Here is a 68,268-nt window from a genome sequence, read left to right as displayed (position 1 = left end):
TGGCTCCTCAGAGTTATGGTCAAAGGGTCAATGAAGCCAACTTGCTTCTAGACAATGGATTAGGTCATTTAGCCTTTTGGGCCTGGTGGTTCCAGGGTTATTTTGAAACAAAAACGACATAAAGGCAAGAGATTGGGAAGGCCAATGAGATTGACTGTTTGTTCGCCTCAAGAAAGTTCTGGCAGCCCCCAGATGACTCAGGAAAGGGACACAGGGTTTCAGAGTGTTCAGCTCAGGAGGAGAGCTGCTGATATCCTGATACTGCCAGGCACTTTGAATGGCTCCCAAACACATCCAAAAGGTTGTCGATGGATAATCATAATTAATAATAATAATAATAATAATCATAATTGCCATCATAATGGGGAACGTGAGGTCTTTGGGGAATAAAATGGACGAGCTCCGCGTGCTGACGAAGACGCAGTGGGAATACCGTGAGTGTAGCATCATGTGTTTTACCGAGACTTGGTTGCACTCGCTCATCCCGGATAATAACACGGCTCTCCCCGGCTTCACGAGTGTTCGGGCGGACAGGGACGTTATTCTGAGCGGTAAAAAGAAAGGAGGAGGGATTGCACTGTATGTGAACGAACGATGGTGTAATCCTGGACATGTTACTGTGAAGGAGCGTTTCTGTAGCCCGGACATTGAACTGCTAGCTGTGGGATTACGTCCATTTTATCTACCTAGAGAACTTTATTCTGTCATCGTAGTTGCTGTCTATATTCCACCGAACGCGGACGCGGAGGTGTCTGGTGACGTCATTCACTCCTCTGTGGCCAAACTCCAAACTCTTCACCCAAATGCATTCATAACAATAACTGGGGATTTTAACCGTGCAAAACTGGACACATCTCTGCCTACATTCACTCAGTATGTGAAATGCCCCACCAGGGGAAATAATACTCTGGATCTTCTATATGCTAATACCAAGAATGCATATTGTGCCACTGCCCTCCCCCCCTGGGCAGATCTGACCACAACCTCGTCTTTTTGGCTCCTAAATATGTCCCTCTGGTGCAGAGGCAGCCTGTATCCACCAGGACTGTGAGGAAATGGCCTCCAGGGGCTAATGAGGCTCTACAGGACTGCTTCGAGACCACTGACTGGGACGTGCTTTGTGTGCCACATGGAGAGGACATCAATAATATGACTGACTGCATCACAGAATACATCAACTTCTGTGAACAAACAATATTACCGGCTAAAACTGTCAACTGTTTCCCCAACAATAAACCCTGGATTACTAGTGACCTGAAAACTCTTTTAAATAAGAAAAAGGAAGCTTTTAAGTCTGGGGACAAATCAATGCTGAAGAGTATCCAGCATCAGCTGAGAGACAATTTGAGGAGGGGCAGAGATTCTTACAGGAAGAAGCTGGAGACTAAGGCCCCGCTCACACGGGACCGTTTGCGTTTATGCACAGTATGCGTATTCAAAAAAGTCTTCCGTTCACATGCATTAGTTTCATTTAACGTGTCTGTTCAAACGAGGCCGCGGGAAACGCTGTAGTACATATGCCGGGACTGTAAGTGGCGCTGTAACTTCCGCCAAAATACACCAAAAGCCGCAAAGAAGAGCAGCCCAGCAGCCCCGCCACAATGTTGCCATGGCTACCCTTCTGTTTAAGCCCCGCGGCCCGCGGTGTATTTACAACGGGGAAGTTAACTGAAAGAAACCAAGAAGCACGTCTCTGTGGAGAGGACGGCTCAGAAAGAGAGATATTCTCTACAAACACCGGGTGAGATGCACCTTTGTCAATATAATGGATCAATGCATGAAATCTGACTCTGTTTATTTTGTTTAAGGAGTATATTGGGCGTTAACAATTCTGGTTTGCCTTTTATAATATTATTTCATTCAAGAACCCCTTGTGCGTTTAATTAACACAGCTATTTTTGATAGTTGCTCCAGCAGTGAGCAGGAGAGGTGGGGAGAGGTGGGGCTATCGCTATTTTTTCAGGAAATATTCGTATAGAGGTGATTACACGGACTCGGTTGACCCCCCAGAGCGTTTCGTTTCCAAATCTATCCACCTTGGGACCCGTTATTGTTTGTGGGGTCAGTTTCTATCGGCCTCGTGTAAATAATAGGGCTATACGCACGCGAAACTATGCAGATACAAGCAGTTTTCTCCTCGTGTAAACGGCGCCTAAGCTCCAGCAGAACAATAGCAGGGATGTATGGGCTGGGATGAAGGCTATCACTGGCTTCAAAGGGAGAGACAGACTGACTGTGGGCACCCTGGAGAGGGCCAACGAGCTGAACACCTTCATCAATAGGTTTAGCTCTCCGCCCGCTGCTGTCTCCTCCACCTCCACTTCTCACCTCACCTCCTCCTCTCTGCCTGGCGTCAACATCCCCCCTCTGCTCACCACCTACACTTCTCACCTCTCCTCCACCACCCAGCCTGGCTTCTGCACCCCCCCTCTGCTCACATTGCCTCAGACCCCCCCCCCCCCCTCTGCTCATCTTGCCTCAGACCCCCCCCCCCCCCCCCCTATCCCCCCTGCCATCAAGCCCCCCCCCCCCCCCGCTTCACTGTGAGCACAGGACAGGTCCAGAGTCAGATGGAAAAACTCCACCAAGGCAAGGCTGCTGGCCCTGATGGTATCAGCCCCAGGGTCCTGAGGACCTGTGCACGCCAGCTGGCTCCTGTTCTCCAGTATATATTCAACCTGAGCCTGCACTTGGAGACCATCCCGGTGCTGTGGAAGACATCATGCGTTGTTCCGGTCCCTAAAAAGACAACTCCTTCTGGGCTCAATGACTATCGCCCTGTAGCACTCACATCTCATGTGATGAAGGTGCTTGAGAGACTGGTCTTGGCCCATCTCAGACCGCAGGTGAGATCATTCCTTGACCCTCTGCAATTTGCCTACCAGCCTCACCTGGGGGTGGACGATGCCATTATTTACCTGCTGCAGCGTGCTCACTCATACCTGAATGGATCGGGTTGCACTGTGAGAATCACCTTTTTTGATTTCTCCAGTGCATTCAACACGATCCAGCCTCGGCTACTGAGTGACAAGCTGCAGGCTATGAGGGTAAACTCGTCCACCATCTCCTGGATTACCAACTACCTCACGGACAGACCACAGTACGTCCGGCTGGGCAGTGTGCTGTCTGATGTGGTGGTTGGTAGTATTGGAGCCCCACAGGGGACTGTGCTGTCTCCTTTCCTGTTCACCTTATACACCTCTGACTTTCTATAGAACTCAGAGTCATGCCACCTGCAGAAGTTTTTGGATGACTCTGCAGTGGTAGGGTGTATAAGGGATGGACGGGGGGAGGAGTACAGAGCGCTGGTGGGTGATTTTGTTGAGTGGACTGGAAGAAATCATCTGCTTTTGAGAGATGGTCATTGATTTCAGGAGGAAGAGGACATCTCCTCCTCTGCCCCTGTGCATTCTGGGAGAGGATGTGGCAGTTGTGGAGGTCTACAAGTACCTGGTGTTGGAGCAGAACACCTCTGCTACGCGCCGTTCGTTGGATGAGGCTGGATCTCTATTAAATTAAGAAAGGAATTGAAAACACCGGAATCAAAGTTATAACAAATTATCTGAGTTTACTTCTGGTAGGAAACCAAACACATATACAAGTTATACAGAGTACTCGAGTACTCCGGGCTTCAGGTTTGTGATGCGGTTTACAGGTAGACAGACCAGCCTTCAGGAAACGAGAAGTACAGACTTCAGGTTTGGGATGCGGTTTACACGTCTCTAGACCTGCCTTCAGCAAACCAGAAGCATTTTTACACTCAAAAACATCAGTATTCATATCTATTTTTGGGGCGGAGATGTGTCGACTCTTCCTTCCCATTTTCCTCCCAAGCGAATCAGAGTTCCGTGAGGAGGAGCTGTGTAAGCTGATCACCTCCCCCAAGTGTCCTGATTGGCTGGATTCACTTCTGGTCGAGTTCAATAGTTCTTCACCAGAATTTGAAATTCCAAAGTCCCCTAAGGTCAAAAGTCAACCTTTATCTTCGATTCGAATCTTAACTCTATTCCTTTCCCATGAGTTCTTCACATAAACCATCCCTTTTCAGACATTTAAACTTTCCTTCACCTATTTAACGATGTGTCTTTAACGACTTAAAAACAACATCTGTTCTTAGGGGTGATAAGGAGCGATGTAATGTTGTCTTTAACGACCTTAATGACGACATCTGGTTTTTAGGGGTGAAACAGGCAAGGTTGGTGTGTGAAACAGAGAATCTCTGGGTCAGTGAGTTTAAAAGTGAGAATACCATTCCTATTCTAAGTGATTATCAAAACCCGTTTGTGATTACCTAAAACAGTTCAAACAATACATGTTCACTAAAATACAATTCAAAATAATACATGTTTACTTCAATACAGTGTAGAATCATATCTTTTTACTTCACTGGGAGTGCACTTAGACAATGGGCTGAACTGGAGGATCAACACTGACGCTGTGTACAAGAAGGGGATGAGCCGACTCTATTTTCTGAGGAAGCTGAGATCCTTCAACGTATGCAGTAAGATGCTGGAGATCTTCTATCAGTCTGTGGTGGCTAGTGCACTCTTCTTTGCTGCGGTCTGCTGGGGGGGCAGCATCAGAGCTGGTGACACCAGCAGGATCAATAAACTGATCAGGAAAGCTGGGTCAGTCATCGGCATCAAGCTGGACCCCTTTGAAGCTGTGGTGGAGAGGAGGACACTGAACAGGCTGTTGTCCATCATGGATAACCCCACCCATCCTCTCCACCTACAGCTGGACAGTCAACGGAGCTCCTTCTCCAACAGAATGCTGCAGCTCCCCTGCCACAAGGACAGATACTGGAAAACATTCCTGCCCACTGCAATAACACTGTACAATAAATCACCTCTGGCTGGAAGAGAACTCTCTGCTCCATAGTTTCTCTAGAAATAAAACCACGTTGTACATTTTACTCACACATAATCTGTTTCATATTTAATACTCCATAATTCCATATATTTTGAATATATATATTTGTATATATATATATAATATCTGTATGTATATTTTCTATTTTGTATTTTGACATGTATATTTTATATTTTATTTTATTTTATTTCTATTCTTGTATATTTTGTTTTATTGTAAAATGCCTTTTATGCTGCTGTAACAAAAACAATTTCCCAATTTGGGATCAATAAAGTACGATCTATCTATCTATCTATAATGAAAAGTTGGAAGATTATAGGGAAGCTTTACCCATATCCCAATATCACAGCGCCAGGTATGGATGAGATTTGCCGAGTAATATTAAAGGCTCTAGACATTGTTCAGGTTTCTGGCAGACATGTCTCTTCAATCTTGAGTGATGGTCAAGGGCTAACTCCTCTTCATATCAAGGTATCATGTTATTCAACCACCCAGGAAAAGCTTATGCCAAGGTACTCAAAGGAAGATCTGACCAATTGTATTGAACATCTTGCTGTCGTGCTTAGCTGTCCCCCTTTGTTAGAAGCATCCTTATACTTCCTGTACATAGTAAAACCATTTCCTGAAAGGATTAATAAAAGGGTGTCAGAGGCCTCAGTGTGGTGAGACAAGGAATTCCTAACTTTTCACAAGGAATTCAAAACTTATGGTAAATATGTGGATCTTAAAATGTGTTTTTTCTCCATTCCTTTAGCTTTTAAGTTAACACACACACACACACACACACACACACACACACACACACACACACACACACACACACACACACACACACACACACACACACACACACACACACACCACACACACACACACACACACACACACACACACACACACACACACACACACACACACACACATACACACACAGACACATGCGAGCGGGCACACATACACACTGGTCTCCCCCCTCCTTCTCCATTCATAGACTTACTCTCTGTTATTTATCTCTTACAGAATGTAATATGATTAATGCTATAAAGGTAACATCATGGAATGTAAATGGAATTCAGAACATTGTCAAGAGATACAAAATCCTGTCACATCTAAAGGGCGTGTAGAAAAAAGCATTTTAATGGCCAAACTATTCCACAATTTAGGATTTTCCAGAGAGGGTTATTTGTGAATAAACGTCCCTCCGGAGCGTTTGCAATGAACGGGCCGGGAGCATGTTGTTTCTTACACGACCACTAGAGCACCTCTAGTGGTCGTGTAAGAAACAACATACACTTTAAAACGTGTCTCTGGGTCGTAATAAGGGCATGAACAATCGGCCTATATGGTCGTTTTTTGTAGGAGGACAGGCTGGGATAATCAGTCATGCATCAGCTAAGCACAGAAACGCTATTAAAAAGAAAAATAATTTACAATCAGAACTTAAAACCATTGAGAAACAGCATATGCATGATCCTAAAAACCCACTACTTCAGAAAACATTACTCACAGTTAGAGCTGACCTGCAGAGACAGCTTTCTCCCTCTACAGACTCGGTGATGATAAAGCAGGAAAGATGCTTGCTCTTCAGCTTAAACAGTTAGAGGGTAAACTATCAATTCCAGCTATAAGATACTCTGGAGGTAATATTATAAATGATCCCAAGCTAATAAACCGCAAATTCCAAACATTTTACTCAAATTTATATCAAACTGAGTGCACAGCACAAAACCATAGGATCAATTTTTTAAGAATGTTACACTTCCTGTACTAAATCCTACTCAGAAACACGAGTTGGAATCTTCTGTCACACCAAACGAAATAGTGTCTGCCATAAAATCTCTTACATCGGGTAAGACCCCTGGGTGCGATGGCTTCAGTATTGAATTTTATAAATGCTTTCTCGAAGTGTTGTCGCCATTGTTGGTTATGTTGTATAACGACATGATAGAAAATCAATCAATTCCCCTAACAATGCGTACCGCCGCTACATTATGTCTACTTCCAAAACCTGGGAAATATCATCAATACATGAGCAACTACCGACCCCTAAAGCTGGCTACACACAAACCCGATTTTGGGAGTCAGAGGCCATCAGAGGCAGTCGGGCATTCGCGGCGCCCTACTCAGGTTGGTGTGTCCCGCACCGTCGTTTCTTTACGGCACCTTTTCACACCTCCCTCCCAAGCAATCACTCTGATTGGCTGTTCACACTACCGCTGCCTGCTGGTAAGGACAGTTATTGCCACTCGTCGACTGAAGTATTTGCGGTGTGTTCGTAGGCGGGCGGCGTAGCAGAAGCAGGCGACGTAGCTGACGTAAAAGTCGGGACGCCTTCGGTACGCGTTCTTTGGTCTCAGGTGGGTGTGTAGCGGCCTTAAGTCTTCTTAACAATGATTACAAGGTGTTTGCAAAAATCCTGAGAGGGATCTGCCTGCAGGCCTCCACTCTCAGGACAGTTCCGGTGTAGGCTCCACTGTCAGGACACCTCCACTCTCAGGACAGGAAGTGACGATTCTGACGAACACGTTTTTTTCCCCGCCCCCCGAAGGACTCGTCTGATGGAAGTTTTCAAATCACAATGGAGACTCATCACGGAGGTGATGAGTCCGCTCACCATGCACTTTGGGTCAGCCTTGGTCAAGCCCTTTTGACCCCCCCAGCCTGGTTCTCGTAAAAGTTGACTTAGCCATTTTTCGCTCAAATTACATCATGGAGGAATGTAACAGGAGTTGACAGGGGACTCTGCCGCCTCACGAGTGCCTATTTTCGGACACTTTTTTTCACTTTTCCCCGGTTTTATAAATTTGTCTTTTTTTGGCTATTTCACCCGGTTCCTTCTACCGGGGACACGTTCCCCCCCTTCATGGAGCGATGGAAACGCTCACAGAGGCCGTTAGCCTGAGGGTGATAAGCGGTTGTCCTGTGAAGCTTAACCCCCAAACCCCTTGCCATGGCGTTCCAGAGCGCGGACGTGAACTGTGAACCCCGGTCCGAGGAAATGTCCGAAGGGGTGCCAAACCGACACACCCACGTCGCAATGAAGGCCCGGGCTATGTCAGCCGCCGATGTCGACACGAGAGGGACCGCCTCCGGCCAACTGGTCGTCCTGTCCACCATGGTAAGGAGGTAGGAAAAGCCCTGAGAGGAGGGCAATGGACCAACCAGATCGATGTTGACGTGGTCAAACCTCCTCTCAGGCACCAGGAAACGCTCCAAGGGGGCCTTCGTGTGGCGGTGCACCTTAGCGCGCTGACAAGCCACGCACTCGCCGGCCCAAGCCCTCACATCCTTTTTGAGTCCCCGCCAGACGAACTTCGCGGCCACCATGCGCACCGAAGGCTTCCCGCCGGGTGCGACAGATCGTGCACCGCCTCGAACACGGAGCGCCTCCAGCTGGCGGGAACGACTGGAGGCCCGTGGATACGTCACACAGGAGAGTAACGCCCGCGTCACCGAAAACCACATCCTCCAGGCGCAGCCCCACGTCAGCCCCCTTCAGGGCCTGGACGCTGGGGTCCGTGACCTGGTCCACCGCCATGCGGGTATAGTCGAGGCCCAACTGGACGGCCCCGATGACGACCCTGAAGAGGCAATCTGCGACCAGGTTCGACTTTCCAGCCACGTGCTGAATGTTTGTGGTGAACTCTGAGATGTAGGAAAGCTGTCGCTGCTGACGAGCAGACCAAGGCTCCGCCACTTTGGACATGGCGAACGTGAGCGGCTTGTGGTCAACGAACGCCGTAAATTCACGGTCTTCCAGCAAAAAACAGAAGTGCCGCACGGCCAGCCAGAGTCCAAGGAGCTCCCGGTCAAAAGCGCTGTACCTGCGTTCCCTGGGCGTCAGCTGGCGGCTGAAAAAGGCAAGTGGCTGCCAAGTGCCCTCCACCCACTGCTCATGCACCGCACCGACGGCGTAGTCCGATGCATCTGTGGTAATGGAGATGGGAGCCGTGGATGACGGATGCGCCAACAGGGCCACCTGAGCCAGCGCGGTCTTGACCTCCTTAAAAGCAACCTCAGCTTCCACCGTCCAGTCGATCTCCTGGATGGGGGCCTTACCCTTCAACGCCTCATACAGCGGCCGCATAATGTGGGCGGCCTGGGCGATCAAACGGTGGTAGAAAGTCACCATCCCCAGGAACTCACGGAGCGACCGGGCCGTGTGCGGGCGAGGAAACGCCGCAACAGCCTCAACCTTCGCCGGCAGGGGTGCTGCCCCGCCCTTGGTGACGCGGTGCCCAAGGAAGTCAATGTCAAACACCCCGAACAGGCACTTTGCAGGGTTGATTATCAGCCCGTGTTGGCTGAGCCTCATGAAAAGGGCTTGAAGGTGGGACAGGTATTCCTCCACCGAAGTGCTGGCGACGAGTATGTCGTCCAGGTAGACGAACACAAATGGTAAGTCCCGCAGCACCGAATCCATCAGGCGCTGGAATGTTTGAGCGGCATTCTTGAGCCCAAAAGGCATCCGCAGGAACTCAAACAACCCAAACGGCGTTATCACTGCCGTTTTGGGAACGTCCAGGGGATGCATGGGCACCTGGTGGTGGTACCACAAAAAACACTCTCCTGTGTCCCCACGCCGGCTTGGAACCGCCGCGGCCTGCTCCCCCCAAGCCCTCCTAACTGGCGAGGGGGCACTGAGTGTCGCAGCCAGCACCTCTGCACCGGGCTGCTGGGTCGCCAGGAAAAAACGGTCGGCCTCCTCAGCCAAGGCGCGGGGTTCAGTAATGGACGTGTTGGCTAGTGCCGTCTGAACCCGGGGCGGCAGGCAGGCTCTGTTTTGCCAAGGTCCTCTGGCGCTTGCGGGCCGCCGAGGGGTGGCGGTGTTTTGGGCAACGAAGACGGCTGCGGCTGCTCCGCCTCCGTGGGCGAGGCGGGGCAATGCCGGCGAGTCGGGCGGGAGGACGTTAGTGTCCACGACAGTGGCCGCGGGTAACGTAATGTCCCCATGATCTGAACTGTTATTACCTGCAGTAGATGCAGTGTTACTGCTGGCGATAAGGGCTGGTTGTCTTAACCATTTTCTGATGTCCATCATTGACTGCTGTGTAAGCACCTTGCAGATGACGAACGCGCAGTGGCACAGGTCACGCGCACCTGACATAATAACGTTACTTACCGTTTAAATTGACCAAATAAATGCAGCAGACAATGTTATTTAACCACAATTACAATTTATTTTATTTCAACTATATTCTTCCTCTTATTATTATTATTACTACTATTATTATTATTGTTATTATATATGTAATATTTTTCACTTTTCATTTTTCAAATGAGGGTGCATAACGACTCAACTGAGGGTGCACCCTTATGCACCCCCGTAGAACCGGGCCTGCCTCAAATAAGCAATTTCTAACAACTACAGAAGGACTTTTTACTGATATTTTGCATTCGAAAAAGGTGGGTTTTCAGTCTGCGATGGAGGATGTGAACATCTTCTGCTGTGCTGATACTTGGAGAGCTTGTTCTACTATTGGCACAGTATGCCAGTAACAGTGTGTTGAGTCTCCACTGGTGAATCAAGCTATTTCCTTTTCTGCTTCAATTAAACAGGCAGATTAAGGCATCAGGCATATGCAAGATAGGCGTTATTCCATCCAAGTTACTACCTTGTTGTACCTGTTGGACATTTAAAAACAGTTTTACCAGTGAGATCATCCAAGATAACAGCCAAGTTATTGCGGTAGAATTCAACTAGAAATTGTTTAATTTCACAAACTAGTATGAGTGAACCTGCAGATCAGTTTTGTGGCTATGCAAAACAAATGACAAGCGTTCACTCATAACATTTTCATTATTTATTGACTGGAATTCAAATATATATATTAAAAAACAAATAATAGTTATTAAATTACACATGTATGTATACAAATCAGACAACAGTTATATGATTAATGTAAATCTGATGTAAGTGCTTATAATTTGCTGGGCCGTGTGACTGGCTTCACTCTCAGGACCCCCTCCTGGGAGCTGGGCCGTGTGACTGGCTTCACTCTCAGGACCCCCTCCTGGGAGCACGAGGCAGCGAGGACCCCGTCCCTCCTCCACAGCCGGCCCTGCACCAATCCCCTGCTGCCGCCTGCAGGAAACAACACACATGCTCAAGATTCAAGGCTTTTATTGTCATTTGTACATAGCTACAGTGTAGATCTGTCAATTAAAATCTTAGGTCACAGGCTGGGACACTCGATCTGGAGTTATGCTATACTGCACATATAACGGTACACTCTTATCGTACTTACTTTTTGTGTATATTTTGTTATAGTGGCTTGAAATAGTTATACATTTCCTCCTATTTTTTAAAGAAATGAATTCCCTTCACTGTATTTATGAATTCGAAATTTTACATCAAAGCAAATTCTTTGTAAGGGTTTAAAATACATTAGCATTTGTTTCCATTACTTGAAGCTGTAATGTTTATGTTTGTTGAGCAAATCATGAAACTGTAAGTGAATAAAATCTGGATCCAATCAAATTAAACTCAGTAGAACTATCTCCAGGTCATAGGTCATAAAGTTCCTATAGCGATAAAGATCAGAATGTGTGTTGTTCTGACCGAAAGCCCAATAGGGGTTCCTGACACACTCACCTGCCCACGGGCTCTCACACTCGTACAGCATCCACTCGTCACTGCGGAAGGTGCTGTGGAACCACATGGCGTGATCCAGCGAGGCGGCAAACTGAGCTCTGTAGCCGGGGTACGGAAGCAGAGCGGTGCCCAGGAACGCAAAGTCTGACACGTAGGCAGCAACGCAGCAGTGCAGCTTCATGTTGCCCTCACCTGCAACAATACACAGGAGTATTAGTGAGCCCGTTTAAAAAAATAGCCCTTTGCTTGTGATCAACAGGTCATATATTTACTAAGAAGGCCTTTTGTCATAAACCTAAAACTCAACTTGTGGAATTTGATCCTGGCATGCTTGACCACTGTTTTTGTATAACAGGAGTAAACAGAGCTAAGTGACATCTTTTTTTTAAATAAAATAATTGTGGTACATCTCATTTCTGCCTATGTGAAGAGTGCATGTGACTTAAGAAATGTGTCATCCAAATATTCATAACCGACAATGTTAGGTATTAAAAGTATTACAACTGAATTTGATGTGGTGTAAATGTTTAAGCACATCCGCGACCTTTGGGATAAACTGCTAGTGGTGTACTGTATATATGCTATTCAATATGTGTGATGCAAATGTGCACTTACTTTGTATCTTGGCCATCAAACCAAACCCAGAACCACAAAAAAAACTTTGCACATCACTTGGTTTTGGCTTATTTAAGACGTAAAGTATGTCTGCATGTTTCTGGTTCTGAGTTTGTGTCTTGATGGTTTATAGCCCTTATTGTAAGTCGCTTTGGATAAAAGTGTCAACTGAATGAATTGTAATATAAAATGTAAGCCCTTTTACCAATATATCCTCGTGCTCGCACCCAGAACAGGTTCTTCGGCTCGCTCGCAGTGAGTTTGTAAAAGACCGGGGGGTTGACCGGCTTTATCTCGATGGGGACCTCGTTGGCCAGCAGTTTGTTCAGGCCTAGTTTATATTTCTCGGCCAGGTCTGGTTTACTGTGAGACAACAGAAAGAAAAGCAGATAATTAAATAACAAATAAATAGTTTTCTGTTACCGTTGTTGGAGCTATTGATTGATTTGTATGTCTTAATATATTCAGAGTCTTGGTTTATATTCAATGTATAATTATTTATTGCAATTACTTTAGTTAATTTAAAGTAATTGTTTATGCCTTTGTTTTGAAGGCAGTACCTGGTGATCCAATCCAATCCAATTGTATTTAAATAGCACATTTAAAAACACCAGAGTTGACCAAAGTGCTGTACATCAATAAATATATAAAAAGCAGCATCAATATATTTAGATAAACCTGATAGAACAAAAACAAACAGATTTAAAAGCACGAGAGAATAAAACCATACTTATAGCCACAGACTGAAAAACTATAAGGAAAGGCTGCAAGACAAGAATATATAGGAAATGTACCTTTGATGATATTGGATCACGGAAATAAATGTATGGAAATTATACTCTTGCCTGGACTTTGACTAATTTCCCCTGCGTAGGATTAGCTAACTGGTGCTTCAGCTGCAGTTTTATTGATTCAATTGGATTTCTTTAGGATTTTCGCCGCTACCACCGTGCTTATCTTAGCATTTGTCAGAAAAATATCACTCGTCACCAGCTTGAGCTTAGTCATCACATACAGAGCATTTGGTACAACTAGTTCCTGAACAGTGTCCTTCACATGCTGATATCCAAGAGAGGGAGTTACACAGTCACAAGATGGAGGAATAGAAAGCAGTATTCAATGTTTACTTCAGATTAGCTCCACGTCAGAAATGATCATGCTTGTCATATGTCTATCTCCATAGAGGCTGAATCATCATGTTAATCACATAGCTATCATATGCCTAAAACAGTCCTGATGCTCTTCTAGGTAATCATACATCCTGTCATGTACACAGCTACAGTTGGGATACCTTTGTTATCATGTGGACTCTGATATTGGAAGAGTACATTGAGTAATTGAGACAGCATCTTTACCTGAGATAGAGGCGGATGAGCTCCTCCACGGTGAGGAGGTCTTCAGGTGGAGGGACCACAGGCATGGTGAACTGGTGCTGCAGGGGGCTGGGCTGCAGCATCTGGAAGGAGGCCTGGCAGATGAGGATGGGCTGCCCGTGCTGGATGGCCCTGACGGAGCGCACCGTGAAGCTGCGTCCGTCTCTGATGCGGTCCACCTGGTACAGCACGGGCACCTTAGGGTCTCCTGAAACACACCCAGATACAACTGTAAGGAGACTGCTGATTTAATTGTATTATGTGCAATATGTGAAATATATATATATATATATGCCGTTAATAGCAGTGAAATATATATCTGGCTGCTAAATCCTCAGAACTGTTACAGGATGTGTATTTTGTAAATTGTGTAATTTGTATTTTTTATCAATATACATTTTACATAATTTGCAGGATTTATGAGCCCCCTTTCATATATTCGGTCAGGTTATTGCTGGTCATTAAAACAATGCTTCATTTTACCTGCCCGTACAAAGTAGCAGTGGAGGGAATGGGCGTAGAGATTATCGCTGACTGATTTGGCAGCAGCTACGAGGGCCTGACCGATGATCTGACCCCCAAACAGACGCTGACTGCGGGGAACCCAGTGGTGCGTCCCTCTGGGGAGAAATAGAGAAGAATTTGAAATGTATGTAACATAGTCTCTAACTAGATGGTGCTGATGTAGATTTCACGTTGAGGGTGATCAATATATTAAGACTGTATTTTCACTTAGCGTTATGAAGTATACAATGACTGAATAATGTAATGCCATAACTATCCTTCAAAAATGTGTAAAAAAGGAACTTTACACATCTCTAGTGTAGGTGGAACTTATGGGATTCACTTTCTTTAATCAAAAGTACAGAACTTTACCACAAAAGACACTTTAAGTACAAAGTGAGTTATAGGATGGTTGATATGGATAAAATAAAATATCATTATATTTCTTATTACAATATCATTGCATTGTGCCAAATGCAAATCATGTGCCACATCATTTGTTTAAGGAAATATATACATCAACTGAACTGTAAGTATGCCACATTTATGGATATTGGATAGAGGGCAGTTTCCTATATTGTGCAAACGTCACAACAATCATCATATGGAAAATAAAAGTGTGTTTAATTACAATAAACACCTGTCTTCGGCTATTTGTGACACATCCACATTGGGCTGGTTTAAGTGGTATAATGTAGTGAAGTACATTTACTCAAGTACTTATGCTACTTTATACTTCTACTTTTACGTGTTACTCTACTACCAAAACGAGTTACTAGTTAGATTGCATATACATAAGCTATGATGTAGGTAAAGATATTGAGCAGCAGCATACAAAGTGATACATTAGCACTACCTTTACTGGTCAGCTGTGATGAATACATGAATGCATGAGTATTAATAATCCAGTCATTGAATATATGATCCTGAAATATGGGACATTACGCACAAAAGATATTGAAGTGACTGTTATTTTGTATATTGATTGTTGTGCTTTTATTTACGTCTTAATGTGTGCATATGTATAAATGTGTCTGTTGATTGTGATATATAGGTAGGCTATATATACATATTTTATATATATATTTTTTATATTCGGGATTGTGGGAAACGGTATTTCGATCTCTCTGTCTGTACACACAAACTGAAAGATTGACAATAAAGTTGACTTTGACTTTGACAATAAGTGCTTTCACTTTTGACGCACTTAGATATCCAGGGTTTCCCTAAGTAGAAATTAGACCTTGAACGTTGACGTTAGCGCTGTATGAATGTAGGAAAGTGGTAATAACGAAAATCTCAGTAGGATATGAATCATATGAATGCATCACTTTCGTGTAATGTCAAACTTCACATCTACCTGTACAGGTCCACGTCCAGCTCTTCCAGGTTCAACACGCTGGTGACCAGGACGCTTTTGAGGTCCTGGTCCTTCTGGGCCTCAGGTCTCTCCGGGTCTCCATCCTCTGATTTCAGGTGCAGAGTTTCCCCTGGATGATCATCACTTGTTGTTGAAGCGCTGGAGTCACCCACTTCTCTCTCTGCCATGTTTCTCTTCTTCTTATATGTTTCTCATGGTGCGTATCAAACTGCTTTTGGGTGCATTTACTGCCACCTTCTGGAATGGAGTGTTGATTTGCACGGCATTTCCCTAAAATGCATTTATAACTTCAGCAAGATGTGTTCAATGTAGTCCAGTAAAATGCAGTCTTTAGCGAGAAATATCAATAAATACAGTTGTATTAATGAGATGTTTTACCACAATATGAAGTACATATTAGACAGTATGCAAACGAGATAAAGGAGTGTATATTGAAGTAATTAGGATCAGCTGTGTAGAGAATCATGGAATTTTACTGGTATCTACCAATGCCATCCTTATAAATGTATATACATACAATACCGTTTTAAATGATACTTATGTTTTAATTATGTTTCATTCCATTAATTGAATTAAAGATGTTTTAATGAATTCTACTGAAATGATTGTTACATTTTCATCATGTAACTATTTTGTTCTTTTATTTGCCTCACCACAAAACAGTCACACCTCCTCTTGAAGACATTTTGCCTCCTGCTATGGACTTCAGGTTCACATTAGGTAAGCCCTTGAGTGTGTCAGAGTTGTTGTTTCAGAGGTTAATTCAAGACGTGTTATGTTTACATACTAATATAATGAGCATCAGGTAAACGTACCCATTTCTATTTTTTGAATCACAGATGCGATGGAGATGTAAACTATGCAGCACTAGTGTCACCACTCAAAGTGATATTTTAAAACATTATCGACTCCATCATGGAACCTTTGGACAGAAACGTGCATTCATGTAGACTGGCTTGCGCTCTCACCTATCAAGATAAAAGTTGAAATAATCGTCTGTTCTATTTATTCTAGGACCCATGTGCCACTTTATATACATCTCTGAGCATGAGGTGGGGTTAAAAATAAGTAGTTGGACATTTTATGAACTATATCATTATCATGACTTAGTGGTTAATTTTCTTGCAAACCAGCCTTTTTTTTGATGGCTTAAACCCCTTGTAATGCATGTGAATAGCACCTCTGTTACCGTCTGTTAACAGCTAATGTAAACTGGCTCGTTATGTTTTCAAGACGGATTTGATTTTTGTTTTGAGGAAAACACATGGTGTGTCCTGATTTGTAATCAATTTAGTGTTTTGTTTGTATTTACAGGGAACAGCAGAGGTCGAAGTGCAACAGGCTCGTGGTGCACGGCATGAAGTGATACATTACCCAAGAGCCAGATGCAGTTATAACCATCAAGTAATAACCATGTGTCTCCATGTTAATGTGTTGTGCTTTTAAACAAATTGTTACTGTTTTATGAAAACTGTTTTGAAATAATCCAATTTTAATCAAATGTATTAACATGTCTATAACGTTCCCTTTTTAAATTTATTTGTTTAATCTGCAATGTTTCAATGCTGTCAAATATTTAAAGGGTTGGATTGAAATCAGGAAGAGTTTGTCGTATAGGTTCCGGCAACTCAATTGTGTTTTATAATTTACTTTATGTATTCTTGTTTTATGTGGATCTTAGCAGATTGTTATTTGCATTGGTTACACTTCATATCTTGGCTTTTAATTGTAGGCTCAACTCATCTTTTCACATGCAGAAAAAATCACATCAGTGAGTTTACCCAACTCCTATAATTGCTTGGAAACTGTTGACACATTGTTTTTAAGTTTTAGCAAAGTAACACGTTCTTGAGTAGAGGAAAACTAAAAAAGTAAGTTACACCAACTCAAAAAATGCAAAAGTTGACTAAACTCTTAAAATTGCTTGGAAACTGTTGACACATTTTTTTTAATTTTTACCAAAGCAACAGTTGTTACAGTGTAGAGTGTTGGCTGTAGGTGCCTTCATTCATCTTCAGTCCTCCTCTCCTCCTCCTCCTCTTCCTCGCCCTCCTCCTCCTCTCCTCGTCCTCCTCCTCCTCCTCCTCCTCCTCGTCCTCCTCCTCCTCGTCCTCGTCCTCCTCGTCCTCCTCCTCCTCCTCGTCCTCCTCGTCCTGAAGACTGTGGGAAAAACAATGGGAAGTTTAGAATGACTTGATAGCACTGATCTTGGTCACTGGTATAACAACCATTGAATCCAGTTAAATGATAATGAATAGTTTTGGATCACAGATTCAAAAACACATACATGCAAACATAAATGCTTACAGTAACTTTTAAAATGCAATAGAGCTGGAGTTTTCCACCACATGACAAGCCTGATAAGCGACAAAATAAAAACTGTGTACTAGTCATCATTTAATACATTTGATTAAAGCAGTAAAATGCAACATGTGCAACAGTACATTTAAAGATTTACCTGGCTGGAGTTGCAGCATCGTCATTCTCATATCGGGCAGATTGGAAAGGTCTCACAGAGCTACAGTACAACAGTGGCATATTAACACATTAGATAGGTTGAGCCAGGATCATATTTATCAGAATATAACTAAAGCAGGTCCACACATTGACAGTTAAAGCATATCAACATGGGGAAAGCAGCCATCATATAAGTACATATTTCACTTTCCTGGTGCCATGGTCTGTGACAGAGACATATATTTTGAGAGAGTGCCAAAGAACTAAGTGTTTAGCTTCAATTGCCAAAATAGATGACATAAAAAACAAGCTAAGACTCTTGGTACAGATATAACAACATTTTAACAACAACAACATTAAGTACATTACAAAGTACATTTTAGTCCTCTGTAAGCATCTGAATTGCCTTGCTTTGACGTGCCTAACCTGTGATTGCCTTGTCTTTCATCAGAAGCTGTAATTTCTAAGACGTCCTGTCCAGAGGAAATAGGAAATTCTTCATCTTCATTGTCCGTGCACTGGGTGGGAAGCTGCAGTATCATCAAGAATGTTGCATTAATTAAATGTATAATATTACAACCATACTATGACACTAATATAAGCTGTACCGATTCAACAGTTAATTAACTGTTAAAAGCAATCCACATGTCCGCGATATACTAGCATGCTAATGTTTCAAAAGAGAAGACGTTCACCATAAAGTCAAGTCACCAAGTCAACCCCCATCTCAATACAAACAGCAACCTCCCAAAATGCACCACTTCCACATAATTTACCAAATAGTGGTAAAGATATGATCATTTAAGCTTACATAAATGTTTTGTTTTTCAAATTTTACCTCGTCGGAAGCCGCCATGTTTTTACTTCCGTCTTCTATTCGTCAGATTTTGCACGTGGTTTCATTGGTTCAATGAAAATCTGGACCAAGGGTTCACCAAAATCTGACGAGGGCTATTCAATTGGCGGGCCGCGGGTCAAATCCGGCCCCGGGGTGATATTTACTGGCCCTTTGAGTATAATGTTAAAAAGTAATCTACTTGTTTTTTAAAGATTTGTTTTTGGGCCAGAGTGCCTTTATTCCAGAGATGGTGTTCAATTGAGATAGAGGGGAAGACAATGCCTGAAAACTTCGGCGGGCTCGGGTTTCGAACCCAACTAGCTACTGTAGTGTATTGCATCTCTGCGTGAATGATTAGATAATCTCACCTAAATCAAATGAAATGATGTTGATGGTTAAATTAGCTTCACATGTAGGCCTACTGAGTTCTGAACTTGACATTTAGATCTATAAAGGCCTTGGGGCTATGTTGTTTGATTTAATTAAACACAATATATGCACTCCACTATGCTGTTGTAGTATTTACTGTATCTGAAGCTCTTAATTATGATTGCTCATATTTCAAGCCATCTTTTTCCCAGCCCCTTGCTTTGGATAATTTCCAAACTAATTGAATAGCCCTGATGTACAGTATGCTGATGATACATGATTCAACATGTTTCATAAACAAAGTACATAACACAATACTTAACATTCAATCATAATACCTTTTTTCTTGAGACTCTTATCCAGAACTTGGGTTACTGACTTGTCCTCTGGAAAAGTTGGAATTAAAAAAAAACATAAACAGGTAATCCATCCTTGTCTGTTTGGTTTCGAGATTAAATATCTTCGAAAGACATTTGTATTAAATAAACCGTCCAATAGAATGTCACAGAAGAAGATCAACTGCTTGCCTATAGTGAACAAGTATGGTCGTACTTCTCGAGAATAATGCAGAGATGAGCCCTTTGGTGATCACCCAACTCTCTACATCGAAACACAAGCAAATAATTTGACTACAGGAGGAAACATCTTTGCCTTTATGGAAATCTCTTATATGTGGACATATGTGGAGATGTTGTGTCCTCTGTTGAAGTCACACTTCCTGTCCAGCCAGTCCTTAAGTAAGGTACAATGTTTGGAGAACGACAAGCAAAAGCTTTGTATCTAAACTAGTAAAAGTGAATGTTACTAAACACTTTTTTTAATGTTGTAATAATTGAGCAACACACACAAAAGTCTGATCATTGAGAAAGAAGCAACAAGAACTGCAAACAAAAACCTATGTTAAAACCAAGAAAAAAGTTTTATTTTTTAAATTAAATTTATTTTGCTTGACTCAGTCTTTTTTTCTCTTAAACTCTTAGTTTTGCTTGATTCTGAGAAAGTGTTGCTTTGTCTTTATGACACAAAACTAATCCCATATATATGTACCTACCTTGAAGTAAATGTTTTGTGTGTGTATAACATGTGTGTTGTACTTATATACACAGTTTGGGTTTCTTCCTCTCCATAACGAACAATTTGCACAACAGCTACTTAGCAAAACTCTAATTTATGTAATTTCTATATATGTTTCTGCTACTTTTATTATATGTATATTTATGTTGCTGTAGGTCTTTTATATAAGATTCTAATTAATCCAGAATAATTTATAATGTGTATTCTTTGGGATATATGTGATTTTTACTGTAGTGAGAAAAAAGTGTGTGCAATAACGACCTCCTACCTACAGGGGCGCTGCTCTACACCATGTGACCTCTTTTTAACAGTGAACCACTACACGCGGAAGAAACCCGCCATTAAAGCAAAGCTAACCTCCAACGTGAGAGTTTCGTTGTTGTGCACTCTACTTAAAAGTGCAATTTTTTTACATATACCTAACACTGGTATATTCTTGGAAGGATGGCGTACAGGGGACAAGGACAGAAGGTCCAGAAGGTTATGGTCCAGCCCATTGTATCCTTTTGGTTTCCGTTTAATTGTTTGTTACAGTAAGTTAGCAGCTAGGCTAACCGTTCTTATTAGCATGAAGCTAGTCATTCATCTCCAGTTTTAACCGAGCTGTAGGGTGTGATAGAAACGTATAAGAACTATGATATGTGTCTTCATTTTAAAATGCTTTTGCTATCAGTTCTGGTTCATTGAAACGACCGGTGTGTCCACTTTGTTAGCATGACCCGCTAAACGGCAGTCAACAATGTTGGAAATGTTAGCTTACTTTCACAAAGGGGAAGAAGTACTCATATCTTGTACTTAGGTAAAAGTAGAAATACCAACATGTAGGAATACTCTGTTAAAACTAAAAGTCGTGCATTTCAAATGTTACTCGAGTGAAGTACAGCATCTAAATATACTATAATTATGCAGATTGGCTCATTTTAGAATAATATCAATTGTGTTTTGATTATAATTATGTATGTATTAATGTGTTTAACACAGCTGATAAAGGTGGAGATCATTTTTAATTACTTTGTATGCTGCATGGTAGCTTGTGGATTGTTGTAACTAAAGTCTAATTTAAGAGTTGATTATCTTTCACATTAATAATCCAAATCTGCGAAGTAACTAAAGGTTTGAAATACATGTAGTGGAGTAAATGTACACCACTCACATCTGAATTGAAGTGGGCCAAAAGTACAGAGTAGCAAACGCTTGTAATACTCAATTAAAGAATTACAACATTGTACTAATGTATAGTACTTAGTTACTTTACAGTCACCATTGCTTTTACATCACACCATCCCCGATTATAATCTAATGTAGTTTTTAATTAAATTGCTGATCACATTGCTAGTTCGATATCTGTCTAATCTTATTTTTACATTGACTTGTATAACCTATAGTTGTTCTTAAGTTGACTTTAAGCATTGAAAGGTATGTAATGCCACCAGGCAATAATACCATTTATGTTAGCCAGTTATTGTTCAGTGCAACAAAGGGACAATAGTTGCCTTGCATCAATGTTTGTATCTGCTTCACACCTTTTATTTTCCTTGACTCCAAGTGTCAGAACCTCATTTTTAGGTACCTTCAAAATGTAAGTATTTCATTTAAATAATCTTCCATAGTTTGATTACTGATTTTATTTATAATTGTTTGACTACATTGAATTAAATGTGTTCTTCTCATTCTCAGCGCTCACGGATCCAGGTGTGGTTGTACGAACAGGTGAACATGCGGATAGAGGGCTGCATTATTGTAAGTTATCTTTCTGCTCCTGACTGTTTTATTGAATTTGAACACCACATTAGTGATTGATCTCACACAGTCATCAGAATTCCTTTATTAGTCCCACAGAGGGGAAATGTACATTGTAACAGCAGAAAAGAGCCAAAGACGGCTTCATGTTACCTAAGAAGCATGCATACAAAAAAGTTATAGTAAAAAAAGTTGCACAATTTACCAAAAAAAAACACATCTGAGGATTCAGCAGCCAGGTATATATTGCACAGTTATTAACGGCATATATATATATATTGCACATAGTTTCATTTCATTAACATGGGGCAAATAGACATTGTATGGTAATCATTGAATAGGTTTAGTAAGTTGGCTGATTGGTCTGAAGAAGATTCTAAGACCACATCTGCACTAGGGCTGTACCCGAATATTCGTTCGTTGGAGTACTATTCGGGTTTCAATTTCGTTATTCGTTTTTTTTTGGCAGCCGTGCTGCACTGCGGCTGCCAAATTGAATTTATTTATTATTTATATCTCCAATATCAACGTAAGAGCTTGTGCCTCTTCGGGGGGTGCTAACACTTAACCATAAACTTTATTGTTTACTTTCTCCGTCTTTATATGTAGATATGACTTTTTCTCCGTTAATCTCCGTCAAGTTGTTTCCATAGCAACAACAATTTCCTGTCAACAGCGCTAACTCTCCTTCAAAATAAAAGCATGTCCATACAAAATAGGAAGCCAAGCCAAATTACACTTAAAGGTGGGGTAGGTAAGTTTGAGAAACCGGCTCGAGAAACACTTTTTGTTATATTCCATGGAATGCTCTTAACATCCCGATAGCAATGAATATCTGAAGTGCTTTGACAAAAAATCCATACAAAAATGTCATCTGTGGAAGCCGTAGCGCTGTAAAAAGTACGACCAATCATCTGAGCCGGCCCGGCTAAAATAACTGGATGGCCTACCTGCCTGTCAGCCTTCCATCTGTGCACAAACTTATCTCGTGCCCTCATTGGTCATGTGCGCGTTCGTGTGTGTTGGAGGAGGCGCTCTGTGAGGAAGTGGCAGATTTTTTCTGGCTGTGTATTTTCAAATTCTAGCGCACTCAAGCTGGTTTCTCCAAAATTACCTACCCCACCTTTAAGACATATACAACTGCAACGAAAGTAACAAACACAATGCAATATCCTTTTCAATTTCAAAGAACACAAATTGGGTTATGTAAATTAACAAATAACTATAAAACAACAATACTGTAGAATAACAAAATGAATGCCGTGAATAAACCGAAATACACGTGTTGAAGCGGTTCACTGCTGATTACTACGCCCGCCCCCGCACGGGCCGAATATTCGCTGCTGATTACTACCGAATATCCGGAGCCCGAAAAATAGTATTCGGGACAGCCCTAGTCTGCACTAAAGTGGATAGATTGGAATATGCAGTTTAAATGTGCTAAAAGACTCGATGGACCCACAGTGTTCCCCACAGGATTTTGTCATATTATGGTGGGTGGACTCTGGAGGTGTTTCAGAGTGTGTAAGAATGCTTGGTACATTTTACATTTATATCAATCTTGATTACATTGAAAACTAAATGATATGTTCAAATCTCTATACAAATGTTTGAGTAAGAATGTCTTCTTGTAGCAATTTCTGGTTAATTACTTATTCTCTATAATCAATTTATTTGTAAACTCGAGTCCACTGCCCCAACCCTCACACAGACATACACATGCAGATAAACTGTCTGCATTTAACTTTGCACAGATCCCTATCTTCTGTACATTGAATTACATTCTGTGTTTAGTATTTATATGTGTAGTTCCTTGAATATTGTTTTAAAATAGAAGGTGAATTCATAATTTCATGTACAGGGCACTTGGAATTCGACAATAAATGATACAAATTGTACTTGAATGTTTAATAACTAAAAGAAACACTCAAAAATTATGGTTAACGAGACAGGCTATGTGCTTTTTTTAAACATTGCCGCAGACCACCAAAGCGAAGACAACACTGACAATAGCTGCGCACCAAAAACTGTGGAAATGATTATTGTAAATGTACATCATGACAGATAGGCTATCATTACAAGATGCACCCGTGGACTGAAGTGCATATGCAGAGAAAGTGAAGAGCTATTATGCAAAATGTATTAAAACTCAAACATTTCCGTACATTTACTCTCTTTTATGACATAACTGAATTAATGTTTGAATCATTTTGGGATCCCCTAATACGTTTTAAACTGATATATTTTTTACTTCGTATGAATGTATATCTTCTGCTGCGGTCGGCCATCAGAACTTTGCTTTGTTTTTACTCGGAGGTCTATGATAATGAATGAAATCTGTCCAATACTGAGCGACATACAAATGGCTTGTAATGTAATTGGTAATTGAATTTTTGGCCTCACTGTCCTCTCTCTTTTAGGGTTTTGATGAGTACATGAACCTGGTTCTGGATGATGCCGAGGAGGTCCACATGAAGACTAAGAACAGGAAGCCGCTGGGTAAGAGTAGAAAACATGTTGTTGAAAAATACCTTTTTCCCCAAGACCTTTTTGCATGTGGTACAGCGAAAGCACAGGCATACTTATGGCGCATTTCCACTGCAGCGCGTAGCACAGTTTGAGCGTGCCGTGCCCGGCCCGCTTTTTGTTGCGTTTCCACTAGGCGTAGTTCCGGCTAACGGGTACTTTTTCACAGTTTTCTGGCTCTCCAAAATCGAGGTTCTTTCCGGGCCAACAACCGGGCTGAATATGCTAAACTAGAGAGAGAATCGCTGGCAAGGGGGCTACAACTACAACAAAATGAACATATTTGACCGTGATTTAAAAATACACGTTTCAAAATGATGCCGAAGTAACAACATACTGATACCGGTTAGTAAAAACCATGAATTAATGCTTTGTCAAGTCTGCAGACAGACGGCAGGCGAAAAACCTTTTAAAATGCTTGTTTTCTAAATGGAGATCGGCTAAGCTAACGTTGTATATGTTCCGACCGTCCACACTCACAACAACGGCCTATACAGACATAAATAAAGCAGCGACTGTATTCGCCATGACACAGAGAGTCTGTGGTTTGTACTTGTTTAACTTTTGTCTAGTTTCTGAACATATATGAGGAGCTGTGAGCTCTGAGTGCTAACAGCTGATGTTGGTTTTGTGTTTCGCATTGAAGATGACGCCTACACTGCGTTACTATAGAGTGGCGAAGTCACGCCCATCTACTTCCGCCCCATGGGACCTTATTTCGGAAAAATAATGTATTGAAGTCAATGGGGAGAGAAAACTTATCTTTCGATCCCGTTTGAATTGTGCCATGAATTACACATATGATGTTTGTCAATCTTAAATAATAATTTCCATGTCAAAAAAGTCACAGTTTGTCGTAAAACTGTTGAAATATAAAACTATGAAAAATACGCAACTAGAAAGACTACAAATCCCAGAGTCACGTAAGTGATGTCACAATTGTTTTCCTCCACTAAGAGATAGCTAAGATCAGCGCAATATAGATATAATCTATCTATATGGCGCTGGCTAAGATAAGATAACTTTAACAAGATGCCTGTGTGCTTAGTACCAGGTTGTTATTATACCAGCAATGGGTCTTGCTTGTTCTTTTGCTTCCCGTCTGATGAAAGGACCAGGAGTGGCTTGATCAAGTTAGCTACCTAGCTAGTAGCTAGCACGTTAGTTAGCATTACCGCCTTGTCATTTTTATTAGCCTTAACATGAAGTAACATTAAGTAACCCAAAATGTTAAACAGTAAGAGTAGTAGTCATATTTCGTGAACCCTTTGAAGAGTACTGTCACACCGGTGTGATCATTCTATAATACACCATTTAAGCCCGGGGGAGAAATGCTAACGCTAACGTTAGCATCGGCGATCTTCTCTACTTCATGCTATCTGCACAAATGGTTGACATTAAACATTAAAACGACCAGGCAGTTCAGAGAGAATCAAAGGAAGGCAGGCAGGCAGCTTTGCATGACATTCTTCAGGACGTGTTTCATTGTGGTGATAGTGAGGGCAGAGTTCCCGTTAGAATATTTTTTTGCCGGTCAACATGTCCGTTAAAGTTGAAATCTTCCGGACAAAATTAGATAAGTGCCGGTTAAAGGTCTTCTTTGTTATTTATTGAGCTTTAAAACAAATTGATATGATTCGACATTAAACAAACTAATTATAGTAGATTAACTACATTATTCAAAAGTGTACAGTAATTTACAAAAACGCGGGAATAATAAACGGAGCGCTCTCTCCTTCTCCTGACAGCCCGTCAGTATCATGCAGCTCGCGGATCCAGTAATGAGTGACCCGACAGTAAAACTAAACATATCTATAACTAGTTTAGGTAGTTTGAGAGGTAATTAAAATAGCTACGTGTGATTTTCTAACCTGAAGTGTGTTTTGCTCTGCTCGCCGCTGCAGGGGATCATGCAGAGCTGCGTGTCGACTCGTCAGCAGCAGCTGATCTTTCTCTCCTGTCAGATTAGACTTTACTCGCATTTATGTCCATATCGATCAGATCTAGCTAGTTCTAGCTAATGATATGACTACCTGCTTGTTAAAAGACACCTAAACAATAAGCGTCGCTATGCAACCGGATGAGGCCACAAAGTATAGCGCAGCATTATGCATTTGTTTACATGCCCACCGGAACCCCGAGGCATTACCAACAGATCAACGCACAATCAACCCATACAGGACATCTCTTTCTCCACATTAAGTGTTAGACATTAGAATTGACAATTTTTGTCTGTCACATACTCTTTTGTCTGTCACATACTATTCTTGTCTGTCACATAAGTGGCGCAACTGATGCGGTATTGCGCTAAGGGAAAATTATTTTGACCGGACATTTTGACCGGAGAGATTTAGATTTGCCGGACTTCAGCATATTTTACCGGTCATTGTCCGGTAATTACCGGCTAACGGGAACTCTGAGTGAGGGTAGTCAATCGTTTTGTTGACAAGACAGTAGTGACGGCCATCTTGGTGACGTGTGTTGTTGACCAGAGATGTAGTTCATTGAGCGTTTCACACAAACAAATGTGTTACTTCACAGTTTTACGACACATTTTTTTTTTTTTGACTTGCAAAATTATCTTTTAAATTGACAAACATCATATGTGTAATTCGTGGCACAATTCAAACGGGATCGAAAGATAATCTTTCTCTCTCTCCATTGACTTCAATACATAATTTTTCCGAAATAAGGTCCCATGGAGGTCCACCGGAAGGGGAGGGACTTCGCCACTCTATAGTTACTACCCCAGTTCCTAAACTGTAATGGAAATGCAGCATAAAGTGAGCCTGGCCTAACTATACCGTACTAAGCCGTGCGAGGCCCTGCAGTGGAAAAGCGCCATTAGTGTGTTAGTAAAGTGACATATCTCTTTCCGTCCATCATCTGTCTCTCCTGACTCGTCTCCACTTGTGTTTCTGTCTCCCAGGGAGGATCATGTTGAAAGGAGACAACATCACCTTACTGCAGAGTGTGACCGTCTAGGAAAACGGAGAGGCCTACACATCGTACCTTTCGATAGAAATGTTTTCCTTTTTTTTGCAAATGGTGTTGATGTTTGTGTTTGTTTAACATGAATATTGTGTTAGTTTCTGTCTACAAAATGGTTTTGAGAATAAACTTTTTCTTTTCTTAGTTTGCTTCTCAATTCATTGAACTGGTTTGCATGAGTTTTGATCAGTGAGCTACTGTGCCATCTAGTGGCAGATAAGATTATTGTGTATTTTAAGTAGGTCAAAACTCCCAGCTCCAAATGAAGCACAACAGGAAAACCATTCAAAACATTATTTTAAGGTGTCTTAAAAAGCCATTTTGTTTTGTAGGGGGATATTTCTTTCTTCTGTTGTGTATATTTGAGGAGGGGATTAGTAATGGACATTTCGGGCCAGGGAAAACTAGTTAAACATTAGTGCATAATAGCAGATTGAATCAAATACACAATAACTTGCAATGCACGAATCATGCACATCCTTATACTTTATACAAGCACCATGTCATATATGTATATGCATATGTACCTTATTTGCCTATAATCGATATATTTTAGGATAAATATAATAGTTCACAACGTGGGTTTCAAAACATTTTGATGCTTGGTTGTTTTTTTATTTTTCGCCCTAGTTTAGAGAAAATAAGTCATAAATTGTTGTAACATTAATCAACGTGATGACGTAGTTCATCCCTAGGCACGCAACGTGCCCCTGTACTGTTGACTGGGAAGCCCCTAGCGCGGAGCTGCCAACGCCCGGCGTAGAGACACAAATAGAAGATACGGTAAGGAAAAATGTACTTATTCTGTTATGAAGCTATAACTATGGTTAGTTTTTAACCCACAGTTAGTTTACGTTATGCTGTACATCTGTTGTACATGGATTGTTATTGTCAAATTGCATTTCTCATTCAGCTACAGCATCCGCTAAGGTTAGCTTAGCCAGAAAGCTTATTTAGAGGGACTGTATTTAGCTAAGAAAGCAAACAGTCTTTAATATTGGACCTAATAATACACATCTTTTAGCCCGTAATACGCCATATTAGACGTCTAATATATTGGTTACTTGAGTGTTGAAATAATGTGAGATCCCCAAGCCTTATGAGTAAAGCATTAAATAGCAGAGGGTGTTATTTTGTTAGCATTATTAGCTAGCCGGCTAACGAGAAGGCGTAACACTGTTATATTTTAAAACTGCGTTTATAACGTTACTGCTTCAGTACAATGCTTGGGTGAAAGGTTTCCAATACTCACTTGGCTAAAAGAGGGACAGCTAGTTGGTTTATTGTTCGTGTAAACAGTCGGCAGGAAATTAGGCCAGATTGAGGCCGGGGATGTGGCCGAAATACAGCAGCTAAGCATCCGAGCTGAAGCTACTGTGTAACATTATTGGTAGCCAACTCTCAGGTGTAATCCTCAAATCTTGCGAAATTAACTCGTATTAGGTGGATGGTAACCAGTGGTATTAAGTAACTAAGTACATTTACTCAAGTAGTGGTCTTAAGTACAATTTTGAGGTACATGTACTTGTGTTTTTCCATTTTATGCTACCTTGTACTTATACTCCACTACTATTCAGGGCTACATAGTGTGTTTTTTCTCCACTAAATTATATATTTCAAACCTTTAGTTACTTATGCAAAAGTAATAAACACTTAAATAAGACTTGAGATACACCTGGAGCAAATCCACAAGCTAACCTGCAGCATACAAAGTAAATAAAACCACCTTTACCAGCTGTGATAACATAATAAAGCATCAATATTCATAATGTAATATATATTATTCTGAAATGGGCCAATCTGCTGAATGAGTACTTTTACTTTCGGTACTTTAAGTATATTTTGCTGCTGTGCTTTCACTTGAGTAACATTTGCTTTTACATTGCTGAATGGCAGGGGTGTAAAGTAACTCATTACACTTACAAATACTGTACTTAAGTACAATTTTGAGGTACTTTACTTAAGTATTTCACATGTTTGCTTGCTTTGTACTTCTACACCACTACAATTCAGGGGTACTTTTACTCCAATACATTTATGTAGTACCTTTAGTTACATGCAGATATAGATTAATGATAAACAATATGATCAACACCTCAATTTGACTTTAGTTACAACTGGATTAAATAAGTACCAGCTTTCATAAACACATCAATAATTATAATCAAAACATATCATATTATTCTGAAATGGACCAATCTGCACAATGACTACTTTTACTTTTGGTACTTTAACTATATTTTGATGCCAATACTTCTGTACTTTTACTTCAGTACAATTTTGAATGCAGGACTTTACTTGTAACAGAGTATTCCTACACTCTGGTACTTCTACTTTATTGCAAGATCTGAGTACTTCTTCCAGCTCTGATGGTAACAATATCTGACACTACTTGTGGTCGCACAGTTCATCATGCCATACGTTTCGTGGACACTAATGTATTAGAATGCACTTATTGTAAGTCGCTTTGGATAAAAGCATCAGCTAAATGCAATGTAATGTTAAGAAAGTGCATCTTTGGACAACTCGTCATGGATGTTATGTCAATATATCAAAAGAAAACAGCTTCGGGTTTATCTCTTCGACTTCCCAGTATGCGTGTGTCAACTTTCAAAGAGCCAGATGTTGAAGCATTTTCCTCTCGAGGCTGTGCACGAGGGCATCCCTAAATATATGTTACAGATGATTTGAGAATGAAACTGTGACCAATCGTTGAGGGAATGAATCTGAATCTGTGTGATATTTGATTCTAGTTTAGCAGAAGCATCTGTTTTTGAAAAGACATGAACACGGGTCAGATTTGATACACTTTTAAAAGTTAAATTCAGTGTTTATAGCACACATATCTGGTTAGCATGTATGCACAGGTTTTCCTCATCTTTGGTTGGTTGGAATACCTTTTGTGTAAAACTGTACATGACATACAGATGTAACAGAAACGTAGTAAGAGTCTGAATATTTTTGGTACCTTCTGATTTGATTCTTGGGGTAACGATTTAATGCTCAAGTCAAAATGAGTCTGGATATTAAATACATTCTCAATTAAGTAAACGGGGGTGCTAAATTCAGGATGTACTATAGTCAGCTGTGTGCTAATAAAAGGGGCGTGACCAAGTATGCCAGTCTTTATATTTGAAAAGGATCTATCAATTAAGTTATTCAAAGTTATCAATATGTTTTCAGTGTTTTGAGAATAGAAGTTACAATTATTGAAACTAAATTGTGCCTGTAACACAAATTAAATATGACTTTAGTTGCCCTTTTACCCAAGTTCCCCCTAGGAAAAAAACATTGTGATTCTGAATTTGTTTCTCAAAAAATGCCAATTTAAAAAAGATTAAAGTATTATATTGTGATCTGGTGATTACAGAATAATGCTTGACACAACTTGACCTAATATATGGGATTACTGTACATAAGCATCCATATTTAGTTTCTGTGCAGAAACAATAATACAAAAAACTACGCTTGTAAAACCCAGCAATATTATACATTATGTAGTTTGATTTCTGGCACATTAAAGAGTCTTATTTGGACTAGATTTCCATCATAGCTGCGGGGTTTAGTCAGTAAATAAATGGGCTCTTAGTCAAGGTTGCAAGCTGTTGAGTCTATGCTTCAGTCGAGGCTTCTTCCACCTGTTTAATCTATCAGTTGAACATCACCAGAAGCAGTTAGGCCATACTACATACATTTGTGTTTAGTATACTACCACAACAACTTCTTGCACTAGTTTGATTACATTGAAAGTATGCCTTCAGATTCAAGATTCAAGGCTTTTATTGTCATGTTAGCTACAGTGTAGTTATGACAATGAACATCTTAGGTCACAGGCTCCTCCAACAGTGCAACACAATAAAATAGTGCAAGTAAATACAAATACAAACAGAGTTGTAGGAAGTATCAGAGGGTTTACATTCCCCTCAGCTTCCTCTAACAACTCCCTCCATGAGAATTCCCTGAGCGTCTGCCGGACATCAACCTGTGTTTTGTTCCCTTGTTAAACCGTGTTCACACCGTAACATTTGGTGCCTGCATTTTTGTTCCTCCTCCTTTTCTCAACGACATCCCCACCCCCACAGCCTGCTGCAGAGCGCTGCAGTGGCTTGGCTTTGACAAACTAACTTGTGGAGTAGAAACAGGGGAATACTGTGGTCCACATACTACATATAGCGTGCTGTCTCTAAATGCACAAAGCGTCCGGATGCATGACAATGGAATAGACACAGATTTAAGATCAGATTTATTTCATTCTTTTGTATCTGCCACTTAAAAAAAAAACGTTTAAGATCAAATTTATTTCACTGTTCTGTGATATTTTTTGACATGTTGCATTAAGAAAAGCACAGGTGTGGGTAACCAAATGAGAGGTGACACATTCAGATAGGGCTGTTCGATTATGGCAAAAATCATAATCACGATTATTTTGGTCAATAATTGATATCACGATTATTAAATACGATTATTCATTGACTTTGAAAACATCCATTTATTGAACTTCAAAACAAATACAAATAATAATTTGAACAGCATCTTTTTAACTGTTGATTACCCTGAATGTATAATTCAACTGAAAAACCAATACAAAAATAAATGATACATTTATATTTACATTTAAATAATATCAAAATAATAAATACCAATAAACAAGATCAACAAATATTTTGGAGCGCACTTCCACAAGCTACTAAACATATATAAATATGATAAATACAAATAAATTAGACTAAAATACATTAGATCAAATATGTTCTAGTGCACTGTCACAACCTAGCAAAGCAAAATAATCGTTTTTTTCGATTATGTTGTTTTCGTAATTGTGGCAGGCCAAAATCGTAATTGCGATTAAAATACGATTAATTGCACAGCCCTACATTCAGATTAATTGTTTAAATACATCCAACAGTTCTTAAAACAAAGACTTGCTATATATGACAAGAAAGGCAGCTTTTCAATTTGACTTCTGTGCATGCTTGTTTTTCATAGTCGGGGTATTTTTCCTGCTGGTTCACTGTCACGGCTTAATGGGACACAAAGACCAGAACCACAGCTAATGTTATAGCAACAACTATGTTATTTCCTACTATAATACATCAATATGTCTTCTTGAAAGAAGTCCTTTAAGGTTTCTTGTAGGCAATGTTATCCTCTGACTGCTGTGGGAATGTACTCATTGGGTATCATTTTGAAACTAAAGTAATGTTTGATAAACCAAGCCCCTATATTTGTGGACCAAAGCACATTTTTGTAGGAGATATTTCGTGTTTTTTTATCACCTCCTGCAATGTTTTGTAAAAAAACCCAAACCATCTGATTCACTTAACACACAGATGATAGTCTAACTGTTGCCTATGAATCCTTGTCTAATCACCTGAGCGAGAACCTATGTTATAATGACTCTTCAGCACTGGCCAGGCCCAGTTTAATATGCTTAATGTTCCTGCTCCATCTGTCTTTTAGCTTAGTTGTCTTTGGCCTAAAAAACAACTCAATTTCTGTGAGCTTGTTGAGCTCTTTGAAGCCTTGAGCTCGACTGTAATGGGACTGTTTTGAGTTTAATGACAACGCTTTATTATCTGAAAATATAAAACCCTCTTAAATGTGCTGCTGAAGATCACAAGCTCTCTCTCTAGCATTTAGACCTTTTATTCCCCATTTTCTTTATCCTAACGCACCATACAAGTAGGCCACAAAGTGTGCAATGCATTTGTGTTAAGTACGTTTATTTATACTGGGTGATTTGTAACTCAAGTGGTTCTTCAACTGTGGGTCTTTTCACCCCCTCAACCCCTTAAAAAGAAAAACTCATTTGGACATCTGGACACCTCCATCGACCCTGAGCTTTATCACAGAAGTCTGACTATCAATCTGTGAGTGGACAGGGTTATCTCCTCATAAACACTCCTATGTCAAGTAGATAATGACTTTTTTTACTCAAGGCTTGGGTCCCCTCAACTTCCAGATTAACGCCAGAGTCCTTCCTATAGTAACGATAACAGTTTGTCATTGATAAGTAATGAAAATGCCATCTGGTGCTTTCCAAGGTCTCCACCTCAGTCTCTCATAAGACAAAATGTCCACACTATCCACTACAGTACAAATTAAGACATACATAATTGATCTAATAAACACATACATTCGTTATAATCCATTATTTTACCAGCTTTCCTGTTGTTCACTGAACTTAATGACATCTGTATAACGTGTCCACATTGTGTGATTTTACCTGAGTTATTCCGGTACTTGTGGGTTATCTGTCGCCACTTTTTGTTGTTGTTTTCAGACTCTAAATACGCTCTTTTTTTAGAGAGGGTTAGGGTTAGTATATTTTTGTGTAAATGGCGACATAACACACATCTGTATTTGTGAAAAAGTTGGAAAATTACGTAAAAAAGTGGCGACAGATAACCCACAAGTACCGTTATTCCTACTAGCTATTATAACACTGTCCAACGTAGGGCAGTGGATGAAAATACACAACCTCTTTTGATTTTCAAAACAAAACTCCTTATTAGGCGCTAATAAGTACTTTTCCCAGGAATAGTTCCGATAGTTCTTGGGATTTTGCGTTCACACTAAAAAGATCTGGAACTAGAACCTAGTTCATAAGAACCTTGTCACCCCTTTTTAGTCCCTGCTAGAGAGGTGGTACTTTCCTGGGGAGGAAAAGGTTCACATTTCTGATTGGCTGGGCGAATTGCAAACAGAAGCCTCGTCTCAATACCCCTCCTCGACTCCTCCTTTCCCTCACTCGCGTCCCTTCCTTGCGTCTTAGCTCCGCCTCCGTAAGATGCGAGCGAGAGACACGAGGAGGTGACACGAGGAGGTGACGCGAGGAGGTGACACGAGGAGGTGACGCGAGGACAGAGGAGTCCTCAGGTATTAATTGGGATGTCCTCGTTCACTCAAACGTCACTCTTAAACGACGTCTGTTAATGATGACATGTGCACAGCTGTATCCCCTCTCATCGGGCTTAACTGAATAACCCTTTAGAACCGGCCCATTTGTTGTTAAATATGTATTTAAATTATGAATCTTTCTCTTGTTAGTCAAGGAATTCAATGTATGATGGTTGGTCCTGCTTTTGTGTTCCGTTTTGGTGTAAAATGTACATTTCAATAAAATTATAATTATAATAATGTGAAAGCCTTTACTCTGAACATGTGTGTCCTGTAGATCCCCACATTCACCACAAACCCACATTCAGGACTGTGCATTTTAAATAATTTAACTACTCAATATTTTAACACAAAACAAAACAAATAATTGTTATTTATCAAGATCTAGCCATTTATGAAATAGCTTTCTTAATAGCTATGTTTTAGTGACGTTCAAGATCATTAAACATGACTTAAATTGTTAGTATAACCTTAAGAAATGAATTGCACATAATAATTCCCACGGAGCTGTGAGCACTTAGATTTATGTGACGCTTTTCCACTCATTCTTCCAGTTCTCCGTTTTCCTCTCAGGAAATCAACCAGCTGTGAAGGTGGGGGCGGGGCTTTTATACGCGAGTAGTGAAAACACTTCCGCGTAGTCTGCTCTCGTGTATCCTCCCTTTCGTCTCCTCCCGCACCCCTCCTCCCTCACCCCTCCTCGACTCCTCCGTGTGCATTTCAGCTATTGGGACGTCCTTCAACATGGCGTGTCTTGATCGATTTCCGGGTCAAGTCCCGGAGGAGGGGAAGAGAGGAGTCGAGGAGGGGTATTGAGACGAGCCTTGAGCCCCGTAAAACTGCGGAAAGTTTTGTGAAGCCGCCATTTTATTTGCTCGCATTAGCATTATTAGCATTAGCCCAGCGCACCAACGGAGAGAGACTAACTTATGGCAACACAAAAGAAAACATGGGAGCAGTGGAGTGATGAGGAGGTGTCGGCGTTCTGGCGATTTACCCGGGACTTTGGGTGGCAGTATACGCTGTGAAGTTGTTTGCGGCCTGCCAGTAAACCCAAAGCAGAAGAAGAAGAAGTGACGTCAGCGGCTTCATTTGTGTAATCCTCCCTCAGGGACTTATTCCGGTGTGAACGCGATTTACTAGGACAGTTCCGGGACTAAAGAGTTCGGCGGGACTAAGTACTGGGGACAAGTACGGCAAAGTACTTGGTGTGAAAGCGGCTATTGCTATTGCTATATTCTTCATTTTCGCCACGGTTGTTTATGTTTCTGTTACGTTTCATGTCTAAAGCCTGGGTCTTCGCAGAAAGTGGGCACGATCACTAACAGTATGGTGATATCTTTCAGAGTATTTCAGCTAGAATATTTAGTTTTTCATAAATGGGATTAAGGTTTATACAAATGGGATACGGTCCCAAAGCACTAATGTGTGAATGAAGAAGTGGGTAAATGCTCAAAAGGCTGTGGGGGGTATTTTTTGTCCTGTTGGCATAAACTAATAGAGTTTCGTTGTATGTTTGTTTTTCTCTTCCAGATCTTGAATGAGTAGTGAAGACTGTAAATCACAGCTATGCAGACCATAAAGTGTGTTGTAGTGGGGGACGGAGCAGTGGGTAAAACATGCCTGCTCATCTCCTACACCACTAACAAGTTCCCCTCTGAATATGTTCCTACGGTAAGTGTGTTTTAAAGGTCACCTATTATGCAAAATCCACTTTTTCATGTATTTTATACATCAACATGTGTCCCCTCTTCTTCATGTCTCTTCTACATCAACATGTGTCCCCTCTTCTTCATGTCTCTTCTACATCAACATGTGTCCCCTCTTCTTCATGTCTCTTCTCCATCAACATGTGTCCCCTCTTCTTCATGTCTCTTCTACATCAACATGTGTCCCCTCTTCTTCATGTCTCTTCTACATCAACATGTGTCCCCTCTTCTTCATGTCTCTTCTACATCAACATGTGTCCCCTCTTCTTCATGTCTCTTCTACATCAACATGTGTCCCCTCTTCTTCATGTCTCTTCTACATCAACATGTGTCCCCTCTTCTTCATGTCTCTTCGACATCAACATGTGTCCCCTCTTCTTCATGTCTCTTCTTCATCAACATGTGTCCCCTCTTCTTCATGTCTCTTCTACATCAACATGTGTCCCCTCTTCTTCATGTCTCTTCTACATCAACATGTGTCCCCTCTGTGTAAAGAGACTCTGAAAGTTTCAGGAACAAAGATTCTCTCTCTTTTTGTCCTGATCCATTTCTATAAAAACCTGTCTGAAAATGAGCTGATCAGATTTTGGCCACTTTATGATGTCATAACGATGTGTTGGCTTGTGTTACCATTAGCCAATCACCAACCAAGGTAACCCCCCCCCCCCCCACCTTATCATCTGAATCTCCTCCTAGAGCACCATTGTGTTCTTCTTAACCAAATGTCTCTCAGAGGGGCGTGGGGAGGGGCTCCTTATTTTCATCTAAAGTAACAGACAGAGAATCAGCACTTTGGAAACAGGGCTGAAACAGAGGGGATTATGGGATGCTGCAATGATCTGTTTGGTGTTTGGAGCCAAACACTTCAGAGACATGTTTTGTATAGATCTGAGACCTGTAATATATTGATGAAAAACAGTATAATAGGGGACCTTTAACTTAATTTGGTATCAATGTAATTTCCGTCTCATGCTAATCAGGAATCCTTCAGGGGGTTAAAACAGGTCACATGTTTATTTCACAAAAGATACATTTCTTTTTTATATCTTTTAGCCTTCACACTTTAAATTGATAATGGCCCACAGCCTGACCATAGACTGTATAATGATATATTTGTAATTTATATTACAAATGTATCATTTCCAATATCAAGATAAGATAAGATGTACTTTATGAATCCAAATTTGGGACTTTTTGTTGTTGTTGCAGCATAAAACAAAACAAGGCATTGCCCATAATAACAAATTAAAAGAGTAGAAATAAACAATTCTAAAATAGAAACATCTCAAAATAGAAATAGTAATAAACCAGCATTAGAGAGGAAGACAAATATACAGAAGACTGTGAAGATAGAAAATGTCCATAAAGCTCTTGTGCGAGTATAATGTTTCCATATTTCACAATTGAGATGTAGCTAACCTTTGGTTTTGATCTGTGTTTCTGTAGGTGTTTGATAATTATGCTGTAACTGTAATGATCGGAGGCGAGCCCTACACTCTGGGCTTGTTTGATACAGCAGGTACGTCTGTCTTATTTTCATCTACACTTCTGTACTTTTGTTCATCATCCAGTTTATATTACACATTCAAAACGTTTTTATTGTGAAGGGTTGATATGTCAATTTAATTTTTTTTATTTTTAAACGACAGCTAAAGACACATCTTTTTAGATTAGCTTTTTATTAGCAACCCTCCACTTTAAATGTTCTTTTAGTCTCTATTATTTACCTACCTTTAATTTATTTTATAGGTCTTAATCTTTTTATTTTAGGCTCACTTTGTTTTATGGGGTTTTATATTTTATATTGTTGCATCGACTCAGTTGTCTTGTGTCTAATCTGCCCGAGAGAAACCATTATTTATTTAATATGTATTATCATAGATTGTACCTCCTTGTGTCTATGAACCTGATAACATGTTATATTTTACTGCATGTACCTTTTAAAGTTCTTGTTTGTTTTTAACTTGTGATGTGTCGCCATTTTGTAAAGCACTTTGAGCTGCATGTGTTGTATGAAAAGGGCTATATACAGGGATGCAAACTTGTCACCTTTCGGCGAAATTCGCCGTTTTGATTCCAAAATAGGTCGTTTGTGTGATTCATGTAGATCTGCAATAAAAATATTTTTGGGGTATGGGGGGGGGGGTCTTGGACCCGGAGTAATCTGCGGCCGCGAGCTGTTATGTGCCATCATGACACGCATGGTGTTCTTTTTTTTATATATTATAATGAAGCGCGAGCTGTGTGCTCGAGTCTTCCTGCCTGTCGGCTCTGCTCATGGATGTATAATAAGGCTCTGCTGCTCCGGGATGAGGGTCTAGCTTCAGCAGCTACATTACCTACGGGTGCGTTCGTTAATATTAACTGTGTGGTCCGGAGTCACTGTGGCACAGACTGGACCGCTGGTGAACAAGGTTCAAGGTTCAAGGTTCTTTATTGTCAATCTGACATAGCTACAGAGTAATTATGCAGTTGAAAATCTTATGTCACAGGCTTCTCCAACAATGCAACATAATAACATAACATAATAACAATAAGAGCAAGAGCAATACAAAAATAATAATAGTTATAAAAATGAAATAAAGTTATGATGTGGAATAGTGCAGTATGAGTCTATATACAAGTTATTGGAATGATATATATATATTAGGTATTAGATACATACTACTGAGTAGCAGTTGAATGTTTGATGTTGTTTCAACAGTTCAATTGTTTAACAGTCTCACTGCCCGCGGGAAGAAACTGTCTCCGAATCTTCTTGTCCTTGCCCGGATGCTGCGGTAACGTCTGCCAGACGGCAACAGAAAGAACAGTTTTGTGGCTGGGGTGATGGGGGTCTTTGATAATCCGTAGTGATTTCTTCCTGAGCCGCTGGGAGTAAAGGTCCTCCATGGATGGCAGCTCCGTCCTGGTGATGTGCTGTGCAGTTTTCACCACCCTCTGTAAAGCCTTACGATCGAGGTCGGTGCAGCTGCCGTACCAGGCCGTCATGCTGCCAGTGAGGATACTCTCTATCGTGCACCTGTAGAAGTTGCAGAGTATCCTGGAATCCATTTTGAACCTCCTCAGCCTGCGGAGGAAGAAGAGCCGCTGTCGAGCTTTCTTGGTGATGGTGGTGGTGTGAAGAGACCACGTCAGGTCCTCAGTGATGTGGACCCCAAGGAACCTGAAGCTTTTGACTCTCTCCACCGTAGTCCCATTGATGGCGATGGGGGCGTGTCCCTCTCCCTGCTGCTTCCTGTAATCCACAATCAGCTCCTTTGTTTTGCTGATGTTGAGATGGAGGTTGTTCTCCTGGCACCAAGATGTCAGGTTTTCGACCTCCTCTCTGTATGCCGTCTCGTCATCGTCTGTGATCTGGCCGATGACGGTCGTGTCATCAGCAAACTTCACGATGGTGTTGGAGCTGTGTGTGGCCACGCAGTCGTGGGTGAACAGGGAGTAGAGGAGAGGGCTGAGCACGCAGCCTTGAGGGGCACCGGTGTTAAGAATCAGGGTGGAGGATGTGATGTTTCCCACCCGCACTGCCTGGGGTCTGCCCGTCAGGAAGTTCAGGATCCAGTCGCAGAGGGCGCTGTTGAGCCCGAGGTCTCTGAGCTTGATGGCCAGCTTGGAGGGCACAATGGTGTTGAATGCTGAACTGTAGTCAATGAACAGCATTCTCACATATGTGTTCCTGTTCTTCGGGTCCAGGTGTGAGAGGGCAGTGTGGAGGGTGAGGGCTATGGCGTCGTCTGTGGACCTGTTTGCTCTGTAGGCAAACTGCAGGGGGTCCAGAGATTCAGGGAGGGAGGAGGTGATGAATAATTTGACTAACCGCTCAAAGCACTTCATTATGATGGAGGTGAGTGCTACTGGGCGGTAGTCGTTGGGGCAGGTGATGATTGTCTTTTTGGGGACAGGAATGATGGTGGAGTGTTTAAGACATGTGGGGACTACAGACTGCAGCAGGGACCTGTTGAAGATGTCTGTGAACACCTCTGCCAGCTGAACTGCACACACCCTGAGAACACGGCCAGGGATGCCATCAGGTCCAGGAGCCTTGTGTGGGTTAACCCTTTTAAAGGATTTACACACATCTGCCCTATTTAAAACAAAAGGGCAGTGTAGCTCCTGGTCCCTCTGTACCTCCACAGCCTGGCTGCTCTCAAAGCGTGCAAAAAAACTATTTAGCTCATCTGGGAGAGATGCGCACGCAGACACTCCCGCAGCACCCCCCGCTGCTCCTTTGTAGTCAGTCATTGTCCTTAGTCCCGCCCACATATTCCTAGTGTTACAGCCTTTGAAGTCAGATTCCACCTTCTCTTTGTACTGTCTCTTTGCATTTTTTATTGCTCTCCGGAGATCATACCTAGACTTCCTGTACTCCTCCAAATCTCCCGCTGTGTGCGCGAGAGTGCGCGCTTTCAGTTTGCCGCGCACCTCACCGTTTACCCAGGGCTTTTGATTTGGGAATGTCCGTACAGAAACCTTCGGTACCACGTCATCGATGCATTTCCCAATGTAGCAGATGACAGTGTCCGTGTGTGTGTTGATGTTATTGTCCTCAAACACACTCCAATTCGTAGATGCAAAGCAATCCTGCAGTGCTGAATCTGACTCCTCGCTCCATCGTAGGAGCACGAAGACGATGCGGCCATCTTCACCGGCGCATCACAATCTATCAGCTGTTAGAACGGGCCGTTCAGGTGTTCAGAGCAGAGCTCCCTGTTGGAGCGGCAGAGCGTGATGTGCACTGAAAAGTGTTCCTGTCGCAATATTATCGTTGAGCTAGCTAACTAGCATACATTGTCACTATCTGCTAACGTTAGCTTTAGCCTTCGTTTTCAAATAGTTTCTTTCATAGCCTATAAACGGAGGTGGTATAAGTATATATCTTGTACTTGAGTAAAAGTAGAAGCACTCAGATCTTGTACTTGAGTAGAAGTACCAGAGTGTAGGAATACTCTGTTACAGTAAAAGTCCTGCATTCAAAATGTTCCCCAAGTAAAAGTAGAAAAGTATCATCATCAAAATATAGTGAAAGTAGCGACAGTGAAAGTAGTCATTGTGCAGATTGGTCCATTTCAGAATAATATATATGATGTGTTTTATAATGATTGATCATTAAAGTGTTCTCAAAGCTGGTAAAGGTGCAGCTAGTTTGAATGACTTTGTATACTGCAGGGTAGCTTGTGGATTTACTCCAGGTGGAACTAAAGTCTGATTTAACACTTGATTATATTTCACATCATTCATCCACATCTGTAAAGTAACTAAAGCTATTAAATACATGTAGTGGAGTAGAAGTACACCATTTACCTCTGAACGGTAGTGGAGAAGAAGAACAAAGTAGCAAAACATTGAAATACTTAAATATAGTACAAGTATCTCAAAATTGTACCCAAGTATATAGTACTTGTTGAGTTTATGAACTTAGTTACTTTACACCACTGGCTATAAAGATAGAAAGACTAAGCCTTGCACAGAGGCATGCAAATACATTTTCAAAATGCTCAACAGTGCTGCCAAAATTATAAACTGACTGCTACACAATTAAAATAAATGCTTTTATATATTTATATTAGATGTGACTCTTTGGCGTTTCTGTTATTATTAACTGCTTTAGTTGTTCTGACTGCTAAAATCCTCTGTTATTCCTCATTTTAAAGCCGATATTCCGTGGGGTCGGGGGGCTCAGATCCTTGTCACCTTTTTCATACCTGATGAGTTTGCATCCCTATATATAAATAAAGCTTTATTATTATTATTATTATTATTATTATTATTATTATTATTATTATTATCAGAGAGTGCTGGAAACAAGACTGTGAGTTAAACATGTTGTTGTGGTGTCTCCAGGTCAGGAAGACTACGACAGGTTACGACCTCTGAGTTATCCGCAGACAGATGTCTTCCTAGTCTGTTTTTCCGTTGTGTCTCCATCCTCCTTTGAAAACGTCAAAGAAAAGGTGAGTCAAGTCATTCCTTTTAGAGCTACTTCTCTTTTTCCCAATGAAATATGTATACCAGGGCTATTCAATTGGCGGCCCGCGGGCCAAATCCGGCCCCGTGGTGATATTTACTGGCCCTTTGAGTATAATGTGAAAAAGTAATCTACTTGTTTTTTTATTTTCAAGATTTCTTTTTTTCAAGATTTCTTTTTGGGCCAGAGTGCCTTTATTCCAGAGAGGGTGTTACATTGAGAGATAGAGGGGAAGACAATGCCTGAAAACTTTGGCAGGCTCGGGTTTCGAACCCATCTACTAGCTACTGTAGTGACAACCCACCTACTAGCTACTGTAGTGACAACCCACCTACTAGAACTACTAGCTACTGTAGTGACAACCCACCTACTAGAACTACTAGCTCCTGTAGTGACAACCCACCTACTAGCTCTTGTAGTGACAACCCACAACCCACCTACTAGCTACTGTAGTGACAACTCAACTACTAGCTACTGTAGTGACAACCCATCTACTAGAACTACTAGCTACTGTAGTGACAACCCATCTACTAGAACTACTAGCTCCTGTAGTGACAACCCATCTACTAGAACTACTAGCTACTGTAGTGACAACCCACCTACTAGCTCCTGTAGTGACAACCCACAACCCACCTACTAGCTACTGTAGTGACAACCCACCTACTAGAACTACTAGCTACTGTAGTGACAACCCACCTACTAGAACTACTAGCTCCTGTAGTGACAACCCATCTACTAGAACTACTAGCTACTGTAGTGACAACCCACCTACTAGCTCCTGTAGTGACAACCCACAACCCACCTACTAGCTACTGTAGTGACAACTCAACTACTAGCTACTGTAGTGACAACCCACCTACTAGCTACTGTAGTGACAACTCACCTCCTAGCTACTGTAGTGACAACCCACCTACTAGCTACTGTAGTGACAACTCACCTAGCTACTGTAGTGACAACTCACCTAGCTACTGTAGTGACAACTCACCTACTAGCTACTGTAGTGACAACCCACCTACTAGCTACTGTAGTGACAACTCACCTCCTAGCTACTGTAGTGACAACCCACCTACTAGCTACTGTAGTGACAACCCACCTACTAGCTACTGTAGTGACAACCCACCTACTAGCTACTGTAGTGACAACTCACCTACTAGCTACTGTAGTGACAACTCACCTACTAGCTACTGTAGTGACAACTCACCTAGCTACTGTAGTGACAACTCACCTACTAGCTACTGTAGTGACAACCCACCTACTAGCTACTGTAGTGACAACTCACCTAGCTACTGTAGTGACAACCCACAACCCACCTACTAGCTACTGTAGTGACAACTCAACTACTAGCTACTGTAGTGACAACTCACCTCCTAGCTACTGTAGTGACAACCCACCTAGTAGCTACTGTAGTGACAACTCCTGTCCTTTATTGCATCTCTGCGTGAATGATAAGATAATCTCACCTAAAGCAAATGAAATGATGTTGATGGTTAAATTAGCTTCACATGTAGGCCTACTGAGTTCTGAACTTGCCATTTAGATCTATAAAGGCCTTGGGGCTATGTTGTTTGATTTAATTAAACACAATATATGCACTCCACTATGCTGTTGTAGTATTAACTGTATCTGAAGCTCTTAATATGATTGCTCATATTTCAAGTCATCTTTTTCCCGGCCCCTTGCTTTGGATCATTTTCAAACTAATTGAATAGCCCTGATGTATACACTCTTTCTTATATCTCCAAATACACAGAATTATTAAGGATATTTAAAGTTAATAGTCACAGTTTATCATTTTGATTTGTCATTAGCAGATTTTATAAGGTACATTTCCCTTTTCTCTTTATTTTGAATAGCATATTTTGTATTCTTTTAGCGGCTACTGAGTGTTTTGTTGGAGCTGCTCACTGCCTTTTATGAATGCTAACAATTAAAAAAATGTGCAATATATTTTGTATTGACATTTGGCATTTATTTTCAAGACATAGTAATTGTGCATCTTAAGTTAGTCTGTCTGAAATGCCTTACACATTAAAAAGTACGAACAATAGAACATTAGGGAGTGATCGGGACTTCACAGTCAAATCATATGTTTGTAAAAATAAAATATGGCCTATGAGGTTTTAAATGTTCAATGTCAGCTGGAACAAACTAGTTAGCTTAAGGCCCTTTTTCTAAAAACTACCTGCTACTGTACTGCAGTGTTAGCATTGTTTTGAGCTTTTAACAGCTACTCTCAGCCATGGTCAATTAACCAATTCAGTAACACAGATGGAAATAAAGCCTAAACACATGTTGTAGCTGTGCAGAGGAGAACATATGTGGAGAAAATTGATTTACTGGACGAGGACACCCTCTTGAAAAGGGGAAAACTGTAGTTTCTTATAATTTTTGAAGACTTTTTAAATGAGTTCTGTGATTGATCTGAACATCTTGAACTGTTTTTATATGTTTCTAGTTATTGTGCTATTATTTTATTCCTATTGTGTGATTTTATATTGTCTTTGGTCAACTGAGGTTGTTTTAAATGTGCTATGTAAATAAATAAAGATTGAGATTGAACTCCCTGACAGCTGATCAGTCAGCTAAGTCAGTAAACCCAATGTAAAGATCTTGTGATATAGCATGTCAGATGTTGCATTAACCCTTTGTGTGTGTCTCCAGTGGGTTCCAGAGATCACCCACCACTGTCCAAAGACCCCCTTCCTGCTAGTTGGGACTCAGATTGATTTGCGGGATGACCCCTCCACTATAGAGAAGCTGGCCAAGAACAAGCAGAAGCCCATCGCTCCGGAGACGGCTGAGAAACTGGCGAGAGACCTCAAGGCTGTGAAATATGTGGAGTGCTCAGCCCTCACGCAGGTACATTCTACAGTTATACAGTCATCACTTATTGATATACAGAATTGAACACACTTGATTCAAATCTCAACGGCAAGAAGTAGGAAAAAGGAGGAAAGAGGAACATGTTCGTACCTCCTTGGTCTCATTGTTGATAGGTTCTGTTCTGCGTGATGGTTTGGTTTCAGGGAGTTTTCTTACTCATGAGTTCACTGGTGTTGCTAAGTACAAATTGTCAGTTGTTTGGGATAAACACTTCAGATCATGGTGCTTACTGGTAACTTTAAAAGTGTTTCCATGTAGCTGTTATAGGGCTGTTAAAGAGACGTTTACAGGTTGTAGAATGTAATTGTTTAGAATAATGTCTTGTAGGGGTTCTTGTAAGGAGGATTAGTACACTTGGTATCTCCCAAACCAATAAGGTCCAGTGAGATTGACAATAGTTTGGTCTTTTGCACCTTTTTCCTGGAAGTCTCAAAGCACAAAGTGGCCTGATCATAGGATATCCCTTCCTACCATCTGAGAGAAAGGTGTTCTGATAGTGTCTACACTTTCAGAATGGGCACATTGCAGCTCCGAAGGGCACTAACTTGGATCAGCTAATAAAGATGTGAAGATATCAGTAGTTAGCGAACCAAATGGTTAACATTATCCTCGAGGAGCTACATGTCTCATAATGTGAACATGCTGGTTTTTTTTCGTGAAGCTCAAGAGATTTCTTGTGTGTTTTGGCGGAGGACGTTCACCTGTTAAGTCTGTTGTTGAGGTGCAGAGAAAAAAGGACAAATCAAATTCAAGAAAATCAAAGTGTAGAAATGGCAATGAAAATATTCTGACGTGAGCTCCTCCAACAATCCAACATATATAATAAAATACAAAATAAAAAGTAGTGTAAAAAGTCTATATACATTAAAATTGAAAGTCGGAAAGTCTAGAGCAGGGGTGTCAAACTCAAATACACAGTGGGCCAAAATACAAAAATGGGTACTAGTCGAGGGCCGGACTGGTTCAATGTTTATTGCAGAACTTATTGAAATGAACTTATTGCACATATTAAACCTGGAACTAACAAAGCTTAAATGATTGCCTATAAAAACAACATAAACATTAAATAATCAGTTGCATTCATTTCTTATGGCTCTATCTGCAGCTTTTCCAGAGTCATTTCTTATGATTACATTTTTCCACAGGCCAACAACAGCTTCAAAAAAACAATTTCCCTCAAAGAAAAAACCAAACATGTCCTGTTGTCACAAGAAAGAAAGTGCAGAAGGAAACATCCATTGAGCTCAGTGTGCTGCTCTGTGATGCTAGGTCAAGCCAGATACTTGGCATCTCATCTTGGGTGCAAGTTCATCAATGTTTGGGCTCAGGCTCTGAGCTGAGGAGATCCTCAGGATTCAGTGAAGGTGGGTGTGCAATATACCGGCGGGCCAGATCGAATAGTAATTAGAAATTATCCTGCGGGCAGAAATTAAATCCACCAAGGGCCTGATTTGGCCCCCGGGCCTTGAGTTTGACACATGTGGTATCGGGGTACATGTTGTCAGATTGAGGAAAACATTCACCAGGAGAGTTTTCTTGACTAATAGAATGAATTCTGGGGGTTGGAGCTTAAAATAAATGAATTTGAAAATGTACATGGCACTAAGGACCACCCTGATATACATGTAAATAAGATAAGATAAGATGGATCTTTATTAATCCCCGTGGGGAAATTCAGTATTTTAACAGCAACAGGGTGAGAGTGAAAAACAGGACAGCACAGATTCACACAGATTAATACAATCAAGGATAAAGTTAAAGTTAAAAATGATAAATAACTATAAGATAAGAGATTCATTTAAATGAACAATATGTATATTGAATATGTACAAGAACAGAATATGAAATAAAATATTGTAAATTAAGACTAAATGAAATACGGTTTATTGCGTTGACTCAACTATTTTTAGAAATAAGTAGATTGCAAGATGATTTACAGAGGAATGTTTATCGGGGCACTTAACAGTGTAATGGCCTGTGGGATTAAAGTGTCCCACCAAATGGTGCAGGACAACTTGAGAAACGACTGAGAGTGCTTGTGTTGGCTTCAGTGGAGCAGTGTTAGAAACTCAAGGAGGGAACATGAGTCACAGCAGAACAGATGAGCGGAGAACAATAGTGTTGATGGAGTCGAGGTGGAGCCTCTCTTCTCTTTCCTTCCTCCTCCAACTCTCTCCCTGGCACAACTGTTACTGAGCTGCTGATGATGTCATTTCCTGTTTCCTGTCTCAGCTCTCTGACTACTCACACATCCTTTACTCAAGTAGAAGCACAGATACTCGTGTTTAAAAATACTCTAGTAGAAGTACTGACTAAACTTCTTTACTCAAGTGAAAGTAAAGAGGGCTTTGAAATGTACTTCAGTAAAAAGTACCCATAACTAGCAGCTGTTTTAAAGAGTACCTGACCTCCCTTTATATTAATAGAACAATAATGTCATTGTTAGCTAATGAATGTTTCCATGCTGAACAACGGCAACATGACAACGTTTTCATTGGTCCCTCTTCTTTAGAGAAGACCAGGAAATGATGGATACACGGATCGTGTTCAAATCAATAGGCACGCAATGACTCTAAATAATAATGATCACGCCACCAAACACACATTCAAACTAAAGGAACCAGCCTGTTTGGGAAATGTTAGAAGTAGAAAGTACAGGTATTTGTGTTCAACATGTAAGAAGTAGAAAGTACAGGTATTTGTGTTCAAAATGTAAGAAGTAGAAAGTACAGGTATTTGTGTTCAAAATGTAAGAAGTAGAAAGTACAGGTATTTGAGTTCAAAATGTAAGAAGTAGAAAGTACAGGTATTTGGGTTCAAAATGTTAGAAGTAGAAAGTTCAGGTATTTGTGTTCAACATGTAAGAAGTAGAAAGTACAGGTATTTGTGTTCAAAATGTAAGAAGTAGAAAGTACAGGTATTTGTGTTCAAAATGTAAGAAGTAGAAAGTACAGGTATTTGAGTTCAACATGTAAGAAGTAGAAAGTACAGGTATTTGAGTTCAAAATGTAAGAAGTAGAAAGTAAGAAGCCGTCAGAAAAATAAGCAGTGGAGTAAAGTACTGATACCAGAAAAATGTATTTAAGTACAGTAACAGAGTATTTGTACTCCACTACTTCCCACCTCTGCCACTCACTCTCTTTGCTGTACCATCCCAACACTATAACCCTCATCCCTTCTGCCTGTATTTAACACTTTGTTCCTCCATGTTCTTCCTCCTCTCTCCTCTCTCTCTTGTTCTGTGTTTTCTGTGCTAACTGTGTTCCTGTTCTCTATCTTCTTCTGTCGTTGTAGCGAGGGCTGAAGAATGTTTTTGATGAAGCTATCCTAGCCGCCCTAGAGCCCCCCGAGACGCAGGGAGAGAGGAAATGCTGTTTATTCTAACATCTCTCTGTGCCACTGCTCTCATCTCCTCCTCCACTTCTAAATGACAGTTTTCTTTCTGTGTTTTCATTAATTTACCCCGTCTTTCTGCTCCCCTGTAACTGTTTGTATTTACATGTGCTGCTTTCAGAGTCTAGATCAATCTCAGTCACTTAACAAACCAACTCCATCAAATGTGTGTGAGCTAAAAGTCAGAAATCGGGAAAAAAAGTATTCTCACTTTCCCCCCCGAAAATATAGAGGGAACAAGTCCAAATACATTTTTTTCCCTATTAGTCTGAAAAATAATTAGTTTTTCCCGAAATTCTGTGAGAAAGTCATAAATCTGAGAAAAAAAGTCTGAATATGTAGAGAAATATAATTCAGGGAAAAAGTCAGAATTCTGAGATTTAAGTCAGATTTTGAGGAAAATGAAGAATTAAGACTTTTTTCCCCGACAATCTCTGAGAAAGAATTGTCAAAATCTGAGGAAAAAAAGTGTGAATATGTGGAAGAAAAAGTCAGAATTCTGAGATTTAAGTCAGAAATCTGGGGAAAAAGTCAGAAATTGAGGGAAACTAATAATTCTCACTTTTCCCCCCCCGAAAATCTCGGATAAAAAATTCAAAAGCTGAGAAAAAAAGTGTGAATTTATCGATAAAATCTGGGGGAAAGTCAGAATTCTGAGATTTAAGTCAGAAATATGGGGGAAAAAAGTGTGAATTTGTCGATAAAATAATTCTGGGAAAAAAGTCATAATTTAGAGAATTTTTTTTTTTACTATTACTTTTTCCTCAGCGCTTAAAAAAAATCACTTTTGGTCAGATCAGAAATATTGAATTCACACTTTCCCCTAATCCTCCGTAAACTCCCAAACTACTACCCCTTAGGAAAATACATTCCAACTCAAACTTGTCTCCCAGCATGCATCACTAACCATCTGATCTTCTTGTAGTTTTTCTAACCTGTAATGGCTGCCATTTGGTGTTTTCATCTACATCTTCTTCTGTGGTTAATGTCAGCTTTCTTACACTCTGTATTACTCATGGATGTATAATAAGAACTGGATACAGCGTGGTCGGAGGCGGGGTCTCGTTCTTTCCTATGAGAGCTGCTCATTGGCGCATGAGGACAAAATGGCCCAACTTTTGAGAGAGCGAAACGTCACAGATTACCCATCATGCCTAGCTGTCAGAGCAGAAGAACCCGTATGTGCGCTCACAGAGCATGCGCCCCTTAAGCCCCGCCCCCCGAGCTCCCACTCTCGGCTCAGTAGAATGAATGGAGAGAGAAAATAAATCTAGATTCGGCTTTTAGTGCATTTGACAACTTTAAGGACTTAATGGTTATAATAAGGGCTATAAAATAGTTCATACTGGGTAGTTCATTGAGTTTAAAAAAAAGTATCCGCTGATTTACAGACGTCTCTTTCCCAATGTTAGTCAATGGGGAAAAGTGTTTCTGGGCCCAGGGACTTCACGACTGATACGGAAGTTGTAGTACCGCCGTTTGGCCACTACGAATTTGTTCCTCAGAGTCTGGCGCACTTCCTGGGGGCTTGGTATTACTACTTTCCTTTCCTCGGCTTATTAACATGGCTCCTTGCCGACAGTGGAGCGGTATCTAACAGAGGAAGTAGGAGGTAATTTGGGATGTAGCCATTGTTTGAGTTCAACCCTTCCCGTGTGTTGTACTATTCGATGTTGGGAGGATTTAAAATGAGGGTGGGGGCTGGGATTGATCTCAACCATAAACAGAGCTTCCATTTCTACTGCTAATGTATTTTTTGTACTACTGTTAATGTAAACAAAACTTGAAGTCTGGCTTAAGTGAGGGCTTTTAAGTACTTGTGTCATATAAACTTATCACAACAAGTAAGGACATTTGTGTTTGGTAGATTATTTCTTTTCGGGAATAAATCTTGTACCGTTGGAAAGCCTGTTTTCTTACCTTTCCATTCCATGGCATTGGCAGAGGAGATTTGTCATGGGCGCAACCCTCATACTCATCTCTGCTGCTCATCCCACAAATGCATGTTCCTCACAAATGTGGTACCATTGGAAAGGTAAGAAAACAGGCTTTCCAACGGTACAAGATTTATTGCCGAAAAGCATTGTTACAACATAGAAATCAATAAACCAAACACATGTCCTTACTTTTTGTGTTAAGTTTATATAGGGAGTGTTCGGTCATATTTTGTTTACAAGATAACCACTTCATTAAGTTGCTTCATGGTCTTATTGATCTAGTTTATAGCTTTCTGAATTATGTTGGCCCAACTTTCTCTATGTATGACACATAACTGCTGCTCATCATGCCGTCTTGATCACCGGAAAAAAGACAAACCTATAATTGTGTGAAATGACATGTGAAAATAATGAATAAAGGATGAATTAACTTGCTCTCTTGCTTGTTTTTCCAGTTCTTTGTCTCACACACGTTAGTCCTGGGCGGAGGGGTTTATCGGTTTACTGCATTAAGTGAAGCAGTGTGAGGAGCTCTGCTTTACTCTCACATGACCAAAGCTCATGGTGAAAGCTCAGGGCAAACACAAAGAGGAAAGGAACTCCTCATGAGAGTAGAGCTTGGGGTCTTTAATATTTCATAGTGAGCCATTTTAATCTGAAAAGCAGAGCAAAGAAAACACGGCATTTGGAATGATTTGTTTCAGGGGTTCTGCTTCCTTTTCCCTCCTTTTTGGTTGACCTGCCTGTTGTTTTCAGCTTCACGTTGCATTTCAAAAAGCATGTGATTTGTGTTGTTGACACTTTATCCCTGGCTTCACACAACATACTTGAGTTGGTCTGATTCTTGAAATCATTTACATTACTGTTGATTTCTTATCCGACTGTTTTATGACACACCCCTTTTGGTTTTCACTTATATTCCCTCCGTTTAAGCTGACATTGTGTTTTCCCTGTACCTTTTTTATTTGCTGACTTGTTTGTGTTTACGTTGCCTCCTTATTTAGCCTGTTTTTTTGTTTGTTTGTTCACAGAAAGGCCTAAAGAATGTGTTTGATGAGGCGATATTGGCTGCATTGGAGCCCCCAGAGCCCAAGAAGAAACGCAAATGTGTGCTGCTATGAGAGGCTCCTCCCTTTTTCAAAGCACACACACACACACACACACACATATGACACATACACACATCTTAAATACACACACACACACATACACACACCCCGCCCTCCATAGAGAAGACTAAGAAGCGAAACAGCCCACAGTTCAGATAATTCTCTGCAATAAAACGAAGAGATAGGACTTGGTCTCAGGCGGGGATCCAGATGTCGAGCTAACACACAAGTAGAATCCATTCTGTGGAGCTTTTGATAGATTTTGATGCAGCCAGGTCAACTTTTAGATGCCCAAGTCATTTAGATGTCTTCAGCCAATGTAAAGGGTTTCATGGATATATAAAAAAAGCCCCGCCCCCAGCCCATCCCAGCTGTCTGATTGGTTGCAGATCACACTGTTGGTCCCGCCTCCCTACCAGCACTACCAGAAGAAATGCTAACAAAGTAGTGTTTTGTTTGCCAACACCCACCTTTTTTCTCACCCTCAAACACACAAGATATTTATTCCATGTTCTGGATAGACGCGCTCTTAACCACTAAGGAAAAAATGCGACATCAATACGGCTAAAAACTCCACATCCAGGAACTTTTAAAACTATAGTAACATATTGCCATTTTAGTATCCAGTTCTCTTTAGTGGCGGTTTTTTCAAGGAGTGCGGTAATCACGTGAAGAGCTTAAAAGGCGTCCGGTAGAAATGGTTCCACTAAAGGAATTGGCCTTTTAGATGCAGGGAACTCAAACAGTGTTAGCAGAACAAAGCGGTGTTCTTCGTGCGATGCCAGGGACCAAAGGAGGGGTCGTCATCCATTTACACTTAGAGCGGGTACAGGAGAGACAGACATGTTTAAAATCAGGAGATCCAGAGAAAATGTAACAGTGTCCTCTCTCTTGGTCCCACTCAGACTGTACGTGGCTGCTGAGCTCTGGTCTCTGTTTCTACATGCTACTTTTAACAGATGTAATTATAATGTAAAATGGCACACAATGTTGATGTAGGCTCCAGGTGTTTTTACCAAAATATGTTTTTTTTCTTCATTATTTTCTGTTTGTGCTGTTTTATTTTTTATTTTATATATATAAATATATAAAAAAATAAAGGTTACTTTCACTCCTTTTACATTTTTAGGGGTCATCTGAACTCTTACCTGCCAGGTAATACCAAGAACACGCTCTGATTGGTTCAGTTAAATAAATAAAAAAAAAACTCCAATGGCAGAGAGACTGTTTGTGATTGGTTGGTCCTTGTTTTTCTTTAACTGGTGGCTTAGAGTTGGGTTCATTTCCAGCCCAAAGTCAGTATAATTATTATAACCTGTTGTTGTTTTGGTGCAAAAACCAAATGCTCTGTCTAAAGTCTTTGTTCTTTGTATATGCATTCTTTAAAAAAATATTAAACTTATACCTTAATTGCCTTTACCATGTTTCCCTTGCCATTCTTTTTCACATTGTGACTGCTGAACTTCACCTACAAACAGAATAATGTTCGACCATCATGACGTGTAAACTTATGATTTTTTAATAGTGTTTGGTAGGGATGTAACGATATATCGAATATCGCGATAAATAAATGTCTCGATACCGTCGTGAAACTGACAAAATCAAAAAAATGTTAAACCTTTATTTAACCAGGTGGTCCCATTGAGGTCATCGATCTCTTTTTCAAGGGAGACCTGTCCAACATGGCAGCAAGTAGGTTACAACATGAACATAAAACAACAGATAACACAAAAGGACATCGTATTTACAGGGCTACATTTACATACCTAGAGACATTGACAAGTACCAACAGTATATGTATATCTCGCCCTGTCAATAAGCCTCACCTTCTTGGCAAACACTGTATTGTTTTTGAAGTGGTGGAGAGACAATGCAGTTCTGTCACCCATGGCCAAAGCATATCTCTGTCCCAGCAACATCAGTACCAAGCAAGAGAGTTTTTTCCACAGCAGGGGATATTGTAAACGCCCAAACATCCCAGCTTCTACCTGGAAATGTGGACATGCTCATATTCCTAAAAACCTGTCTGATGATGCTGAGTGAGTGAGTTGGTGAGTTTGAGTTGAGTTACTTGAAGAACTAAAAGGTCTGATTATTATATTTTTGACACTTTAAAATACTACTATCCTACTAAAATGCCGTACAAATCAAATGTATTATTTAATAATGAACATTTTTTCAAGTAAAAAATATATGTCTTCCTCCATCAAAAACACTTTTTTTTTACCAGTGTTTAACCTCATATTGGTGGTTTCCATGTTATCTCTTGCTGGTAATTGTATGCAACTTTTATTGAGCAATTTGGGACACAGCATGGGTTTTCTCCACATCGGATTGCTGACATTATTCAGATGTTTGTACATGCTTTGTTGATTCTACACATTCCGATATTAAATGTAGATTAATATTCCAGATTGAAATTTGTTAACATCTCTGTCATTGTGGAATAATCCATCAGGTACTTTAGATCTGAACTTCGTTAGGAAATTAACTGAATCTAACATGATTTTTAGGAAAGTGCAGACTATTCTTCGCATAGGCTTTGTTTCCATTATTCTATATATTGTATGCCACTTTTATTGAGCAATTTGGGACACAGCATGGTGTTTCTCCATCTGTTTGAATTCCCATCACAGGTGGATGCGCCTGTCATTACATGTTCATCCAGCAGGAGGCGCTGTCCACCAACATAGTATTGTTCCTGATGTTCCTTCCCTCTCCGTCCCTCCAATGAAGTGCTTTTATTCCCATTTAAAAACTGATAGTGGGTTGTTTTGGGATTGTTTGCACTATGTGGATCGTGTGTGCACATCACACACAGTCAAGAAGTTAAGATGAAACTGAATCATCAAGAGAATTAAAAAGTAATACAAGAAAGCAGTAACAATACGAAAATCTAAATAAATATATGAAAATTCAATATAGTATTGATTTGAAATAATAATAGTAGGCTATGAACTTTAATGAATGCATAGAGGTACAATTCTCTGCAGAGTGTTTTTAAATTAACACATGATTTAGATACAGATGGCTCGCCTGCTTAGATTCATAATGAAATACTCTTGATATGATAGTGATTTAATATGAGAACATGTACTGAATGTTATCAAGAAATCCTCATAGTCTGCTGGTTTAATTATCACAACTTGAGTTACTACATTTTGTATGAAAAAGTATCAGACACATTGACGATATTGTGAACTAACTGACACAATCTTTACTTAAAGTGGACCTATCATGCTATATTTGAATAATGTAGTGTAGGACCATACCTATATAAGGCATATTTATACTTTTTATTTTTCAAAATACCAAACAGATCATGCATTTTAGCCATGCCTCATTTCGCTCAATTTGAAAAATGTTAGCTCTGTTTTTGCAAGGGCTGATTCTGTGAGAACAGCACCATCTACAGGCCTGGCATATGTACTACAGCGTCTCCAGCGCTTTCGAACGGCAATGGCCGTGGCTGTCTCCTCCTGATTGGTGGAGTTGGCCCAATAGCCGTAGCGCCACCGTCCTGACGTCAGGACAGTGTTCAAATCTGGATCAGTTTTTATCAGATCCGTTGCAGCCCCTTTTTTAGAGATTTGGGTATGGAGGAAAATAGAGAGGGTTGTGTTTTCTGACACTTGGTGAGTTCCCTGGAACACCGGGGACACATATTCATGTATAAAAGACGTACCAAAGTGCATTTTGCATGATAGGTCCCCTTTAAGATTCTCACTGTTAAAACCGCATAAACAAGAACATATGGCTTTAAATTCAACATCGATAACAATATGTAATTGTTCAACAGTGACTCATGTGTACACTTCTGGAAGGGCAATGATTTTAATATCACAATATCCAAATATGAAAGTATTATTTAAGTTATTACATTGTTTTTTATGTCTGGATTTGACAGTAATGGATAAGGCAAGGTTATTTATAAATTACCTTTCAACACAAGGCAATTCAAAGTGCTTTACACATTAAGAGCATTAAGAAACACATTATAAAATGGCATTTCAAAACACTCCTTTAAAAGCAAAGATAATAAAACATGAATAACAAAGGTACATGAATAAAGTTACAGTGCAGTGTGAGATATGTATATATCAATTAAAAGCAGCGGCAAAAAGAGGTACCACCTTTTGTTGAAGATTGGTCAAATTATACCTTATTGCCTTTTTTAAAGAATTGTATTGTCACCTGTACAGTGTAGATATATCAATGACAATCTGAGGTCACAGGCTCCTCCAACAGTGCTACACAATAAAACTGATCAAATAGAATAGCTACCATGTTACTCCTACCTTTGCTTTCCCTTTCCCCCTCAGGGTTGGTACACTGTAGTAAAAGTGTATTTCTGTAATGTTGGTGTTGAGAGATCAGTGTCACTTTCTCACAGCTTACGCAGATGTGCAGGAATTCCTCAAATGAGGGTGATATCCCATGTTTGGTGACCTGGATCTTCTCTTCTTCACACATTCCCTACGTTTCTGGAGTGATTTCTGTCAGCGCCTTCTTCTGCTAAAGAGACGCTGACAGCCATTAATTATCACACAGGCTGAACCAAGGGCATTCCTCTCTGCTGAAATATGACTGCACACACACACACACACACACGCACGCACGCACACATGTGCACATGCACACACGCACACGTGCACATGCACACACATACACACACACACACACACACGCACACACACACACGCGCACGCACACACACACACACACGCACACACACATGCACACACACGCACACACACTCACACACATGCTCCTCAGCCCTCTCTGTCTTCACACTAATGCAGTGAGATACCACCTGGCCTTCATTGGTCTTCATCATATTTGACAAATAAGTCTAAATGTTTTGTCCTCTGGGATCGTCCAATCACCATCCAGCTGTGTTTGTGACGAGCAGGTAGAAGAGGGGATGTGATGATCAGGCAAAACCCAACAGAACCAGTTTTCCAACGAGGTGGTTCTGGTTCAGAGGCGGTGTCCAAATGCAAAAAGCAGTATTTTGTGTTTCCACTGCAGCAGAACTGGCTATCGGCCTCAAAAATGTGTTAAAATCGGGCAACTAGTTGTGAAACACACACTGAAACACACACTGAAACACACACTGAAACACACACTGAGCTGCCTGTGTGTGCTGCACCCACTTTTATGAGAGGAGTTTATGATGATCTGCACAGATACTGACTTGTGATGAAAAGCATGCTGAGGATTTAAGCAGTTTATCAGACCCAGGCGGTAAATCAGTGTTCAGATGCAGATATATGCTGCGTGAGGGCATGTGCGGGAAAATAAATCTTCATACTCGCTAGAGAGAGGACGAGGCCTGCTTAGACGTTTCTCTGATACACTTTAGACAGTTCCAGTGTCCAAAACTTGAGCCAATGCAGTGAAGACAACGTGGTTTCCATGTAGATGCTGGCGGTGGTGAAGAGGTGCAGGTTTGACCCGATTCACCTGGTAAAAAACTCTCAAACAGGTGGAAGGAGGTGGAGAAGGAAGAGAAATGGAATGGGACCATCTCAGATATAGTATGAACTCAATGGTGCCTTACTTATACTTATACTACACTTATTTATACTTATACTACACAATGTGTTTTCAAGTTATAGACAAATTAAGGGAATGAGCCCTTACCCCAAGTGAAGGAGTTCAAGTATCTCGGGGTCTTGTTCTCGAGTGAGGGAACAATGGAGTGTGAGATGGGCCGGAGAATCGGAGCAGCGGGAGCGGCACTGCAGTCGCTTTACCGCACCGTTGTGACGAAAAGAGAGCTGAGCCAGAAGGCAAAGCTCTCTGTCTACCGGGCCATTTCCGTTCCTACCCTCACCTATGGTCATGAAGGATGGGTCATGACCGAAAGAACGAGATCACGGATACAAGCGGCCGAGATGGGTTTTCTCCGCAGGGTGGCTGGCGTCTCCTTTAGGGATAAGATGAGAAGTTCAGTCATCCGGGAGGGACTCGGAGTTGAACCGCTCCTCCTTCGCGTCGAAAGGAGCCAGTTGAGGTGGTTCGGGCACCTAGTAAGGATGCCACCTGGGCGCCTCCCTAGGGAGGTGTTCCAGGCACGTCCAGCTGGAAGGAGACCGAGGGGTAGACCCAGGGCCGTTTCTAGCTTTTTGGGGGCCCTATGCAAGATGCTGTTTGGGGGCCTTAGTTTTTACAGATGTTTAACTACAATGAATGTAGCCTTTAAGATGATCTGTGGAGATGCATCAATCTGTTACACTTTAAGAGGAAAACAGGCTAATTTCACAAAAACCAAGCAATTGAAACTTACAAAAAATGATATTAAAAAGGTAAACAATAAGGCTCCTCTACGTCAATAAATGCAAGAGATGCAGCATTTTCTCAACAATATATAATTTACATTTCTCATCTTCCTCAGACGTCACTCATTGGGTGACAACCCAACAATGATTTGAACTTTATTACCCAAAAAACACAAGCCACAGCTTTGCTATCATTGCAGTTTAGTTGAGTTTATATCCTACATTTGATTTTTAAGCATATAATGCTTCACCAAACACAGGAGGGGGCTTGGCTGTCTACAGATAAAGACGGCTCATTTTAATTCTCCCCAAATATATTGAGGCTGAACCTGAACTTTCAGCTTGGGGGAGTTACATGTTACTTGTTAGACGCTTTTATCCAAAGCGACTTACATACTCAATACTGTGGGCAATCCCCACAGGAGCAATTTGGGGTGAAGTGTCTCAGGGACACAACGACATGCTGACTGCAGTGGGGTTTGAACCTGTGACCATCTGATCCGCCTATAGGAAGAAACGGCCCTCGGTAGACCTAGAACCAGGTGGAGGGATTATATCTCTTCGCTGGCCTGGGAGCGCCTTGGGATCCCCCAGTCAGAGCTGGTTGATGTGGCCAGGGAAAGGAACGTTTGGGGCTCTCTGCTGGAACTGCTACCTCCGCGACCCGACCACGGATAAGCGGGAGAAGATGGATGGATGGATGGATGGAAGAACAAATTATATAAATATTCCTGTAAAAACGACCTTTAGGATGATCCCTGATTCAAGGAATAATGCTGTTATAAGTAAAGGTATACTGTATATTTCCAGTTGATTTGGTACTTCACCAGTTTTGAGCAATGTTTTATGACATAGAAAACCAGTTTTAGATCAAAATAAAATCAGAAATGGTCTCTCCTTTTTTTTCTGTCTTTTCCAATGACAGTAGCGAGCAACACTAGCTCCACTAGATGCTAATTCTAGATACTAAAGTTGCTAAGCTGTCAACACGGCATATCTTCCAGGCTTCTCTCCGTTTTCAGTCCCCCAAAATTAACTTTATGAACTCAAACATTGAACATGGCTATTGCTATAAGTCACATCTGTCAATCTAGCAGCTTTTGATAGACTGTGTAGCTACACTGACTGTGTGTCACTGAAGCAGCTCTAAACCAGGCTGTAAAATACCAAAGTTATCTTTTTGTTATTCACTTTTTCACATGTCTAATTGGTTCTATTTTGCACCCAGTAAAATGTTTTTCTGTAACTCTACTATTTCATAATTTCATGTTTCCCCTTTTCCCTATATTACACATTCTAGTGCTGTAATTGTATTGTGTTTCTGCTGTTAAACAGACGATTATCTTCCCATGTTTGTGATGTCTTTCAAACACCTGTCTGAAAACCAGGCGACCGTCCAGTACCGCTGGTCAGTGTAAGGATTATTATGAAACGGCAGGCTGCTGTTGACTAATAGATACATGTAACACTCACGCTCCAACCCCATCACCCGCATACACACACCTATAGACCCACACGTGTTCAGGTGTGTGTGTGTGTGTGTGTGTGTGTGTGTTCAATGTCCAGGTGTTAAGGGAAAGTTATCTGCACTTCAGCTGAAATCCCCCTGATGACAGACTCATGGCTATAACCATCGATAGAGAGAGTGTGTGTGTTATGTGTGTGTGGACAGGTGAGCTCACATGTATCCTCTATACCAGCATCCAGAGAGGCTAAAGCCCTCATCAACAGCCTGATCCACCATGTGTGTGTGTGTGTGTGTGTGTGTGTGTGTGTGTGTGCGTGCGTGCGTGCGTGCGTGCGTGCGTGCGTGCGTGCGTGTGTGTGATATGACACTTTCACTCCTCCTGACTGATCCATTCTTATCGGATCTGTCCATGATGGGATGCAATATTGAATGAGAGACTAAAATATGATAAAGTGCCCTTTAGATGCTATTCTAGTAGAAAACACATTATATAATGCCCTTTTGGTGCTCTTCCAATAGAGAAAACATGAACAAAAGCCCTCAAAGTGCCCTTCTACTAGAGACAAAAGTATAATATATGCTGCTTTAGATGCTAGAAAACGTTGTGTGTGCTGATACCCTTTTTTAACAAAAGTTTGCGAATGTGTAGTTGAACTCAAAAGGAAGGATGCGTTTGAAGATGGGTGTGCTTCCTGCAAAGGCGGGAAAGTTATTAGCGTATAAGTGAGGAAGGCTGTCGGCTGGTGTTATCCCATCGAGGGACGGTCTATCATTTTCATAATGAGTATCTGTGTCTCTGTCAGTCTTTCAATGGCCCACAGGGGTCTAACAGTTGAGGAATGTAGACGGTAAGCTGTGGGTCACCTACATCCCTCTTCAAAGTCAAACACAAACCCCCTTTATCCCCCTCTTCTGGGGGTTGTGTCACCACTCCCTCCCCCACACAATCAGTCAATTATCTACCATCTTTACCTCATCTGCTGGAGTATTCCTTGTCCTCCTGTTACCCCGATTTGTGGCCTGTCATCTATGTATATCAAGTTAGAATAGGTTCACTTAAAACAACCCTTTTTCACAAGATGTTCATATGCAGCTTATCAGTGTTAGCTAGTTACCTTTGAGTCAGGAATCTACAAAAATAGAAGTTAGGAATGTGAAGGACAGTGGTTCATTTCCTTTACCGTATTGTGCCAACATATGTTGTGCAAAATCTTAGCATAAGAACGCAATTCATATAAGATACTGTTTTTTATGTAGATATGAGGAAAAGACAGAATGAAAATATAACACTGGAGGTCGCAGTTTGCCCACTTTTGATTGACTTGGATCAGGGGTGTCCAAACTTTTTTCACAGAAGGCCACGTACAGAAAAATATATGAAGTTCTGGGCCGCTCACTAGAAGTATATTGCATCATAAGTTCAGTTATAAGTTGGAAAAATCTATCAAATGTAGGTAAATTATTCTTGATACTTGAAAATGCTGTTAGAAAAAAAACACTCACAGCTCTCCAGAGGGTTTCATTTATTTTGTCAGCAGCTCATTCCTTAAAACAGAAGCTTCAGATTGCTGATAATAAGAGGAAATATGAAGGGTCTATTTCAAGCTGGTTATGAAAATAAGTTATTGGGCTTTTTTCTTATCAACTTAGATTTGTTAGAACATGTTTTCTACTTTAATTGACTGAATTTATTTGAAAAGTGGGCTTATTAACACATGAATACTGTGTAATATAATGTAACATATATATTTAAGAAGCACAATATAAGACAAGCAGAAGTTTATTATACTTAAGTCATTATACTTTTTGAATTTGCTTAGGGCCGATTCAAAATGGTCCGTAGTTTGGACACCCCTGACTTATACAGTTGTGGTTAGACAGGACATTATACAAGCAATGTTCAGCTAGTTGATCAAACAACCTCAGCATAATAATGGTAGATGTGGAGCCTGGCGTCCACGTCTTGATGCCATCGAGCTCCTTTTGAACAACAAAGACACCAGAAGAAAGCCGAGAGGGAGGAGGAGGAGGGCAGGAGGGCAGGAGGAGAGAAAGAAATGCAACTGTCATCACAAACAAGAACCATCTGTCTCATTTGTGTAACTTGTTTTCTTTTAATATGAGAAGTATGCTGAAGAGATCTGGGAGTTTGAGAGGCCTGGGGGGGCCCTGGGCTAAAGCCAGCCTTCTCCTGGTTCTCTGAGCGAGGGGCATTAATATCCAGCCAACCTGCACCGTTAACCCTTCACCCACACACACACACACACACGCACACACACACACACGCACGCACGCACACACACACACACACACACACTGCCAGAGCATCAGAAAACCTTTAACCTGAGGTATGCAGAGGTACCTGAGGTGTAATCTGAACTATTAGCCGCCTGTCTGGGAGAAGGATCGTCTGGAAGATTTATGTGAAAAGTGAAATCACACCATCCTTATCGCATACCTTCAGGAAGTCAATGCATGCCAGACAAAATATCAGTCAAATTGTGCTTATCACATTTCTTTTATTGTATCATGTTGTTTTTATTATACAGTATACAGTTTGTGTGATCCTGACTTCTCCGATTACTCACTCAAGTAATCAGTTGCCTCTTTTACGAGCCATTTTCTTGTGAATTCACTGCATTAAAGTCAGTTCATCTTTGTGTGGTTATCTGCAGAATCTCTTTGATTTAACTTCCCAGGGAAAGCCTCACCAAAAGTCGAAACTCATTTACAGGACCGACCACTTAACAACCTTCTTTAAGCCAAATGGTTACACTATTGCTGAAGAGAGCTGAAGCGAAACCACGTTTGTTCCAGAAGATCTCATGCCAAATCTCATTGGTGAACTTAAGCCTATTCAACAGTCTGCTGTGGGTCGATATGTCTAGATATCTGTCTCTCTCCAATTTACTTATTTATGAAGCCCCTAATTTACTTTAAATATTGAATTTAAGTTGGCTAAATGGTGGCGACTGATGTTACAAATGTGACTACAAATGAATGGTCAATGCTAAAACCGTAATAGGGGCACAAGTAGAAAAAGATCCGTTAACTGGCACAGTAATGTCAATTCCACAGCAATTTCTAATGATATGCTAGTGATTGTTAACGTCCACCGTAAGCTAACAGTCTTACCAGATCATGAAAACCTTGAACTGTATTTTATTGCTTATGAATGTGTATAAATACATACAAATAAATAAGGTAATTGCTAGTATTCTTCTCTACTTGTGTGAAAACGTGTCAAAGAAAGAGACGTATTAATGCTAGCTACAGTATGTTTCAGTGGTGTCTAGAGGTTAAGACTAGATCTGATTGTTAAGCACTCTTTAAACATGTGTACCAAGATACCAACATACTATAGACATGACGATGAAGCTGTTGGATGTATGTCTATCAAAGGTGTGTGTATTCAACATGGAGTCGTTTTGTCAAGCCTGAAAGATGTTGGTATGGATGCTACATGTTAGCATATAAAGAACTATGACTTGTTACATTTTACAGACACGTGTGCCAGCCTTTTTATACCCACATTAGTTGCATCTTAATTTTGACACACACACACACATGCTAAGTGGTAAAACCCCACTGTCAGCCTCTTGTCTTCGCCACAACCGCAGCAAACCACGACAGGCATTAGCGCTCTCTGACTGACTGTAAATCTGGCTGTCTGACAGACTGTGCACACACACACACACACACACACACACACACACACACACACACACACACACACACACACACACACACACACACACACACACACACACACACACACACACACACACACACACACACACACACAAGCCCGCAGACATTCCCAATCAGTGTGTCCACCACCACCTCATGTAGGCCATCATGGTGGCTTAATGAAGGACAGATCCCCTCGTGGTTAGGGTTACACTTTTCCGCAGAGAAACCCAGCGTGAGTCAAAGATATGGCAGGAGAAAGAGCGAAAAGCCGGAGTAGGCGGGGCGGTGTGATATTGATAGAGACAGAAGGAGGGAAAAAGCTTGTGCCATGTGGTCTGCATTTCGCTGTAATCCCTGTTCGAGCCCGGTGTTCCTGCCTCTGTTCCCTCTTCACAGCGCATTCAGGCACTTTCTGAAACCCGAGCAGCCGCTTTTTGTTCTTCCAAAAGACCAGGTTCCCAGCACCGCGGGAAACACATCCACTTATCTCTGGATGATGTACTGTATGCAGTGATATATGGAGCATAAATTGTGTTTATAGGTGTCAGGGGTGCATGGAATTGACCTCGGGGCGTAAAAGAACCTCACACACACAAACACACACACATAATAAACTGCACGGGGCACGCTGTGGCCACATAATAACGCAGCTGAAAGACACGGGAAATGGACGATTTTATTGAAATATGTGTATGTCTGTCAGCAGGGCTGTGTGTGTGTGTGTGTGTGTGTGTGTGTGTGTGTGTGTGTGTGTGTGTGTGTGTGTGTGTGTGTGTGTGTGTGTGTGTGTGTGTGTGTGTGTGTGTGTAAGGGTTTGGTGGTGAAATATGAATCTGCTCTTTCTCACTTTCCATCTTTCTATCCTCTCTTTCTTTCCCTCTGGGCAACATTGTTGCTCTCTCTCTCTCACAATCACACACACACACACACACACACACACACACACACACACACACACACACACACACACACACACACACACACACACAGTATCATTTGAAAGAAGCAACACAAGTCATTTTGACACAGCATATATTCATTATTAACATACATTCATAGGCAGTATAGTCTTCTTCAGTGTATAAGTCTTTACAGATCTACAGTATGTCTCTATAATGATAGCACGTTATTATAGGAAAGCTTGGCTTTATGGTGGTAGTACAAGACAACAATACAGTCCTGACAGTGGCATGGGAAAGGTGTTTGTGTGTGTGAGTGCATGTGTGTGTGTGTGTGTGTGAGTGCATGTGTGTGTGTGTATGAGAGGAACAGGTATAGTTGGATATGTGGTCAGTTATTGGTTGCTGTGGGGTGAGGGCTCTATGTGCGCTTGGAGAGAAAGTGCTTCAGTCATCATGCATGCTTTAACATGCTTGGCAAGCCCTTTGTGTATCTGTGTGTGTTTACATTGAGTGTGTTTGCGTGTGCATGCATGATTCTGTTGCAAACTAGCATTTGGCATACGGCAAGGTGCAGGAGGAGGCCAAGATCAACATCAATCGGAACAAGCTAAAATGTCCAAAAATCATGTTCTGAAATGGGGCCGTATCGTTTCAAATCTGACCTGGAAAATGTTTATGATAGAAGGTTTCTGGTTGCAGCTGTGGATGAATACAGGTGTTGATTTGGAGTAATGTTTGCTGTGTGTGTGTGTGTGTGTGTGTGTGTGTGTGTGTGTGTGAGTGGAGCAGCATCAGGGCATTGCAGGGGGCAAAATAAATGACTCACAAGCAACCGAACCTCAGCGCGGAACATGTACACACAAGAAGCAAATCACAGAAAGTCCGTCTGCGATAGTTTGTCCTCTGTTGGTCAGATCCGTCCTCTGACAGACTTTACGTCTCCTTTTTGACAAAGTGAGTCCCGAAGCAGCAGCAGCAGCAAGGATAAAGGGCAAACAACCCTCTTTTTGACCCCAACCCAACCCTTTTACCCCACCCATGGGTCCAGTTCGTCCCTTATTATCTCCTCCTTCTTAGGTCCACTCCCCGTCAATCTCCTCAGTCTCAACAAATAAGTTAAACAATACAAAAATAAGAAGCAATCAATGACAAAGCAAATGTAAGAGTGAGGGATGGAGGGAGACAGAAAGTAAAAGATGCTTTCTACTTGAGAAGAACTGCCTCTGGAGCTCTGTAGCAGATCCCATGCATAATCTACTGATATCCATTAAGGTGGAATAACACGAACAGGACGAGCACAAAGGGACCAGTAGTGGGAGGGTGGGGTGGTTTCAAGCAGGAGAAGAGGGACATTCAACAGTCATTCTTGTTCCCTTTCTTTCCTTAGAGTGTGGGGCGTTTGATTTGTCCATAAGTCCTCTTTGCCCCCGACTCCCATCACCGGCAAGTGTGCATCTCCACCATTTTGCGGCACTGTTTGCATTTGACGTAGCAGCACCAGTGGAATTTGCAGCTGCACCTGTCCACCACCTCCACTTCCTGAGTCTGGAAACCTCGTCCGCAGCACATCAGCTCGCACCCGTCTATAGCCTTTGATGTTCGGTTACACTGACGTCCAACCGTGCCAAACATTCCCGGCATTTTGGGGTCGTGGTCGCAGAAATCCGGACTGGGCTCAAGGTAGACCAGATCTTCGTCCGTGTGCGGTTTGAACTGGGAGTTTCGAGGCATGAGGACTTTAGTGGTGCCCGCTTTACGCTGCTCCACCTCAGTGGCACCGTCAAACTTCTCCTTGATGACGTTGCCCACTTTGCGGAAAGGCGGCATGGCTTTCCAGCAGGTTTTCACCTCGCAGGAGCCGGACACACCGTGACATTTGCACTCCACACGCATGTGGGACAGGATGGCCTAAAGAGACACCAGAGAACCTTTGGTTAGCCAAACAGAAACTTGGAATAATATGACGGCATTGCATGATTCAAGAAAGATAACCACTATGGGTGGTTGCAGCATTAATAGATTCAATCAAAAAATCAATTTCTGTTTTTATTTTGACCTAAAACTGACTTTCTATGTCATAAAACATTGCTCAAAACTGGTGAAGTAGCAGATCAACTGGAAATATACAGTATACCTTTACTTATTAGAAACTAAATTATAACAACATAATTGATTGAATCATGTATCATCCTACAGGTAGGTAGAGAGATAGATAGACCGACAGATAGATAGATAGATAGATAGATAGATAGATAGATAGATAGATAGATAGATAGATAGATAGATAGATAGATAGATAGATAGATAGATAGATAGATAGATAGATAGATAGATAGATAGATAGATAGATAGATAGATACATAGATAGATAGATAGATAGATAGATAGATAGATAGATAGACCGACAGATAGATAGATAGATAGACAGATAGATAGATAGATAGATACATAGATAGATAGATAGATAGATAGATAGATAGATAGATAGATAGATAGATAGATAGATAGATAGATAGATAGATAGATAGATAGATACATAGATAGATAGATAGATAGATAGATAGATAGATAGATAGATAGACCGACAGATAGATAGATAGATAGACAGATAGATAGATAGATAGATACATAGATAGATAGATAGATAGATAGATAGATAGATAGATAGATAGATAGATAGATACATAGATAGATAGATAGATACATAGATAGATAGATAGATAGATAGATAGATAGATAGATAGATAGATAGATAGATAGATAGATAGATAGATAGATACATAGATACATAGATAGATAGATAGAATAATCTCTTAAATGCTGACTGTCTGTGCTAACAATCACAACTACAACAACATTTTCTACTACAAAGACTTGAGACTTGGACTCAAATCAGACTTGGATCACAAAAATGAAGGCTTAGGAATTGATTTTTAATTGACAACTGTGAAACTTAACATACTGCATTTTGTAAAAATGATGTGACTTGAAACTTGACAGGAACTCTTGAATTACTTGAGACTTACCTTGGAGTTGTCTTGATTGAATTGAGACTCAACTCCGACTTGTTTCATATGACTTGATTACTTAAATGACTTGAAAATAGAACTTCACTTCGAAATTGGAATTGACTTAAAATTTGAGTAACATAAGACTTGGACTTGGTCTTAAATAAACTAAGACTTGACTTGGTCTTAAATGACTTGACAGTATTTGCACTCAAATATTTCAGGCTGTCTATTCTTGATTTGTTTTCATGTCTTGAAAATTGCCTTCGACGATGCAGATATTGATTGTCTTGCCTTATTTTATTAATGTTTTTACTTTGGATTTTGCTAAATCTTATAATTTGCACCTTCAAAAATGTTGAGATTTCTCCGTCCTAAAAGAAGTGCGCTGTTCTACAAAAGGTTCTTGTTCACAATTGATGTCAAGGACAGATTTACCTTCCTGCCGGCCTCGTTGTTGTGCAGGTTCATGAGTGCCCGATTGGACGACTGGCCTTTACTCCTCTCCCTCACATCCACAAAGGACTGGGAGAAGGCCACTCCGTATGCAATGTTATCACTGCAGCCCGACCACTGGAACCCTGGGAAAATACGAGAAGTGGTTACAATTATGGCTTAAAAACATTTAGACAGAGATGGCAAAAGTACACACATTCAAGTAGAAGTACAAATACTCGTGTTTAAAAATACTCTGGTGAAAGTAGAAGTACTGACTAAACTTCTTTACTCAAGTAAAAGTAAAGAGGGCTTTGAAATGTACTTAAGTAAAAAGTACCCATAACTAGCAGCTGTTTTAAAGAGTACCTGACCTCCCTTTATATCAATAGAACAATAATGTCATTGTTAGCTAATGAATGTTTCCATGCTGAACAACGGCAACATGACAACGTTTTCATTGGTCCCTCTTCTTTAGAGAAGACCAGGAAATGATGGATACACGGATCGTGTTCAAATCAATAGGCACGCAATGACTCTAAATAATAATGATCAGGCCACCAAACACACATTCAAACTAAAGGAACCAGCCTGTTTGGAAAATGTGAGAAGTAGAAAGTACAGGTATTTGGGTTCAACATGTAAGAAGTAGAAAGTACAGGTGTTTGTGTTCAACATGTAAGAAGTAGAAAGTACAGGTATTTGTGTTCAAAATGTAAGAAGTAGAAAGTACAGGTATTTGTGTTCAACGTGTAAGAAGTAGAAAGTACAGGTATTTGTGTTCAACATGTAAGAAGTAGAAAGTACAGGTATTTGTGTTCAAAATGTAAGAAGTAGAAAGTACAGGTATTTGTGTTCAACGTGTAAGAAGTAGAAAGTACAGGTATTTGTGTTCAAAATGTAAGAAGTAGAAAGTACAGGTATTTGTGTTCAACGTGTAAGAAGTAGAAAGTACAGGTATTTGTGTTCAAAATGTAAGAAGTAGAAAGTACAGGTATTTGTGTTCAACGTGTAAGAAGTAGAAAGTACAGGTATTTGTGTTCAAAATGTAAGAAGTAGAAAGTACAGGTATTTGTGTTCAACGTGTAAGAAGTAGAAAGTACAGGTATTTGTGTTCAACATGTAAGAAGTAGAAAGTACAGGTATTTGGGTTCAAAATGTAAGAAGTAGAAAGTACAGGTATTTGGGTTCAAAATGTAAGAAGTAGAAAGTACAGGTATTTGTGTTCAACATGTAAGAAGTAGAAA

The 68,268-nt window shown here is 40.9% G+C and overlaps 4 protein-coding genes and 1 long non-coding RNA gene across 6 annotated transcripts in view; 2 read left to right on the top strand and 3 right to left on the bottom strand.

Moving 5' to 3' along the window:
- Window positions 1-10,567: 10,567 nt before the first annotated feature.
- On the bottom strand, window positions 10,568-15,538 carry acot8 (acyl-CoA thioesterase 8). The gene is made up of 6 exons (XM_034121550.1): window positions 15,320-15,538; window positions 13,939-14,075; window positions 13,438-13,663; window positions 12,288-12,445; window positions 11,468-11,659; window positions 10,568-10,957 (listed from the first exon to the last, which is right to left on the bottom strand). The coding sequence occupies exons 1-6, from the start codon at window positions 15,505-15,507 to the stop codon at window positions 10,794-10,796; spliced, it is 1,065 nt and encodes a 354-aa protein (XP_033977441.1). The 5' UTR covers window positions 15,508-15,538; the 3' UTR covers window positions 10,568-10,793.
- A 2,263-nt stretch (window positions 15,539-17,801) lies between these two features.
- LOC117475427 lies at window positions 17,802-19,547 on the bottom strand. Its single transcript, XR_004555168.1, has 3 exons — window positions 19,343-19,547; window positions 18,224-18,327; window positions 17,802-17,858 (listed from the first exon to the last, which is right to left on the bottom strand). It is a non-coding gene; the product is annotated as an uncharacterized LOC117475427 (long non-coding RNA).
- An 850-nt stretch (window positions 19,548-20,397) lies between these two features.
- Window positions 20,398-27,479, top strand: snrpe (small nuclear ribonucleoprotein polypeptide E). The gene is made up of 5 exons (XM_034121545.1): window positions 20,398-20,576; window positions 21,631-21,657; window positions 21,756-21,818; window positions 24,239-24,317; window positions 27,274-27,479. Exons 1-5 carry the CDS (start codon window positions 20,523-20,525, stop codon window positions 27,327-27,329), a joined length of 279 nt encoding a protein of 92 aa, XP_033977436.1. The 5' UTR covers window positions 20,398-20,522; the 3' UTR covers window positions 27,330-27,479.
- A 553-nt stretch (window positions 27,480-28,032) lies between these two features.
- cdc42 (cell division cycle 42) lies at window positions 28,033-52,650 on the top strand. Its single transcript, XM_034121672.1, has 6 exons — window positions 28,033-28,118; window positions 35,769-35,909; window positions 37,391-37,463; window positions 41,786-41,895; window positions 44,571-44,768; window positions 51,154-52,650. Exons 2-6 carry the CDS (start codon window positions 35,805-35,807, stop codon window positions 51,241-51,243), a joined length of 576 nt encoding a protein of 191 aa, XP_033977563.1. The 5' UTR covers window positions 28,033-28,118; window positions 35,769-35,804; the 3' UTR covers window positions 51,244-52,650.
- An 11,041-nt stretch (window positions 52,651-63,691) lies between these two features.
- The window catches only part of wnt4 (wingless-type MMTV integration site family, member 4), a 32,569-nt gene continuing 27,992 nt past the window's right edge, over window positions 63,692-68,268 (bottom strand). For both annotated transcript variants that reach the window (XM_034121966.1, XM_034121967.1), the window contains exons 5-6: window positions 67,025-67,167; window positions 63,692-65,486 (exon numbers count right to left, since the gene is read on the bottom strand). In XM_034121966.1, the coding sequence (XP_033977857.1) occupies window positions 65,016-65,486; window positions 67,025-67,167 (614 nt within the window). In that variant the 3' untranslated portion in view covers window positions 63,692-65,015. The remainder of the gene's footprint in view (window positions 65,487-67,024; window positions 67,168-68,268) is intronic.

The sequence above is a fragment of the Trematomus bernacchii genome, unplaced genomic scaffold (genome assembly GCF_902827165.1).
Source record: "Trematomus bernacchii unplaced genomic scaffold, fTreBer1.1, whole genome shotgun sequence".
NCBI classification, from domain to species: domain Eukaryota; kingdom Metazoa; phylum Chordata; class Actinopteri; order Perciformes; family Nototheniidae; genus Trematomus; species Trematomus bernacchii.
This window is presented reverse-complemented; position numbering and strand designations above follow the sequence as displayed.

Bases quoted from the DNA above. Each gene is read 5' to 3' on its own strand.
- acot8 (XM_034121550.1), bottom strand. From the start codon at position 15,507: ATGGCAGAGAGAGAAGTGGGTGACTCCAGCGCTTCAACAACAAGTGAT. The intron at 13,664-13,938 runs GTAAAATGAAGC...GGTGTGTTTCAG, and splicing joins CTGCTACTTTGTACGGGCAG to GAGACCCTAAGGTGCCCGTG. The intron at 10,958-11,467 runs GTGAGTGTGTCA...TGTTTCCTGCAG, and splicing joins GTGTGAGAGCCCGTGGGCAG to GCGGCAGCAGGGGATTGGTG.
- snrpe (XM_034121545.1), top strand. From the start codon at position 20,523: ATGGCGTACAGGGGACAAGGACAGAAGGTCCAGAAGGTTATGGTCCAG. The intron at 21,658-21,755 runs GTAAGTATTTCA...TCTCATTCTCAG, and splicing joins TTTTTAGGTACCTTCAAAAT to CGCTCACGGATCCAGGTGTG. The intron at 24,318-27,273 runs GTAAGAGTAGAA...TCTGTCTCCCAG, and splicing joins TAAGAACAGGAAGCCGCTGG to GGAGGATCATGTTGAAAGGA.
- cdc42 (XM_034121672.1), top strand. From the start codon at position 35,805: ATGCAGACCATAAAGTGTGTTGTAGTGGGGGACGGAGCAGTGGGTAAA. The intron at 35,910-37,390 runs GTAAGTGTGTTT...GTGTTTCTGTAG, and splicing joins CCTCTGAATATGTTCCTACG to GTGTTTGATAATTATGCTGT. The intron at 41,896-44,570 runs GTGAGTCAAGTC...GTGTGTCTCCAG, and splicing joins TTGAAAACGTCAAAGAAAAG to TGGGTTCCAGAGATCACCCA.